Consider the following 66767-nt stretch of genomic DNA (forward strand, 5'->3'; position numbering starts at 1 on the left):
TCTCTCTCCCATCTCCCTCCCTCTCTCTTTCCTTCTTCTCTCTCTTTCCCTCTCTCTCTCTCTCTCTCTCTCTCTCTCTCTCTCTCTCTCTCTCTCTCTCTCTCTCTCTCTCTCTCTCTCTCTCTCTCAATTCAAGGCGCTTTATTGGCATGGGAAACATATGTTAACATTGCCAAAGAAAGTGAAGTAGATAATATACAAAAGTGAAATAAACAATAAAAATGAACAGTAAACATTACACTCACAGAAGTTCCAAAAGAATAAAGACATTACAAATGTCATATTATGTATATATACAGTGTTGTAACGATGTGCAAATGGTTAAAGTACAAAAGGGAAAATAAATAAACATAAATATGGGTTGTATTTACAATGGTGTTTGTTCTTCACTGGTTGCTCTTTTCTTGTGGCAACAGGTCACACATCTTGCTGCTGTGATGGCACACTGTGGTATTTCACCCAGTAGATATGGGAGTTTATCAAAATCGGGTTTGTTTTTGAATTCTTGTGGATCTGTGTAATCTGAGGGAAATATGTGTCTCTAATATGGTCATACATGGGCAGGAAGAGCAGCTCATTTTCCACCTCATTTTGTGGGCAGTGTGCACATATCCTGTCTTCTCTTGAGACCCAGGTCAGCCTACGGCGGCCTTTCTCAATAGCAAGGCTATGCTCACTGAGTCTGTACATAGTCAAAGCTTTCCTTAAGTTTGAGTCAGTCACAGTGGTCAGGTATTCTGCCACTGTGTACTCTCTGTTTAGGGCCAAATAGCATTCTAGTTTGCTCTGTTTTTTTTGTTAATTCTTTACAATCTGTCAAGTAATTATATTTTTGTTTTCTCATGATTTGGTTGGGTCTAATTGTGGTGCTGTCCTGGGGCTCTGTGGGGTCTGTTTGTGTTTGTGAACAGCTTGCTTAGGGGACTCTTCTCCAGGTTCATCTCTCTGTAGGTGATGGCTTTGTTATTGAAGGTTTGGGAATCGCTTCCTTTTAGGTGGTTGTAGAATTGAACGGCTCTTTCCTGGATTTTGATAATTAGCGGGTATCGGCCTAATTCTGCTCTGCATGCATTATATGGTGTTTTACGTTGTACACTGAGGATATTTTTGCAGAATTCTGCATGCAGAGTCTCAATTTGGTGTTTGTCCCATTTTGTGAAATCTTGGTTAGTGAGCGGACCCCAGACCTCACAACCATAAAGGGCAATGGGTTCTATAACTGATTCAAGTATTTTTAGCCAGATCCTAATTGGTATGTCAAATTTTATGTTCCTTTTGATGGCATAGAAGGCCCTTCTTGCCTTGTCTCTCAGATCGTTCACAGCTTTGTGGTCCTGGTAACTGGACATTTTTTTGGAATACCATTATTTTGGTCTTACTGAGATTTACTGTCAGGGCCCAGGTCTGGCAGAACCAGGTCTGGCAGATCTAGGTGCTGCTGTAGGCCCTCCTTGGTTGGTGACAGAAGCACCAGATCATCAGCAAACAGTAGACATTTGACTTCAGATTCTAGTAGGGTGAGGCCGGGTGCTGCAGACTGTTCTAGTGCCCTCACCAATTCGTTGATATATGTTGAAGAGGATGGGGCTTAAGCTGCATCCCTGTCTCACCCCATGGCCCTATGGGAAGAAATGTGTGTGTTTTTTGCCAAATTTAACCGCACACGTGTTGTTTGTGTACATGGATTTTATAAAGTCGTATGTTTTTCCCCCAACACCACTTTCCATCAATTTGTATAGCAGACCCTCATGCCAAATTGAGTCAAAGGCTATTTTTAAATCAACAAAGCATGAGAAGTCTTTGCCTTTGTTTTGGTTTGTTTGTTTGTCAGTTAGGGTGTGCAGGGTGAATACGTGATCTGTCGTACAATCATTTGGTAAAAAGCCAATTTGACATTTGCTCAGTACATTGTTTTCACAGAGAAAATGTACGAGTCTGCTGTTAATGATAATGCAGAGGATTTTCCCAAGGTAGTTACGGTAGTTATTGGGGTCAAATTTGTCTCCACTTTTGTGGATTGGAGTGATCAGTCCTTGATTCCAAATATTGGGGAAGATGCCAGAGCTGAGGATGATGTTAAAGAGTTTAACTTTAGCCAATTGGAATTTTTTGTCTGTATATTTGATCATTACATTTAGGATACCATCAACACCACAGGCCTTTTTGGGTTGGAGGGTTTATATTTTGTCCTGTAGTTCATTCGAGGTAATTGGATAATCCAGTTGGTTCTGGTAGTCTTTAGTAGTTGATTCTAAGATTTGTATTTGGTCATGTATATGTTTTTGCTGTTTGTTCTTTGTTACAGAGCCAAAAAGATTGGAGAAGTGGTTTACCCATACATCTCCATTTTGGATAGATAATTCTTCGTATTGTTGTTTGTTAAGTGTTTTCCAATTTTCCCAGAAGTGGTTAGAGTCAATGGATTCTTCAATTACATTGAGCTGATTTCTGACGTGCTGTTCCTTCTTTTTCCGTAGTGTATTTCTGTATTGTTTTAGTGATTCACCATAGTGAAGGCGTACGCTCTCTCTCTCTCTTTCTCGCTAGCTGTCACTCCCCTGTTAGTGTGGTCTCTGTCACTCCCCTGTCAGTGTGGTCTCTGTCACTCCCCTGTTAGTGTGGTCTCTGTCACTCCCCTGTCAGTGTGGTCTCTGTCACTCCCCTGTTAGTATGGTCTCTGTCACTCCCCTGTTAGTGTGGTCTCTGTCACTCCCCTGTCAGTGTGGTCTCTGTCACTCCCCTGTTAGTATGGTCTCTGTCACTCCCCTGTTAGTGTGGTCTCTGTCACTCCCCTGTTAGTGTGGTCTCTGTCACTCCCCTGTTAGTGTGGTCTCTGTCACTCCCCTGTCAGTGTGGTCTCTGTCACTCCCCTGTCAGTGTGGTCTCTGTCACTCCCCTGTTAGTGTGGTCTCTGTCACTCCCCTGTTAGTGTGGTCTCTGTCACTCCCCTGTTAGTGTGGTCTCTGTCACTCCCCTGTTAGTGTGGTCTCTGTCACTCCCATGTCAGTGTGGTCTCTGTCACTCCCCTGTTAGTGTGGTATCTGTCACTCCCCTGTTAGTGTGGTCTCTGTCACTCCCATGTTAGTGTGGTCTCTGTCACTCCCCTGTTAGTGTGGTCTCTGTCACTCCCCTGTTAGTGTGGTCTCTGTCACTCCCCTGTTAGTGTTGCCTCCGGTGCCAAAGATCCCATTTCCTTCTAATCAATGTGTGTTCCAGATTCATCACACATCAGATAGCCGTCAGCTTCCATTAACACTGATGAGTGTTCCAGATTCATCACACATTAGGAAGCTGTACACTTCCATTAACACTGATGTTGGACCCCCACTATCCAATAGCCTCCACTCTCCCTCTCCCTCTCCCTCTCCCTCTCCCTCTCCCTCTCCCTCTCCCTCTCCCTCTCCCTCTCCTTCTTCCTCTCCCTCTCCTTCTCTTTCTCCCTCTCCCTCCATCTCCATCTCCCTATTCATTCTATGTTGTCTCTCTAGTCTACACACACAATCTCTTTATTTCGTGCTATACTCGGTGTGTGTGTGTGTGTGTGTTGCCTGCAAGAATGTGTCCTGTCTAAGCAGATCCATGTGACTCTTCCCCATCCGTCCATCCCTCTCAGAAGTATTCGATTAGTTTAAAGTGGAGGGAGATATAATTATAGAACTCACATGACTTCACAGTACATCATCCCAGTCCAGGTCTCCGTCACGTCCCATCTGTCCATTTCTCCAGACCTCTATCCTTCTCCTCATCCCCATGCTGTCATGTCTTTCCCAGTGGGATTCATTCTATCACTCATTTAACACATGATGACTGAATCATTCAGGATTATAGTTTTTCACAGTGACAGGTAATCAGATGTGATCCTAAAGATAGTCCTGTTTATCTCCCTCATTCATGACCAACTTTCACCCTGGACTCATTCATCAATAATCACCCTGGATTCATTCATGACCAATTATCACCCTGGACTTATTCATGACCAATTATCACCCTGGACTTATTCATGACCAATTATCACCCTGGACTTATTCTTGACCAATTATCACCCTGGACTTATTCATGACCAATTACCACCCTGGACTTATTCATGACCAATTATCACCCTGGACTTATTCTTGACCAATTATCACCCTGGACTCATTCATTACCAATTACCACCCTGGATTAATTCATGACCAAGTATAAACCTGGCCTGGACTCATCAATTACAAATAATCACCCTGGATTCATTCATGACCTATAATACCATGGACTCATTCATGACCCATTACCACCCTGGACTTATTCATGACCAATTACCACCCTGGACTTATTCATGACACATTACCACCCTGGACTTATTCATGACCAATTATCATCCTGGACTCATTCATGTCCAATTATCACCCTGGACTCATTCATGACCAATTACCACCCTGGACTCATTCATGACCAATTATCACCCTGGACTCATTCATCAATTACCACCCTGGACTCATTCATGACCAATTATCACCCTGGACTCATTCATGACCAATTACCACCCTGGACTCATTCATGACCAATTATCACCCTGGACTCATTCATCAATTATCACCCTGGACTCATTCATGTCCAATCGTCACCCTGGACTCATTCATGACCAATCATCACCCTGGACTTATTCATGACCAATTACCACGCTGGACTCATTCATCAATTACCACCCTGGACTTATTTATGACTTATAATACCCTGGACTCATTCATCAATTACCACCCTGGGCTTATTCATGACCAATTACCACCCTGGACTTATTCATGACCAATTATCACCCTGGACTTATTCATGACCAATTACCACCCTGGACTTATTCATGACCAATTACCACCCTGGACTTATTCATGACCAATTATCACCCTGGACTTATTCATGACCAATTACCACCCTGGACTTATTCATGACCAATTCAGAATGGAGGAATGGCCTGTTCTATGTGTACCAGTAAGACAGTGAAACCTATACTATAATCCCACTGAGCTCCAGCAGTTCTCTGCTGTGGCATCTCCAATTTTTACCTTGATAAATCAACTTGATAAAGCAAGTTCAATAATACGGTGGTGGTAGCTGGAGAAAAAACAAAGAGTTGGTCTTTATCGACACCTTGTGGTTTTTGTCAGGAACCACTGTTGTTGGATATGTTTACAGAGCCCTCCAGCGTCCAAGCAGAAAGATCCATGTACTGTACATGTGAGGAGTCTACAGAAATACAGTCTATGCTACAGAGAAAGCCTCAATCTTTATTTAAAAATAAATAATCCAGCCATATAAAACAAAATGTCACTAAAACATAAGAACAAAGGAGAATCCATGTCATGTAACCATGGCAGTATGAATGTAGATTTTCAGCCTCTTCACTATCTTTTCACCATTACAATGTCCCACTGACCTGATGAGGTCAAAACACCCCACTACAAACACTGAACGTCAGGTGATGACCCAAACGACCTGACGACACACTTTGAAACCAGCCGAATGAGGCCAAAACAAGGAGGCTGTGTTGCCTCAGAAACTTCATGGCCTTTTTCCTTCACACGATCCTCTTGTCCATTTTTAATACCTCATCTGAATAATTCACATACTCCTGTTGTGCTTGTGTGACTCTGGCAGCTGCTTCACACAGAACAATAACACTGAACACAGGTCAAGTTGTAGATGAAATAGTTGGAATACAGATGGAATAGAGAAAAGGAGACTAATGTAGACGGAGGGAGTCACGGAGGGAGTCACTTGGGAGGATCCATCGAGGGGGAGGGGAGGGCAGCTCCAAATAAGATACAGTACTACAGACATTGGCCAGCCCCAGTTTTCTGACTGTCAGTATGGCACAGAGCTATTAGTTAGGTACTGTATGCCTAATCAGGGATGAACTCAGACCTCTCTCTCTCCCTCTCTCTTCCTGAGTCCATCTCTTCAGCTGAGCGTCTTGTGCCACAGGTCGAAGCAGGGCACCACGTGTAGCCTGACGTATTTGTGCCCACCGGAGGAGCACTCCAGACAGCCGTAGACCGTCTCCCTCGGTGTCTGGCCCCGGCCACACAGGGCACAGGGGCCCTTGGGGATGTTGTGGTTGAGGAGGTTGACACGGGAGTGGGAGTCCCCTCTCAGGTAGGCGGTGGAGACGTCCGTCATGCTGGCTGCTTTTTCGTAGTAGTCTGTCACTACGTCGTCCATATAGGTGTCTGAGTGGGTGTGCGTGAGCTCCTCAAACGTCCTGTCGTCTTGAGTAGGGAAAAGGAAGGATGAGGATAAGAGTGTCACTGGAACATCGGAAAATGTTATTTTGTTTTCACTCATTATCTTTACATTACCCTGTGCTTTAACTAGCATTTGTGTCAGTGGAGGCTGGTGGGAGGAGCTGCAGGAGGACGGCCTCATTGTAATGGCTGGAATGGAATTAATGGAACGTATCAAACACATCAAACATATGGAAACCACGTGTGACTCCGTACCATTTATTCCATTACAATGACCCGCTCCTCCTATAGCTCCTCCCACCAGCCTCCACTGGTTTGTGTTTATATATGTTTATACTCTTTATTGGTATTTTATTAGGATCCCTGTGTGTATATTCTTCTCAACAATATGGAGCTAATAATTGTTCTTTAAACAGCATTATACTGATAAGATTAGATCACTCTGGGACCTGTGCCACTTTATATAATGTTTACATACCCTACATTACTCATCTCATATGTATATACTGTATTCTATACCATCTACTGCATCTTGCCTATGTCGTTCGGCCATCGCTCATCCATATATTTATATGTACATATTCTTATTTATTCCTTTACATTTGTGTGTATAAGGTAGTTGTTGTGAAATTGTTACATTACTTGTTAGATATTACTGCATGGTCGGAACTAGAAGCAGAAGCATTTCGCTACACTCGCATTAACATCTGCTAACCATGTGTATGTGACCAATAACATTTGATTTGATTTGAACTTTGCACATACACTGCTGCCATCTAGTGGCCAAAATCGAAATATTGCCTGGGCTGAAATAATACATTATGGCCTTTCCCTTGCATTTCAAAGATGATGGTACAAAAAAGTATCTTTTACCAGATCTAATGTGTTATATTCTCCTACATTAATTTCACATTTCCACAAATTTCAAAGTGTTTCCTTTCAAATGGTATCAAGAATATGCATATCCTTGCTTCAGGTCCTGAGCTACAAACAGTTAGATTTGGGTATGTCGTTTTATGCGGGGGGGGGGGGGGTAGCCCTTTCCTGCAGTCAAAGGACCTAGTGGCCTCATTCATATTTTTCATAATTTCATAATTAATAAACATGTTTGTTTTTTAAACACAGAAAATCCTGTGTTTCGTATATGTCAAACAGTTTTGTTATATTTCAGTCTTCTATGATGTATTTAAAGTGTGATATTGGGATGCATTTCAACTCTATATCTGACTATATCTGATTCTTGGTAGTTTAAGACTACCAAGAATCACTCTGTGACCCTGATTCAGCCCACTGCAGTAAAAGGTTAAGAGATGAAAGAAGGTTCCCACCTGCTCTGAAGGGGTTTCCGTACACAATCCCAGACAGGAACCTGCGTAGCCGTCCCATAGAGAATCGACCAATGAAACCACCCAGCTGCTCTCTGATCAGCTCCTTCTCAAATCCGCCTGACGACTCAGGGCTTACGCAGATATCTGATCAGGAGAAGGGGAACTATATTAGTGTGTGTGTGTGCGTGTGCGTGTGCGTGTGCGTGTGTGTGTGTGTGTGTGTGTGTGTGTGTGTGAGATTGAGAGAGAGAGAGACAGACAGACAGACAGACAGACAGACAGACAGACAGACAGACAGACAGACAGACAGACAGACAGACAGACAGACAGACAGACAGACAGACAGACAGACAGACAGACAGACAGGCAGCAGGCAGACAGACAGACAGACAGACAGACAGACAGACAGACAGACAGACAGACAGACAGACAGACAGACAGACAGACAGACAGACAGACAGACAGACAGACAGACACAGAGAAAGACAGAGACAGAGAGAGAGAAAGAGAGAGACAGAAAGAGAGAGAGACAGAAAGAGCGAGAGAGAGAGAGAGAGAGAGAGAGAGAGAGAGAGAGAGAGAGAGAGAGAGAGAGAGAGAGAGATGGTGGTCAAGTGTAATTGTGTCTGTGTGTTTGTTGTGGTTGTCTCACCAAGTCGTCCATCCAATCGAACAAACAGTTCAAAGATGCTGAATGCGATGGTGGTGTGAGCTGGGATCACTATGGCCTTGTCTCGACCTTTGGGGTTTCGACCATCATCAATCTGAAACTGTAGAACCCCAGTCAGATAGGTGAGACAGGGCATTCATCCATTCAACCATTACCTGCTAAGAGTGTCAGATGTCAGTGTTTCTGTGTGTACTGTACAGTGTGTGTGTGTGTGTGTGTGGTGTGTGTATTGTGTCTGTGTGTATGGCGTGTCTGTGCGTAGGTGTGTGTGTGTACGGTGTGTAGGTGTGTGTACTGTGTGTGTGTACTGTGTGTGTGTACTGCATGTTTGTACGTGTGTGTACCCTTATGTGTACCGTGCGTGTACCGTGTGTGTGTACGGTGTGTGTACGATGTGTAGGTGTACGTATTGTATGTGTGTGTGTACTGTGTGTGTACTGTAGGTGTGCGTTTACCCTCATAGTCGTCCGTCTCATGCCAGCATGGACAGTGAGAGAACACTGACGAGTCGTACGGATGCTCTCCATGACAACGCAGAGAACACTCCGCCCACTTTCTTTGGACTGACGAATCAGACAGTGATCAAGATCCACTTTCCTATAGTGGACAGAAACCAGAACACAAACCTGTGTCAGAAAGACTTTTACTGTCCAGGTGTAATATACAGTATGTACAACCAACATGGTCTCATTAGAATATAAACAGCTTGGTTCTATCTGCAAAAAGATGATTCTGAGATAATTGGCTTTAAAGTTCTGAAACCTCATTGGTTTGAATGGTGTCAACTACTTTTATCTTGTATTATTTTAAACTTAACATGAATTGAGGTATTTAGACTACTGTATAGGTAGAGAACGTTGAACAGAACTATGTCAATAACTAAATGTTGAGTAAAATACAGATAGAACCAATAGTCCCAAGCTACTCTGCACCAATGTGTCGGAGGAAACACCATACACCCGGTCAGCGTGCACTGCGCCCGGCCCGCCACAGGAGTCGCAAGTGCGCGATGAGACAAGGATATCCCTGCCGGCCAAACCCTCCCTAACCCGGACGACGCTGGGCCAATTGTGCGCCGCCCCATGGGCCTCACGGTCGCGGCCAGTTGCGACAGAGCCTGGGCTCGAACCCACAATCTCTGGTGGCACAGCTAGCCACTGCACCACCCAGGAGGCCCCATCGTAGTTATATATTAACTAACCTGATATATTAGTAGTTTGTCATCACCATTGTGACCCTTGGTAATATCTTATCAGAAACAAGAATGCAATAGAATAAAATTGAAGCTATTTTCCACCACCTGCAGTGTACCTGGAGTTGAGTTCCCTGAGTAGAGTTGGGACCTCCACCTCGTGTTTGGTGACGATCCCAAAGGAGGCTTTGACGGCCACAGAGTCTGAACCACTGATGTTGAACCCCACGTCGTTCATCAGGTGGTTCCCTAATCTGCCGTTCAGGGCCACGTCAGATTTGTCCTCATAGTTCAGGAGCTGGTACGACGACACCCCTGTTTGAATGCAATAAAAGGCCTTGTTAAAGGCATCTGATATTGTATGGGACTAGCTTTACATCTGCAGAAAACACATGACGGTCATGCTTTACTTTGTCAAAGAGAGAGACCGTTATAATGCATTATAAGCCCATTATAATGCCTTATAAGCTATTCATAATGCACTATAATGAATGACATAGGCGTTAATAGCTGCTGATAAACATGTATTCCTCCTCTCACTGGACTCTACCTGCTGTGATCTCCTTCTCCCCCACCAGGATGTCTTTCAGGGAGAAGGGGGTTGAGGCATACTTGGTTTTCTTCCAGAAGTGTCTCTTCCTCTTCCTGGTGACCAGGCTGAGCGGTTGGTAGCGGTCAGCCTCACTCAGGCTCGGTACGGGGATCAACCGACCTGTGTCTCCCACCTGCTTCACAAAGTTCTTAGTCGCCGCAGCGAACATAGCGGTGACCAAGAAACAGCAGACGGGTGCAGGAGTCACTGCTGGACATGCACGGCAGCAACAGGTAAGTGTCCGCTGTCCAGGCAAATGTCAATCCTTTAGTTTACACTATTAAAGAAGTTTATTCTTCTCTTTTCCTTATCTTTGGTGAGTTCACATTTGGAAGTTCTGCACAGGTGGACAGTTGTTCTGAATAGATGTCTCTCAAACAAGTAGAGTCATTCAGCTGTGCAGCTCAGGGCTCAGGGCTAATGAATAATGGAGACACCACGTAAGGGGATATGGGGACAAGCTGTCCCATAACGTGATTGGACAGGTAGTTGCCTTCATTCTTCCTGTCATGTGACCAGTGAGCTCACCAATGGGTTATGCAGTACTTCCTGTGCTACTCTGTCTTTGAGGCCCTAGATGTCTATCAATAATGCTGCCCTAAGTGCTGAAAGAGATATCAGTGTAAGTAAGGTATCAATAGTTTCATTGTAGCTGGTTAGGGAATCTGATCACATTCAAATGGGTCAGGAAAACTCCACCCAAAAGCTATCTATTGGTGTGGTCCCAAATGTTGTTGATATAGTCCCAAATGTTTTGCATGTCAGCAATCAAGTTTTCAAGATATATAACCTTCATAATACAGAAATACAGCCGGTATGATACATTCAGCATCACATGAAAGTTATATATCTTGAAAACTTGATTGCTGACATGCATTTTTTTATTTAACATTTATTTAACTAGGAAAGTCAGTGAAGAACAAATTCTTATTTACAATGATGGCCTACACCGGCCAAACCCGGACGATGTAGGCCAATTGTGCGCCGTCCTATGGGACTCCCAATCAGGGCCAGTTGTGATACAGCCTGGATTCGGAACAGGGTGCCGGTAGTGACGCCTCAAGCGCGGAGAAGCAGTGCCTTAGACCGCTGTGCCACTCGGGGCTATATCAACAATGGACTAATGAAACAAATACCAGAGTAGCATGTGAAACATCTGGTTCCTGTGTTGTGAACTAGCATGACAAATAGCAAGAAGAGTGGTGGTCTTTGTGGTGTCTATGTTCAAATGTACTTTTCTTGTGGTTGTGTCTGGTACCAATAATAGACTAGTCTACATGTTACAGGGAGTTTAATACTTCTAGACCAAGGCTTTCCCCACCCAAAGATCATACAGGATATGTTATGTTATGACCTTGCCTTGCCTTCCTTGTAATTTAGCTGTTTGGCTCGGAAATTAAACGTAATGTTGTTTATTTATGAGACTTTTTAAAGAGTGGGAAATGGGTGTGGTTTCCACAGTGTAAACTATGTCTGTATTCACACTGGTCCATTAACACTGACCAGGAATAGAACGCTCTTTCTAAAGGTCAGAATGACTACCCAGGTAGGCTATTATAGAGATAAGCAGGACACAAAGCAGGACAAGCAGGACACAAAGACGTATTACTGTGCTAATGACCATATGGGGACATGGAATGAATAAACTTCTGTGAATGCCTTCACAGTTTCAAGTAAATCCAGAGAAACTACTGTTGTGAAGCTGGTGAGCGTTTCCAAGCCTTCTGCTGCAAAATGGCTGCCTTGACATCTCAGAATACATTACGTCCTGCTGGTGTGTTTGTGGTGTTTTGATTTGTTTGGCGTGTCAGGTTTTGTTTGTGTAATCATTTTAATATCCTACCCTCCTCATTTTAATGCAGACATTCATCAGGATTTTTGTGTCCAAAAGACATTTTTGATTCATCAAGACAGCTCTTTTACAAGCTATAGGATGACACACATGACATCCTATATATATATATATATGCTACTGTAATGTCATCTGTAATCAGTAACTGATTCTATTTTTTCAGTAATCTGCTGAACGTTGGCTGTCTGAGACTGAGAGCACAGGAAAAAAGGAAGAAAATTAGAGGTTAGACAACCCTTTAAAAGAGGGAGTGAGAGAGAGGCGCGAGAGAGAGAGAAGTAGAGAGAGAGTGAAGTAGAGAGAGAGTGAGGCGCGAGAGAGAGAGAAGTAGAGAGAGAGAGAAGTAGAGAGAGAGAGAAGTAGAGAGAGAGAGAAGTAGAGAGAGTGAGGCGCGAGAGAGAGAGAAGTAGAGAGAGAGAGAGGCGCGAGAGAGAGAGAAGTAGAGAGAGAGAAGTAGAGAGAGAGAAGTAGAGAGAGAGAGAAGTAGAGAGAGAGTGAGGCGCGAGAGAGAGAGAAGTAGAGGGAGAGAGAGGCGCGAGAGAGAGAGAAGTAGAGAGAGAGTGAAGTAGAGAGAGAGTGAGGCGCGAGAGAGAGAGAAGTAGAGAGAGAGAGAAGTAGAGAGAGAGAGAAGTAGAGAGAGAGAGAAGTAGAGAGAGAGTGAGGCGCGAGAGAGAGAGAAGTAGAGAGAGAGAGAGGCACGAGAGAGAGAGAAGTAGAGAGAGAGAAGTAGAGAGAGAGAGAGGCGCGAGAGAGAGAGAAGTAGAGAGAGAGTGAGGCGGCGGGAGAGAGAGAAGTAGAGCGAGAGAGAGAGACTGTTTCTCTGGTCTAGTTCAGGCAGTTCTTTTCTCTTCTCAAGGCTACTTGGATATTACTGGATGGTACTGTGCACTGCAACGCTAGCCTAGCTCTCTCATCCTCCTCTCCTCTCCTCTTCCTCTCTGCCCTGTACGTGTGTTGGGAAGGTGCCTGTCTCAGGTGCAGACATGGCCACCTCTGTGCTCTCCAGGATTATTCTATGTCTGGCTATATCTCTGGTTCCGGTTTTGACAGTGACCAGCCAGGATGTCAAGCTAGGTGAGTGGACGGGGCTGCACTGCATGACTTATGGGCTGACTGACGGATGATTGTGTTGATTGGCTTGTACTGAGTGATATGAGTTGCTCATGTGTTTAACTTTTTGTTCTACATTTTTTTAATTGATTGATTTAATAATTAGAAGTAGTAGGCTCCGCCAGGTGCAGACAACATTACAGACATAAACACTGTTGAAGATAACAACACAGCCAGAAAACCCAGAAATGGTTCCGATCGTTTTTTCACCCCTTTTTTCTATCTGGGATTTTAGAACTACTTCATATAAGGTCTGTGTTTCATGTAGACTTACCCTGGCATGACGTTTTGATAGCCTGGTCTGTGTTTCATGTAGACACCCTGGCATGACGTTTTGATAGCCTGGTCTGTGTTTCATGTAGACTTACCCTGGCATGACGTTTTGATAGCCTGGTCTGTGTTTCATGTAGACTTACCCTGGCATGACGTTTTGATAGCCTGGTCTGTGTTTCATGTAGACTTACCCTGGCGTGACATTTTGATAGCCTGGTCTGTGTTTCATGTAGATTTACCCTGGCGTGACGTTTTGATAATCTGGTCTGTGTTTCATGTAGACTTACCCTGGCTTGACGTTTTGATAGCCACGCAAATCTCTCTCGGACAAGGTAACTTTCATAATTAATTAGCATTAAAACAATTTTTGGAGTAAATTGAAGTGAATAATTGATAAAACTCACCTTGTCCAAGAGAGAATTATATGGCTATCAAAACGTCATGCCAAGCTAAGCCTACACCAAACACACAATTCATTTGAATTGTGGCGGACTGTTGGGGTCCTCTTCGGCAGGTAGATGGCAGGTGGTCAAGATTGACACATCACACATCACACACAATGCAATTTAAAAACAACAGTATAATCAATTACTACTATATCAACCTTATCAACAGCACAGAGGTGTCGCATCATCAAAGAATACCTCTAATCACACCGACATACTATTTCTCAGATATTTTGTAAGTTAAAGCTATTCTCTGAAGACAGAGTTTTCAGGTAGCTTGGTAACCCGTTCCACATAACTGCAGCAGAGTACAGGAATTACTTTTTTTCCATGTAGATCTTGAGTCTATAGGGAACACATTTTGTTAAAGTCCCTCTGGGAACAAAGGATTACGGTTGAAAAGCTACCCGTAATATAACAAAGTTACTGGAATCTTCAGTGATCTATGGCAATCTATGGTAACTTTGGTGATTTATACTTGAATAATAATTTTAAAAAATATTCATATATAGTATTCATTTTTTATATCTGTGTCCATATTGTCCATGAGTTTCTAGTGGATAGACCATATGGTTCAAGAGAAAAGAGCATAATTAATGAAAAAGCATCTTATCATCAATGGCATTAATTCTGCAACTCTTCCAACTATTGTATTTTTTCACAACTGCCATCAGTTTGGCCACAAAACATTTACAACATAGACATATTGACATAGTAAAATAAATAAAAGTGTGTAAAAATATATAAATAATATTTCATGCTGAAACAACCCTCATTAAACACAAATGGTATTCACTAAAATGATGGTTTATATTTCGGATAATGTTTTACAGTTTTGTTATTCCATTTTTTTATTTAAAAAATCATCTTATTAGACATATATATATATATATATATATATATATATATATATATATATATATATATATATATATATATACTGTATATATATTTTACATGTGATAAGCCACACAGAGGGACATATATAATTACAGACACCTGTGATAATCTGAAGTACCACAAAAGGCCACTAGATGTCATCTGATAAGATTCCATATATTCCTTGAAAGTTACCAACATTCTGTTAGTTTACTGGTAAAGTACTCGAAAGTTTAGAGTAATATATCCTACTGTTGTGACCCTTCTCAGGATAGATCAAGCATATCAATGAGAGGATGCAACACTTTTATAGGGCCTTATTGAACATCTATAGGTGTTGTATAAGCCTTATTGAACATCTGTAGGTGTTGTATAAGCCTTATTGAACATCTATAGGTGTTGTATAAGCCTTATTGAACATCTATAGGTGTTGTATAAGCCTTATTGAACATCTATAGGCGTTGTATAAGCCTTATTGAACATCTATAGGCGTTGTATAAGCCTTATTGAACATCTATAGGTGTTGTATAAGCCTTATTGAACATCTATAGGTGTTGTATACGCCTTATTGAACATCTATAGGTGTTTTATAAGCCTTATTGAACATCTATAGGTGTTGTATATGCCTTATTGAACATCTATAGGTGTTGTATAAGCCTTATTGAACATCTATAGGTGTTGTATAAGCAATGTTCATATTTCCTTTTCTGTCTTACTATTTCCTTTCTTTTATTTTTCATTATTTAAAAACAATTTTTTTAAGTTTGTGTTTTCGTTTACAGGCCTCAATATCACAATTATTTTCTCACAATGAAATATAAAGTACTAAAATGTGTATTTTGTTTTTACTGTAGGAAGTGGTTTGTTTTATAAGTACCATCATACCTCTCACCCACAGCAGGTTTAGTCCAGTTTACAGGCCACCCAGTCTCTGGACCACGTTGGCCTTGCACTCAACATTACACCCAAAAACGGAAAATTAAACAAACACTTTTAATGGATGCTATTTGCACATTGGTCACATTGTAGCTTTTTACAAGTGAGTAAATAAAGTATTAAAATAAAACGAATGGGACAGGTTATCTCAGAAATGATGTCTGGATACAAACATCCATACATGGATAGAATCCATATTTTTATTTAGTTTTTACAAGGCATGTCAGTTAGGAACAAATTCTTATTACTATAACGGCAACAATTTTTGCATTCAGCAAAAATACATCCCTCTCAGACAGACTACGTGGTAAAGTGGTGCTGTGTGCATGACTGGCTGGCTGGCTGACTGGCTGGCAGGGCTATTTCAGTGCAAGGCTGAGGCTGAATGAAGGGTTGTAGAGCGACATGGCCATAATGATGTGGGGACGGACCAAAACAGGCCACTGATTTTGGTCAGGGGTTTGCCAGAGAGTGACCGGACACACCCAGTGAAATGATGCATGCTGGGTATGAATATGCTTCATGCTGTCGGCATCCACAAAGCCCATATCACTTTAGGAGTATACTGTCTTTGAACAGCGAAGAATGTAAGTTACTGATGTGGTGAACAAAACATATTATTGAGTCTGGTTTCTCCCAATTATTCTTTTCCTTGTCACTTTTGTATCTGCTTGTGTAGCGACAGGTCAATCAAGTGATAAGTAGGCCTAACATTGCCTGCCACCTGGGCACAGTTTTTCAAAAGTTATCTGTTCGGGTTTTCGTCTATCGGATAAGATGAAATGCATAGAAACAGAATGAATAGAACGGGAGTCCTCATTCAAGATAATGATTCGTCCGTTCTATTCATTCTATATCTCTGTATTTAATCCTATCCGATAGGTGAACTCCAGATAGATAAGGCCCTGATGACTGGTGTTAGCTCAACCAAGCTGATGCCTAGGCTTTAGCTCAGCGGGTGAAAGCAGACTTGTTGCAGGCAGGCAACCTGAGTTCAAACCCAGTAGGTCACACTTGCTGCTTGGGGGTTTAGGCCCATGTTGCTATAGAAAACGTCTTAGTGTAAAAAGTCACAGGTATTGTGTAGTAAGGGTGGGGTGTATTGTAGTGTATTGTAATGTCTCATAATAAAGGCAGGAACGGAACAAATGGAATGGCATCAAACACCTGGAAACCATGTGTTTGATGTATTTGATACCATTCCACTGATTCCACTCCAGTCATTACAACGAGCCCGTCCTCCCCAATTAAGGAGCCACCAACCTCCTGTGGTCTATTGTTTGAGCAGATTAACGCTACAGCGAAAAAGACAAGAAAACCATACTTTCCAAAATGTTCCCCCGTGTTCTTTAGCTGTAAAACAGTATACTATTGGACAATGTGTGATAGTGCTTGATAATATAACACCAATATCACTTTCACATGACTTCACAGCTGAGCAGCACAGTGTCATGAAGGTCAGTGTGTAGTGGGAAATTATAGCAGGCGGCCATATTGGATAATTAACTGAAGAGGAACGGTGTTATGGTCCATGTGCAAACCACAAATTGATTCAATTTACAATAACCACAAGCCTCACTTTTATAGTGATCAACCCTCTGAACATAATGGATTTAATAATAACACCCTGGTTGCTGAAGTCAATATACATATTATTGATTAATTTACACTATTCACTTGGGTACAGCTGACTTAATAATGTTATAACATTTTGTAAATGGAAGTTGGTCCATATGATGAAGCGTTTAGATTCCATGGCTGTGGAGTTAGCTGGGTGTGGCCTCTCATGGCTGGGTCAGAAATACAGCCCAGCCACAGGCACATGCTAAGCATAACCTATAATATAGGCCACTGTGGTTCTCCCTGAAATAACTCCTGCTTTTGAAAAGTAGCTTCTCTCTTGGGGAGAAGCTCGCCCACATAATGAGTACTTAGAAGTGACGTTTTTCATATAAAACTGGCTAAGTTTATAAAAGTGAGATTCCGCAATGATACTACAAATAGTACTGCAGCAGGTGGTCAGTGTTTCTCCTAGTTTCACTCCCTTTGTTTCCAACAGAGGCCCCACGACCCCGCCTAGATAATGCCATGGGAAGTGCTTGGCTTGTTTCTTGCTTCCTGGCAGCATCTGTATTGGAGGGATGTTTCCCCGATTCACAGATGAATTGTGAAAAGAGCTTCTGTTCTGTGTCATTGACCGTGCTGTATAACATCTTCCTCTTATCGTCAGTGAACTTTAGTCTCAGGGATCTTATTGAAGTGGGAAGAGCAATGTAGGCACCTATTTATAAAGGTACACAAATAACATCAAGCCCAGAACCTGAATGGAAAGTCTGATTTCTTAGTCTATATTACTGGTTTTGACTTACATGACGTCACTGTCTTACTCAGTACTTATGTCGACTATATTTAGATGTAGGCCTAGAATTTACAACTTCAAATGACAAGTGGGGAGATGTAATTTTGCTAAGTAACGTAATGATTTATAATGACGAACTTCCTATTTTGTCATAGAAAATGGTGAAATTGCTCTTATGGTGAGCAATCGCCCTACGCAACTACATCCTTGGTATGAGCTTCTTCCAAGATTCATAATTACACATTGGAGGAAAAACATTTAACTTCACATTTTGACAATGAAGAGCTTCACTGAAAATGATAGTTGTGTGGAGCTGCTGCACCAAGATACATAAAGAGTAGGTCAGGACTTTCTATCCTGGGGACAATCTGAGACGGTGGTAATGTGTTACATTCTTCATAAAAACCCTAAACTGAACGCTTCACACATTGGCTAGTTTGTGGCAAGTGAGCTATATTTGATTTAACAGAATTTCGGATGTGTACCTAAACACAATGACACCAACACCACATTGTCCACATTATAGTAAACGTGAGATTGTCCCACTCTGGGACAGTGTTCTCTCTCTTCAGTCTGCCACCTAGTGGCCATAGAAGAAACACACAATTTACAAGACTAATAATTTAGTCACATGGACACTCATCAGGTCACATGGTCCTTAAAAACTCTCATCCTTAATCAGGCCTCCTGAACATCCCCTTGATTCTATTGGCCCGAAATGGTCATTCATGCTTTTTGTCATCTCTGAAAATCCCAGAAACATGGTGGTGTTGTTTCCTGGTGTTATTGTGGAGGGTTACTCTACCTCTTACTTCATATGGCTTGAGGACTTAACATGTAAAGATACGTGTGTAAATGCTGTTTACTTGCTCTGGCAGGGCACAAAGACAGCTGTGCCGAAAACGGCAAAGTCTACAGCAACAACGAGATGTGGAACCCGGAGCCATGTAAGATCTGTGTGTGTGACCTGGGGACTATTACCTGTGAGGACGTCCGATGTGAAGACCTAGCCTGTAAGGAAACCAGCACCCCTGAGGGAGAATGTTGCCCTGTGTGCTCTGAGGCCGCAGGTACCCAGGGCCAGCAGGCTACTACCTGGGATAATCTGCTACCAAAGATCAAAACAGGTGACTACATTCTCACCACATTACATTGATCCATGTTTTACAGTTTCAAGTGCCCACTAAGAGAATTATTCCTCCTGGTCATGATGGAATGGTGTTCGATTAATGGTGTTGTTACATTTCTTACAACATTGTAATTACAGTCTCCCTACATCCTCTCAGTTCTCTCAGTGTTTTCTAATAGGACCTATGTGTGATTCATGTCTGTTCTTCAAACTCCATGACTCTGTAGAGGAGAAGACGGACGAGACCTGCAGGGACAACGGGCAGGTGTACGCCCACAACGACATGTGGACCCCAGAGCCGTGCAGGGTGTGTGTGTGTGACAGTGGAACCACCATCTGTGAGGAGGTGCAGTGTGAGATGGTGGGGAACTGTGAGAAGGTGACCATCCCTGAGGGAGAGTGCTGCCCTGTGTGTGACAGCTTCTCCAGCGCTAACAGGAGGATAGGTGAGATAAATTATATATACAGTACATGCTTAAACATATATATGAATTATATGTCTAAGGAGCAGGGCTCACATGTCTACATCATTATCTCAGACGAACTGTGACTGCAAGGTGTTGCATGGAAATCCAAGTGTGAAACGTAGCGATTTAAGTTTGGATTCCCTGGAGGTGTCTCACTGATGATGAGGGGAAAACATACTATATTTCATAATGTTTCAACATATAACACAGTATCAAGTCATTGAAGATCACACATCAAATGAAGGATGAAAGATCTACATTAAAATCTGATTTCTTCCTTTCCCTTCCTCAAAGAAATGATGGCGTTCAAGGTGAGTAATGATAAAAGATATTCTCAATTTTCGGTTTTCCAATTTTTACTTGGACACACTCCTGAATATTAGCCTGAGTGCCAGTCTGTTTGTGTTGTCATGCCAACTCCTTGTCACTCATTGTCATATTTGGCTTGACAATGAGCAATGGGGTTGGTAAGAGCACAAACAGATCTGGAACCAGGCTACCTGAATAGCTGAGCTGATTGTCACATTGTTATTTGATGCATTTGATTTCCAGGGTCAGAAAGGCGAACCTGGTGATATCCCTTACGTAAGTCTGTGTTCAGACATCTCAGAGACAGTGCATCTGTTAATCAACAATTCATGTGACTTTTGACACCTATTATGACAACTGTTATCAAAAACATCATACTGTCACTTTTATAGCTGAACAACTGTTTTTGTTTGTTTTTTGTTTCCAGGTCGTGGGGCCAGTAGGTCAACCCGGACCAATGGTGAGCACTCTGTAGACATTTCTTTTGTGTAAAAATAAATAAATTCATAAATCAACATATTTGACATAATTATGTTATAAGTTTCTCGTGCTGCTCATTGTAATGGCTGGAATTGAATCAATGGAACTGTACCAAACACATCAAACACATGGATACAACGTGTTTGACTCCGTTTCATTGGTTCTATTCCAGCCATTACAATGAGCCCGTCCTCTTATAGCTCCTCCCACCAGCTTCCTCTGGTATACTGTATAGAAGTTCGGCTGGCCCCTCCCCTCCTTGAGGTTCAGTCAGATTCCCTTTACCACACTAGATGGTACTATAGAGTTTCAGTAACCAAGGAGGGTTACCTGATGCTACTACTGCAGCCTCTTTCCACAGCTACAGTGGGAAGACACTACTGCTAGTGTAACATATCATGTGATCATGTTTTCTTGTTATCTGTGTCAATGTTTCAGGGTCCTCCCGGAGCTCATGGGAACAGAGGATACACTGGTTTCAAGGGCAGAAAAGTATGTCTAACACAATGACATTTACATCTAGAGAAGCGTGTTACAATACTGGGATTCAATGTGACCTAGGACTAACACACTATCCTGAGATAACTCACTGCTCTTCAATAGCTTTATGTGTTGAATCTGGTAGACATGTTGAATCATCTCTCTAGTAGTGACGTTCAATACTGTCACTCATGAGTTTTCATATGTTTCCTAAAATCCAGGGTTTACAGGGCCCAGCTGGCATCGACGGGGAACCAGGAGTCCCAGGGAACCCTGGTGAGCCAGGATCCCCCGGCCAGCCCTCACACCCTGGGGTGAGTTTGTCTGTCTGTCTCCCCAGCCTGACACTTCACTGGTGCAGTCTGTAACCTTAATTTCTGGTCAAAAGTGCTTTCCCTCCCTACACTTGTTAGAAAACTGACTGAGAGGGTTGGTTTTGGAAAAAATACAGCTTTTTAAAAATTTTGTTTAGCTTTTTGGCCGAATGTGCTTGCTGTACCTGAAATAATTTTCACCCCAAAACGTCAAGTAAGTAACATGAAGAGACTTGGGGGCTTGTAGGGATAGCTCAGAGCTTCCAAACCTTTTCTGTCCCTCTTCTCATTGTACCTGTCCAGTTGAGGGGGAGGTCACTGCACCTATTCTCTTCATACGGAGTCTGTGGTCACCAGTGAAGAACTTCCACACCGTGGTGATGATGAATGAATGACCATCCTCCTCTCTCCCCCAGGGTCAGCTGGTCTCTCAAATGGCAGCAGGCTTCGGTGAGAAATCAGCTGGGATGATGGGAATGATATCTGGCAACAGGGTGAGTTACTATTAAATCAGCTGGGATGATGGGAATGATATCTGACAACAGGGTGAGTTACTATTAAATCACCTGGGATGATGGGAATGATATCTGACAACAGGGTGAACTACTATTAAATCAGCTGGGATGATGGGAACGATATCTGACAACAGGGTGAACTACTATTAAATCAGCTGGGATGATGGGAATGATATCTGGCAAACAGGGTGAGTTACTATTAAGTCACCTGGGATGATGGGGATGATATCTGGCAACAGGGTGAACTACTATTAAATCAGCTGGGATGATGGGAATGATATCTGACAACAGGGTGAACTACTATTAAATCAGCTGGGATGATGGGAATGATATCTGGCAACAGGGTGAGTTACTATTTAATCACCTGGGATGATGGGAATGATATCTGGCAAACAGGGTGAGTTACTATTAAGTCACCTGGGATGATGGGGATGATATCTGGCAACAGGGTGAACTACTATTAAATCAGCTGGGATGATGGGGATGATATCTGACAACAGGGTGAGTTACTATTAAATCTTCTGTCCTATACAAAAAAGTCCCTGACAACCTCATTGACTGGTAGTCCTTGCTAAGTGTGTGTGTCCATGGGCAGTAGATTGTCAACAAGGAAAGACATACTGTAGAGTATGCACAACAGGAGGCTGGTGTTACCTTCATTTGGGAGGACAGGCTCGTGTTGATGGCTGGAGCGGAATTAGTTTAATGGTTGCCATGGTTTCCATGTGTTTGATGCCATTCCATTTGATCCGTTCCAGCTGCATCCTGTCTTATACATTGTCTTAGGCGGGCTTGATTGAACGACAGCTCATTTACGTTTGTGCCTACATTACTCATTACTCTGTCTCTGTATGTTGTCTCCATGTATATTTTAGGGTGAGGCAGGACCAAGAGGGCCTCCTGGAGCGTCCGGTCAACCAGTAAGTCAAAGATGGTCGACTATATCTACCTATCAGACATCAGTTCTTACTGGAGATCATTTCTGTAAGTAAACAGACAGATATGTGATCATTTCCTTTTCCTCCCTGTCTCGTAGGGACCTACAGGGGGGCAGGGGGCCCCAGGAGACGTTGGAGACCCAGGATCCATGGTAAGAACCATGCATAATCTCTGCATCAGTCATCTCTCTGATGCTTTTTTGACTGGGTTTGAATCCTGGTCACCTACATGCTTGAAGACTGTTAGCCCATTGAGCTAAAGCCTAGGCATTAGCACAGAGAGCTAACTCAACAAAAAAAGGGCCTAGGCCATTGTTCCCCAACTGGCGGTCCACGGAAATCAGAAATCGGTTCCAAAGTATTCGCTCACACAATATAGAGTTAAACAGTTTGTGATCATATACAAATGTAAGCAAGGTTAGAAATTATACTTTTTTTGTCAAATATTATATCTGTTTGGGCTTCTTGCGGTCAATTTGTAGTCCACAAATTATTTGTAATTAAGTTCCTGACCATCCGCTCAATAAAAAATCCTACCGCGGCTGAATCAACTGACTAATCTTCCTGGTTAGGCATTATCTCAGGGAGCTAACACAAGTCTTCAGTTCTCAGGCAAAGTTATCATCATCACACCAGCTTGGATCACTGAACTACCTCCGCTACACTCTCACACACCATATTGAGGTGTTACACCAATTTCTACCAATCACACACTGTATTGATGTGTTACACCAATATCTACCAATCACACACCATATTGAGGTGTTACACCAATATCTACCAATCACACACTGTATTGAGGTGTTACACCAATATCTACCAATCACACACCATATTGAGGTGTTACACCAATATCTACCAATCACACACTGTATTGAGGTGTTACACCAATATCTACCAATCACACACTGTATTGAGGTGTTACACCAATATCTACCAATCACACACTGTATTGAGGTGTTACACCAATATCTACCAATCACACACTGTATTGATGTGTTTACACCAATATCTACCAATCACACACTGTATTGAGGTGTTACACCAATATCTACCAATCACACACCATATTGAGGTGTTACACCAATATCTACCAATCACACACTGTATTGAGGTGTTACACCAATATCTACCAATCACACACTGTATTGATGTGTTACACCAATATCTACCAATCACACACTGTATTGAGGTGTTACACCAATATCTACCAATCACACACTGTATTGAGGTGTTACACCAAAATCTACCAATCACACACTGTATTGAGGTGTTACACCAATATCTACCAATCACAGTCTGTATTGATGTATTACACCAAAATCTACCAATCACACACTGTATTGAGGTGTTACACCAATATCTACCAATCACAGTCTGTATTGATGTATTACACCAATATCTACCAATCACAGTCTGTCTTGAGGTGTTACACCAGAGCTATATGTTGTATTGACTGTGTGTGATTGGACATGTTGTTTTCATACAGGGTGGCTTTGGTTACAGAGGACCTGAGGGCCCACCAGGAAAACCAGGACCAGATGTAAGTACTCTACACTCCAACAGAGTCCATGTCCCTATTCCCTATATAGTGCAATACTTTTGACCAGGACCCATAGGGCCAGTGGTGAGGAACAACCCGCATTAGAAATGACGTCTTCTGAGTATGAATGAGCCTGGTATGTTGATATTGGTTGCTTTCTGCATATGTTCCTTCATAGTATGTAGTAAGATTAGTGCAGAGTTTTTCCTAGCCACCGTGCTTCTACATCTGCATTGCTTGCTGTTTGGGGTTTTAGGCTGGGTTTCTGTACAGCACTTTGTGACATCAGCTGATGTAAAGGGCTTTATAAATACATTTGATTGATTGATTGATTGCACCGAATATTGTTTTAGTAAGTAGTAGACAAGCCAAAGTAAGTAGGACACAGCCAAAGACCATGGATGCCACTGATCAAAACAGATACAAATGTTATGTAAGTGTAATATCTTGTTGCTAATGTAGATTGCAGGTAGCTCTGCATACTTTCTTCAATAGGCGCGGGTTGAAAAACTTGTTAGTGCAGGCTACACTAGCACCAATACCTTGGTGTGTCTAACTCTGCACTAACATGCCATGTTGTGTCATTAACTCGTTTTTTTTAACCTTTATCGGAGATGGTATAATGCCAAGTGACAATTAAACCTCTTGACTATTAGACAACCCTAAATACCTAACACACCATTGTTCAGGATTATACAACGGTGGTAATGCCTTTGAAGCTGGTGTTTGGAGGATACATTGGCTTGGTTTGAAGGCCCGAGACGAACCGTGGCAATATGTCCTCCTGTCATATGTCAGTTGTGCAGAGGAGAGGACAGAGTCAAGAGCAGGACACAGAACTGAGTAAAATAACGTACTTTACTCTGAAAAATAAATCAGCCAAAATAATCCACACAGGGATAACAAACCCTAACACACACGACTAACACAAACCAGGAATAATCACGCACAAAACATAATGGGAACCAGAGGGTTAAATAGGGAAATAATAATAACTTAATGGGAACCAGGTGTGTACACTCAAGACATAACAAATAGAAAACAGAAACATGGATCGGTGGCAGCTAGAAAGCCGGTGAAGACGACCACAGAACGCCGCCCGAACAAGGAGAGGCACCAACTTCGGCGGAAGTGGCGACACCTCCAAACACCAGCTTCTTGGGCATGTCACTTAAGCGAACTCAACATGGAGATTTAGATGTTATTTATAATCTTTGTTCTACATCAACCTTTAATGCATTGAACATCTAGGCTTTACACACCCATCCAGAATCACTTTCACATTATGTTGGAGTGCTATTTGTTTACCTTTCTGAAGTGCTGTTCATCTGTTGAACCCTTATGAAAAAATATTGCAGTCAGAGTGCAGTATAACTGCAGTACACTGCAATATACCGGTAGTAGGCTGCAAATACTGCGTCCAAAATAAATCCGTTTTTTTACTGCAGTAATTTTGTAGTGTAATTGCAGTGACAGTGCAGTATAACATTTAAGTTAACTGCAGTATAACTACAATCACTGCATCCAAAATACCACAGTTGACTGCAATTAAGTCACTTTTACTGCAGTTTCAAAACCGCAATCTTTTTTTGTAAGGGAAATGCTGTTTGACTATATCTGAGAGAGTGAAAATGACCACTATTTGTTACCTACCTGTACTGTAATGTCTTCTAGCAGCTGAGAATGTGATGTGAATGTGATGTTTTCCCTTCACAGGGAGAATCTGGCCCAACCGGAATAGATGGAGATACAGGAGCCGCTGGATCTGCCGTAAGTAACAAACTGTCTTTCAACTGAAACCAACTATCTGTCAGCCTTCAAACAACCAATTATCTGCATTAAATGTCTTTCTCTGTCACTGCAAATCAAATGAATGTTGAATGCAAAGGCATTCGCAAAAACACAATTAATTACACACTTCTTTTATGATAGACATTTTAAGATTTTGATTATACCACTTACAACAATTTCCATATGATTAGAGTGAGTTGTAAGACTGTGGATGGATGTGCTTTATTTTCCCATCCACTCCCATCCAACTGTACTTAGTTAAGAAAGCAGGTACCATTGCCTTCAACCTAAACTTGAATAGTCTTCATTTTGTGAGTAAAACCAATGAACAATAGTCCACAACTAGAATAGACTGTTGTTTTAATGGGGCCACTGTATGTACTTATAAATGTGAAAGTCAAACAGTGATTAAATGTGGTGATTTCCAGGGTGCCAGAGGTTTCCCAGGACTGCCAGGTCTCCCTGGACTGAAAGGCCTTAAGGTCAGCAGCAGCACATGGATGATCACAATGCTCATATCTCTGTACTGTAGTTTGAAGCATGGCTGCATGTACAGTTCTTTAAATAGTTAACTTGGCACTGTGCTGTTATGAACTTCTGTGAGATTCATTAGAGCCTAGAACAGACCTGATCAGAACTGATGAGCTAATGTCTCATCAACAGGGTCATGCAGGTCTTCTAGGAGCGAGAGGTCAATCTGGTGCTGCTGGGTCAAAGGTTAGCTCATCATCATGCATATCTGTATATTTGTGCTGCTTCGCAAGGTTAGTATCTAAAAATGATCTGTTTCTGTTTGAAATTGCTGCACATATCGTGACTCTCTCTCTCTCTGTGTGTGTGTGTGTGTGTGTGTGTGTGTGTGTGTGTGTGTGTGTGTGTGTGTGTGTGTGTGTGTGTGTGTGTGTGTGTGTGTGTGTGTGTGTGTGTGTGTGTGTGTGTGTATGTGTGTGTGTGTGTGTGTGTGTGTGTGTGTGTGTGTGTGTGTGTGTGTGTGTCTGTGTGTGTGTGTTATTTTACAGGGCCCATCAGGTACTCCTGGTGGAATGGGGCCCCCTGGTCCTGCGGTAGGTCATAATCAATTAGTTAATTGATAATAAATGATTATATTTTTGTAATACCTGTTACTCACACACACCAATAACTGTAAATACCCTGTTATGTGTCCAATCTGTCAGTGAGGGGTGTAATATTATGTGAAACATGATACTGTATATTGTAGGGTCCAGCAGGAATGCAAGGGGAGAGAGGAAGGAATGGCCCTACTGGACCTGTGGTAAGAGAGATATGACTACTACTACTATAACTCTACATTACACAGCTCCGTCTCTTCAATCCATTGATTGCCCACCTGAATTAAATTGATCTGAGGTCAGTTCTTATTCAACATGTGGCATAAGGCATCATTGGTTTATATGTAGGTTCAAAATGTTTTGTTTTGGCTTATCAGTGACACATGTTGTAACCTTTGTTTTTATTTTGTATTTATCCAGGCGAGTCAATTAAGAACAAATTCTTATTTACAATGACATCCTGGCTTACAATGACAGCCTATGCTGCCACTGTCCTCGTATGGTGATGTGCATTGATGATGAGATGATAGAGGTGAATTTGTCAAATCTTCTTTCAGTTGTGCATCTCTCTCCATACAGGGGAAACGTGGTGAATCTGGACACATTGGGAAAGCAGGACCACAGGTACGACCTCTAACATCCAACAAAACATCACCCTTCAGATCAAATCATTATAGTACACAAATCAGTATTACAAATTCAATATAACAAATGAAAAGCAACACTGTATCTACTCAAAATACACTATTTTCCTGAAAGCCAGTATAAAAGTGTTATACATTTACAAATCAGCAGTGATGTTAACTGGGAAAAGGTGATGTTTCCAGTACTAACCAACACCAGATGTGTGTCCAAAATGGCTCCCTATTTCCTATATAGTGTCTATAGTGTGAAGGGAATAAGGGGCCATTTTGGATACAGCCCCAGGTGTGGATGACATGCAGCCTACTGTACCAACCAACCATCTTGGATGTGATGTGATTCTAGGGTCCTATGGGGATCACTGGAGCTCTAGGATTCCCAGGTAGTCCAGGTATAAAGGTGAGTACTGTTCATTCTTTAATATACTTTGATGGAGCACAGTCCTCTTCTTCACACCAGCCATGTACTAAATATTGGTGACTCAAACGTATAACCCAGTCCTTCCCCCTCAGAATTACATTTCATTCTAAACAGGCCCATTCGGATTACTCTATTCCGATAAAGATGTTTTTATGAGGGTGTTTGTTCATTATGAGCTATGCATCTGTTCAACAACGGTTGATTAGAGTGCATGTAAACACACTCTGACTGTGACACTGTTGTCTCCAGGGGCAACCAGGGCCCCAAGGAGCACGAGGAACAGGGGGCCAGCAAGGACCAAGAGGGGAGGCCGGACGCGTGGGATTGGCTGGAGCTACGGGAATTCAGGTGTTTGGCTAATTCATGATGCTAATAATCTCTACACCTACGGTAACTGTACTATCAACAACTCACCACTTCAGGGTGTAGACTGATTCACTGAAAATGTTCCTGAATCTGGTTTCTGATTGAAACGTCCATTGAAAGTACATTTTATGCTTAACTGACTTGTCGGGTTAAATTAAGTTTTAAAAAATGACATAAAAAACATGTTGATTTCTGTAGGGTCCAACAGGAACAGAGGGTGCTGCCGGAGCCAAAGGACCATCCGTATGTATAACTCCACCCACTTTCATCTCTCCTTGTTCATCTCCTTGTTCAGCTACTCCCTTCAATCTAATATATCTCTCACCTTCCAATCATCCAAATATTAATATCTGATGTATTATTCATTATTATGTATTATGTAAAATCCTTGAATGTATGTAACAGGGTGTTGGCCCCGACATGCCATGCTGTCTGGACAGTAGACTACAGCCTGTCCTGTTAGAATGGGCCCTGGTACAGAGTCACAGAGACAGTAGACTACAGCCTGTCCTGTTAGAATGGGCCCTGGTACAGAGTCACAGAGACAGTAGACTACAGCCTGTCCTGTTAGAATGGGCCCTGGTACAGAGTCACAGAGACAGTAGACTACAGCCTGTCCTGTTAGAATGGGCCCTGGTACAGAGTCACAGAGACAGTAGACTACAGCTTGTCCTGTTAGAATGGGCCCTGGTACAGAGTCACAGAGACAGTAGACTACAGCCTGTCCTGTTAGAATGGGCCCTGGTACAGAGTCACAGAGACAGTAGACTACAGCTTGTATTGTTAGAATGGGCCCTGGTACAGAGTCACAGAGACAGTAGACTACAGCCTGTCCTGTTAGAATGGGCCCTGGTACAGAGTCACAGAGACAGTAGACTACAGCTTGTCCTGTTAGAATGGGCCCTGGTACAGAGTCACAGAGACAGTAGACTACAGCTTGTCCTGTTAGAATGGGCCCTGGTACAGAGTCACGGAGACAGTAGACTACAGCTTGTCCTGTTAGAATGGGCCCTGGTACAGAGTCACAGAGACAGTAGACTACAGCTTGTCCTGTTAGAATGGGCCCTGGTACAGAGTCACAGAGACAGTAGACTACAGCTTGTCCTGTCAGAATGGGCCCTGGTACAGAGTCACGGAGACAGTAGACTACAGCTTGTATTGTTAGAATGGGCCCTGGTACAGAGTCACAGAGACAGTAGACTACAGCCTGTCCTGTCAGAATGGGCCCTGGTACAGAGTCACAGAGACAGTAGACTACAGTTTGTCCTGTCAGAATGGGCCCTGGTACAGAGTCACAGAGACAGTAGACTACAGCTTGTATTGTTAGAATGGGCCCTGGTACAGAGTCACGGAGACAGTAGACTACAGCTTGTCCTGTTAGAATGGGCCCTGGTACAGAGTCACAGAGACAGTAGACTACAGCCTGTCCTGTTAGAATGGGCCCTGGTACAGAGTCACAGAGACAGTAGACTACAGCCTGTCCTGTTAGAATGGGCCCTGGTACAGAGTCACAGAGACAGTAGACTACAGCTTGTATTGTTAGAATGGGCCCTGGTACAGAGTCACGGAGACAGTAGACTACAGCCTGTCCTGTTAGAATGGGCCCTGGTACAGAGTCACAGAGACAGTAGACTACAGCCTGTCCTGTTAGAATGGGCCCTGGTACAGAGTCACAGAGACAGTAGACTACAGCTTGTATTGTTAGAATGGGCCCTGGTACAGAGTCACAGAGACAGTAGACTACAGCCTGTCCTGTTAGAATGGGCCCTGGTACAGAGTCACAGAGACAGTAGACTACAGCCTGTCCTGTTAGAATGGGCCCTGGTACAGAGTCACAGAGACAGTAGACTACAGCCTGTCCTGTTAGAATGGGCCCTGGTACAGAGTCACGGAGACAGTAGACTACAGCCTGTCCTGTTAGAATGGGCCCTGGTACAGAGTCACAGAGACAGTAGACTACAGCCTGTCCTGTTAGAATGGGCCCTGGTACAGAGTCACAGAGACAGTAGACTACAGCTTGTATTGTTAGAATGGGCCCTGGTACAGAGTCACAGAGACAGTAGACTACAGCCTGTCCTGTTAGAATGGGCCCTGGTACAGAGTCACAGAGACAGTAGACTACAGCTTGTATTGTTAGAATGGGCCCTGGTACAGAGTCACGGAGACAGTAGACTACAGCCTGTCCTGTTAGAATGGGCCCTGGTACAGAGTCACAGAGACAGTAGACTACAGCCTGTCCTGTTAGAATGGGCCCTGGTACAGAGTCACGGAGACAGTAGACTACAGCCTGTCCTGTTAGAATGGGCCCTGGTACAGAGTCACGGAGACAGTAGACTACAGCCTGTCCTGTTAGAATGGGCCCTGGTACAGAGTCACAGAGACAGTAGACTACAGCCTGTCCTGTTAGAATGGGCCCTGGTACAGAGTCACGGAGACAGTAGACTACAGCTTGTCCTGTTAGAATGGGCCCTGGTACAGAGTCACGGAGACAGTAGACTACAGCTTGTCCTGTTAGAATGGGCCCTGGTACAGAGTCACGGAGACAGTAGACTACAGCCTGTCCTGTTAGAATGGGCCCTGGTACAGAGTCACAGAGACAGTAGACTACAGCCTGTCCTGTTAGAATGGGCCCTGGTACAGAGTCACGGAGACAGTAGACTACAGCCTGTCCTGTTAGAATGGGCCCTGGTACAGAGTCACAGAGACAGTAGACTACAGCCTGTCCTGTTAGAATGGGCCCTGGTACAGAGTCACAGAGACAGTAGACTACAGCCTGTCCTGTTAGAATGGGCCCTGGTACAGAGTCACAGAGACAGTAGACTACAGCTTGTCCTGTTAGAATGGGCCCTGGTACAGAGTCACAGAGACAGTAGACTACAGCTTGTATTGTTAGAATGGGCCCTGGTACAGAGTCACAGAGACAGTAGACTACAGCCTGTCCTGTTAGAATGGGCCCTGGTACAGAGTCACAGAGACAGTAGACTACAGCCTGTCCTGTTAGAATGGGCCCTGGTACAGAGTCACGGAGACAGTAGACTACAGCCTGTCCTGTTAGAATGGGCCCTGGTACAGAGTCACAGAGACAGTAGACTACAGCCTGTCCTGTTAGAATGGGCCCTGGTACAGAGTCACAGAGACAGTAGACTACAGCTTGTATTGTTAGAATGGGCCCTGGTACAGAGTCACAGAGACAGTAGACTACAGCCTGTCCTGTTAGAATGGGCCCTGGTACAGAGTCACGGAGACAGTAGACTACAGCCTGTCCTGTTAGAATGGGCCCTGGTACAGAGTCACGGAGACAGTAGACTACAGCCTGTCCTGTTAGAATGGGCCCTGGTACAGAGTCACAGAGACAGTAGACTACAGCCTGTCCTGTTAGAATGGGCCCTGGTACAGAGTCACAGAGACAGTAGACTACAGCCTGTCCTGTTAGAATGGGCCCTGGTACAGAGTCACAGAGACAGTAGACTACAGCCTGTCCTGTTAGAATGGGCCCTGGTACAGAGTCACAGAGACAGTAGACTACAGCCTGTCCTGTTAGAATGGGCCCTGGTACAGAGTCACGGAGACAGTAGACTACAGCCTGTCCTGTTAGAATGGGCCCTGGTACAGAGTCACGGAGACAGTAGACTACAGCCTGTCCTGTTAGAATGGGCCCTGGTACAGAGTCACAGAGACAGTAGACTACAGCCTGTCCTGTTAGAATGGGCCCTGGTACAGAGTCACGGAGACAGTAGACTACAGCCTGTCCTGTTAGAATGGGCCCTGGTACAGAGTCACAGAGACAGTAGACTACAGCCTGTCCTGTTAGAATGGGCCCTGGTACAGAGTCACAGAGACAGTAGACTACAGCTTGTATTGTTAGAATGGGCCCTGGTACAGAGTCACAGAGACAGTAGACTACAGCCTGTCCTGTTAGAATGGGCCCTGGTACAGAGTCACGGAGACAGTAGACTACAGCCTGTCCTGTTAGAATGGGCCCTGGTACAGAGTCACGGAGACAGTAGACTACAGCCTGTCCTGTTAGAATGGGCCCTGGTACAGAGTCACAGAGACAGTAGACTACAGCCTGTCCTGTTAGAATGGGCCCTGGTACAGAGTCACAGAGACAGTAGACTACAGCCTGTCCTGTTAGAATGGGCCCTGGTACAGAGTCACAGAGACAGTAGACTACAGCCTGTCCTGTTAGAATGGGCCCTGGTACAGAGTCACAGAGACAGTAGACTACAGCCTGTCCTGTTAGAATGGGCCCTGGTACAGAGTCACAGAGACAGTAGACTACAGCCTGTCCTGTTAGAATGGGCCCTGGTACAGAGTCACGGAGACAGTAGACTACAGCCTGTCCTGTTAGAATGGGCCCTGGTACAGAGTCACAGAGACAGTAGACTACAGCCTGTCCTGTTAGAATGGGCCCTGGTACAGAGTCACAGAGACAGTAGACTACAGCCTGTCCTGTTAGAATGGGCCCTGGTACAGAGTCACAGAGACAGTAGACTACAGCTTGTCCTGTTAGAATGGGCCCTGGTACAGAGTCACAGAGACAGTAGACTACAGCCTGTCCTGTTAGAATGGGCCCTGGTACAGAGTCACAGAGACAGTAGACTACAGCCTGTCCTGTTAGAATGGGCCCTGGCACAGAGTCACAGAGACAGTAGACTACAGCTTGTCCTGTTAGAATGGGCCCTGGTACAGAGTCACAGAGACAGTAGACTACAGCTTGTCCTGTTAGAATGGGCCCTGGTACAGAGTCACGGAGACAGTAGACTACAGCCTGTCCTGTTAGAATGGGCCCTGGTACAGAGTCACAGAGACAGTAGACTACAGCCTGTCCTGTTAGAATGGGCCCTGGTACAGAGTCACGGAGACAGTAGACTACAGCTTGTATTGTTAGAATGGGCCCTGGTACAGAGTCACGGAGACAGTAGACTACAGCCTGTCCTGTTAGAATGGGCCCTGGTACAGAGTCACGGAGACAGTAGACTACAGCCTGTCCTGTTAGAATGGGCCCTGGTACAGAGTCACGGAGACAGTAGACTACAGCCTGTCCTGTTAGAATGGGCCCTGGTACAGAGTCACAGAGACAGTAGACTACAGCCTGTCCTGTTAGAATGGGCCCTGGTACAGAGTCACAGAGACAGTAGACTACAGCCTGTCCTGTTAGAATGGGCCCTGGTACAGAGTCACAGAGACAGTAGACTACAGCCTGTCCTGTTAGAATGGGCCCTGGTACAGAGTCACAGAGACAGTAGACTACAGCCTGTCCTGTTAGAATGGGCCCTGGTACAGAGTCACAGAGACAGTAGACTACAGCCTGTCCTGTTAGAATGGGCCCTGGTACAGAGTCACGGAGACAGTAGACTACAGCCTGTCCTGTTAGAATGGGCCCTGGTACAGAGTCACAGAGACAGTAGACTACAGCCTGTCCTGTTAGAATGGGCCCTGGTACAGAGTCACAGAGACAGTAGACTACAGCCTGTCCTGTTAGAATGGGCCCTGGTACAGAGTCACAGAGACAGTAGACTACAGCTTGTCCTGTTAGAATGGGCCCTGGTACAGAGTCACAGAGACAGTAGACTACAGCCTGTCCTGTTAGAATGGGCCCTGGCACAGAGTCACAGAGACAGTAGACTACAGCTTGTCCTGTTAGAATGGGCCCTGGTACAGAGTCACAGAGACAGTAGACTACAGTTTGTCCTGTCAGAATGGGCCCTGGTACAGAGTCACAGAGACAGTAGACTACAGCTTGTCCTGTTAGAATGGGCCCTGGCACAGAGTCACAGAGACAGTAGACTACAGCTTGTCCTGTTAGAATGGGCCCTGGCACAGAGTCAAAGAGACAAAAGGCAGCCTGTCCTGTAAGACAAGTCATTCATTGATGTCAATGGGTGAACACAGGTTAGATACCTATTTTAGGCATAATTATGTGATTTCTACGCCAGGGAGCTCCAGGTATCCAGGGTCTGACTGGACTGCTTGGACCTGCGGGCCCCCCCGGACCACAGGGAACCACTGGACTGCCCGGGCCTAAGGGCCAACTGGTAAGAGATTTGTTGTTTAATTTTGACCACTCATTTCATTGTTTGGCTCAAGAATGGTTGTCAGGTCCCTAGCTGTTACAAAGGTCATAGGAACTACTGCTGGTTTCCATGCTCCAGTTAAAATGCTATCATATGGCTACATGTTCATAACGCCGTCAGGAAAAGCTAGCTCTCAAACCTTGAGATCGTACATTGTCAGTAGACTTGAAAAACAATGTCATGTGAAACATCTATCCATCATATTCTTCTCTTCTCACAAGGGTGATTTAGGCGTTCCCGGATTCAAAGGAGAGGCTGGATTCAAAGGAGAATCTGTAAGATATACAACCCGTCATAATGAATGTATCTCTAATTACATGGTTTAATAATGTACAATAGCAACAACCTGCCTTTCAACACATGCATGTGACGTAGAAAGGCAGGTGACGTAGAAAGGCAGGTGACGTAGAAAGGCAGGTGACGTTGAAAGGCAGGTGATGTTGAAATGCAGGTGATGTTGAAAGGCAGGTGATGTTGAAAGGCAGGTGACGTTGAAAGGCAGGTGATGTTGAAATGCAGGTGAAGTTGAAAGGCAGGTGATGTTGAAAGGCAGGTGATGTTGAAAGGCAGGTGATGTAGAAAGGCAGGTGATGTTGAAAGGCAGGTGATGTTGAAAGGCAGGTGATGTTGAAAGGCAGGTGACGTTGAAAGGCAGGTGACGTTGAAAGGCAGGTGATGTTGAAAGGCAGGTGATGTTGAAAGGCAGGTGACGTTGAAAGGCAGGTGATGTTGAAAGGCAGGTGATGTTGAAAGGCAGGTGATGTTGAAAGGCAGGTGATGTTGAAAGGCAGGTGATGTTGAAAGGCAGGTGATGTTGAAAGGCAGGTGACGTTGAAAGGCAGGTGACGTTGAAAGGCAGGTGATGTTGAAAGGCAGGTGATGTTGAAAGGCAGGTGATGTTGAAAGGCAGGTGATGTTGAAAGGCAGGTGATATTGAAAGGCAGGTGATGTTGAAAGGCAGGTGACGTTGAAAGGCAGGTGACGTTGAAAGGCAGGTGATGTTGAAAGGCAGGTGATGTTGAAAGGCAGGTGATGTTGAAAGGCAGGTGATGTTGAAAGGCAGGTGATATTGAAAGGCAGGTGATGTTGAAAGGCAGGTGATGTTGAAAGGCAGGTGATGTTGAAAGGCAGGTGATGTTGAAAGGCAGGTGATATTGAAAGGCAGGTGATGTTGAAAGGCAGGTGATGTTGAAAGGCAGGTGATATTGAAAGGCAGGTGATGTTGAAAGGCAGGTGACGTTGAAAGGCAGGTGATGTTGAAAGGCAGGTTATGTTGAAAGGCAGGTCATGCTGGTTTCTTTCTGAATGGGGTACATATCTATCTGAGCCTTCCTCCAAAGTTCAGCTTGTTCAGTACATTTATTGGGCCTTTGACAGAAATGTCTCTTGTATTATCGAGCAATGAGTTAAAGACAACATCAAGGGTAGCAACATTTTCCACTTGGCTCTTCCTTCAGTCTAGACCAGCTTTAAAGTGCTTAGTGCATGTTGAGCAGTTTGATGCTCCTAGGGACAAGTAAGTTTATCCACACCCAAAGTTGAGTGCAACAACAATATATTCAATTCATTTTATGGTGCTCTTAAAAGGCCATACAGTAAAATATAACAAACACTAATGTATGATGTGGCAGCCATCTTGTTTGATTATGACGTCATTGCAGGGTGCACCTGGTGATCATGGAGCGCTGGGTCCCATGGGAGAGGAGGGGAAGAGGGGAGAACGGGGTGACGCCGGGACTTCAGGCGCCGCTGGACCCAATGGAGAGAGAGTAAATCAGCTCTTTCACTCACTACAAGAACTTTGTCTGTCTCTGTCTCTTGTCTTTCTTTCTCTCTTTCTTTCTTTCTTTCTTTCTTTCTTTCTTTCTTTCTTTCTTTCTTTCTTTCTTTCTTTCTTTCTCTCTCTCTCTCTCTCTCTCTCTCTCTCTCTCTCTCTCTCTCTCTCTCTCTCTCTCTCTTTCTCTCTTTCTCTCTCTGTCTTTCCTCAGTACATTCAATAACAGCAAACAGTAAAATTATTTGATTAAAATCAAAACCATTTAGCAAATTCTGTTAAAACCAATTTGTAATTTCCAGGGTGCTCCTGGCAGTAGAGGTTTTCCTGGTCAGGATGGGTTACCTGGTCAAAAGGTAGGTTGATTTCTCTTTGAATCTATAGAATAAGTCAGCCGGGTTAAGTCATTGAATAATAATATTATGCCATTCAAACTCCACACTCCATTCTGTGATCAGGGTGCCCAAGGTGAGCGAGGACTGGGTGGGTCATCTGGTGCCAAAGGTGCTGATGGTGACCCAGGACGCACTGGAGAGCCAGGTCTTCCAGGGGCACGGGTGAGATAACACACCTCTACCTATCACAGAAGAAAATTCCTTTGTGGTGATCATCACTCTTATGTTGATCCTAGATGAAACAGACATGAGAAGTAGATGAACAGAACCACCTAAAAAAGAGTCAACATTTTATTAAAAGCCTCCCTTTTCTTTCCTCAGGGTCTGTCTGGTCTTCTCGGCTCCCAGGGTCCTGAGGGACACCAAGGACCAATGGTGTGTGGATATGAGTCAGGAAATATATATATATACTCCCCTACCCATTTATATATACATGTATATATAAACTCAGCAAAAAAAGAAACGTCCCCTCACTTGTAAATTGCATTTATTTTCAGCAAACTTAACATGTGTAAATATTTGTATGAACATAACAAGATTCAACAACTGAGACATAAACTGAACAAGTTCCACAGACATGTGACTAACAGAAATTGAATAATGTGTCCCTGAACAGAGGGGGGGGGGTCAAAATCCAAAATAACAGTCAGTATCTGGTGTGGCCACCAGCTGCATTAAGTACTGCAATGCAACTCCTCCTCATGGACTGCACCAGATTTGCCAGTTCTTGCTGTGAGATGTTACCCCACTCTTCCACCAAGGCACCTGCAAGTTCCCGTACATTTCTGGGGGGAATGGCCCTAGCCATCACCCTCCGATCCAACAGGTCCCAGACGTGCTCAATGGGATTGAAATCCGGGCTCTTCGCTGGCCATGGCAGAACACTGACATTCCTGTCTTGCAGGAAATCACGCACAGAATGAGCAGTATGGCTGGTGGCATTGTTATGCTGGAGAGTCATGTCAGGATGAGCCTGCAGGAAGGGTACCACATGAGGGAGGAGGATGTCTTCCCTGTAACGCACAGCGTTGAGATTGCCTGCAATGACAACAAGCTCAGTCCGATGATGCTGTGACACATCGCCCCAGACCATGACAGACCCTTCACCTCCAAATCGATCCCGCTCCAGAGTACAGGCCTCGGCGTAATGCTCATTCCTTCGACAATAAACGCGAATCCGATCATCACCCCTGGTGAGACAAAACCGCGACTCATCAGTGAAGAGCACTTTTTGCCAGTCCTGTCAGGTCCAGCGACGGTGGGCTTGTGCCCATAGGCGACGTTGTTGCCGGTGATGTCTGGTGAGGACCTGCCTTACAACAGGCCTACAAGCCCTCAGTCCAGCCTCTCTCAGCCTATTGCGGACAGTCTGAGCACTGATGGAGGGATTGTGCGTTCCTGGTGTAACTCGGGCAGTTGTTGTTGCCATCCTGTACCTGTCCCGCAGGTGTGATGTTCGGATGTACCGATCCTAATTGTTGTTACACGTGGTTTGCCACTGCGAGGACGATCAGCTGTCCGTCCTGTCTCCCTGTAGCGCTGTCTTAGGCGTCTCACAGTACGAACATTGCAATTTATTGCATTGGCCACATCAGTCCTCATTCCTCCTTGCAGTATGCCTAAGGCACGTTCACGCAGATGAGCAGGGACCCTAGGCATCTTTCTTTTGGTGTTTTTCAGAGACAGTAGAAAGGCCTCTTTATTGTCCTAAGTTTTCATAACTGTGACCTTAATTGCCTACCGTCTGTAAGCTGTTAGTGTCTTAACGACCGTTCCACAGGTGCATGTTCATTAATTGTTTATGGTTCATTGAACAAGCATGGGAAACAGTGTTTAAACCCTTTACAATGAAGATCTGTGAAGTTATTTGGATTTTTACGTATTATCTTTGAAAAGTCCTGAAAAAGGGATGTTTCTTTTTTTGCTGAGTTTATATATACTCCCCTGCCTATTCATCTGGACAGTGATGTTAAAACATTTAATTTGGCTCTATACTACAGCATTTTGGATTTGTTTATATTTATTGAACTAGGCAAGTCAGTTAAGAACAAATTCTTATTTACAATGACAGCCTACACCGGCCAAACCCTCCCCTAACCCGAACAATTGTGCACCGCCCTGTGGTACTCCCGATCACGGCCAGTTGTGATACAGCCCAGGATCGAACCAGGGTCTGTAGTGACGCCTCTAGCACTGAGATGTAATGCCTTAGACCGCTGCACCACTCGCGAGTAAATTTGAGTTTAAATGTTTTATATGAGGTGATTTCATACATACCAGTATCTGTTTTACCGTTTTGAAATGAATGCACTTTATGTATCTAGTACCCCATTTGAAGGGGTCATAAGTATTTGGACAAATTCACTTATAGTGTATTAAAATTAGGTCAAAAGTTTAGTATTTGGTCACATATTTCTAGCACGCAATGACTCTACAGTCTTGTTGGACGCATTTGCAGTTTGTTTTGGTTAAGTTTCAGATTACGTTATGCCCAATAGAAATTAATGGTAAATAATGTATTGTGTAATTTTGGAGTCAATTTTACTGTAAATAAGAATAGAATGTTTCTGAACACTTCTACATTAATGTGGATGCTGCCATGATTACGGATAATCCTGAATGAATGATGAGTAAGAAGGTTTCAGATGCACACAGATCAGGCCCCAAAACATCCTGACCTCTCATCATTCCACAGGTTAGCATTTTGGGGGGGTAGGATATTTGTGTGTCTGTAGATTTCTCACTCATCATTATTCATGATTCATTCATGATTATCCGTAATCATGGTAGCATCCACATTAATGTAGAAGTGTTCAGAAACATATTAAATACGCAGGGGAGTGTATAATACATGTTTTTATCTATAAACAGGCCAAACATCAACCTACCTCTGTTTCTGTCTCTCTCTCTCTCTTTCTCTCTCCCCCCTTCCCCTCTCTCTCAGGGAGGAGGAGGAGAGGATGGGGGTCCAGGGCCAGCAGGGTCAGATGGTACCAGAGGTCCAGCTGGAACCATGGGTGTAGTAGGACCAAAAGGCTTTACTGTGAGTAACCCGCACTTTATGGAGATCATGTGTGTGTGTTCCTTTCCACAATATACAGTAGAAGCAGCTCTATTAAACCCATCACATTTAGAATGAGGAATGAAATACTGTAGTTGTTTGAATGTGTCTACCATGGACCATACGATGTCAGGAGAGACACTGGAATGCTACTTATATGATATAGGAAGAGGGAAACATTGACATGTTATTGATTGTGGATCATTGTTCAATTGTCCTCTCAGGGAGACCCTGGTAAGGCAGGAGAAGTGGGGACCCCAGGTGTTGCAGGACAGAGGGTAAGTACACTACACTCATCAGGGGTTCAAATATGATTTTGTAGGTGGTGGAACTGCCCCTCTGTCACGTTCCTGACCTGTTTTCTGTTGTTTTGTATGTGTTTGATGGTCAGGGCGTGAGTTTTGGGTGGGCAGTCTATGTTTTCTGTTTCTATGTTGGTTTTGGGTTGCCTGGTATGGCTCTCAATTAGAGGCAGGTGTTTGACGTTTCCTCTGATTGAGAGTCATATTAAGGTAGGTTGTTCTCACTGTTTGTTTGTGGGTGATTGTCGTCCGTGTCAGTGTTTGTCGCGCCACACGGGACTGTCTCGGTTTATGTAGTCTGTTCCTGGTCGTGAGTTCTGCGTGTATTTTATGTAAGTTCCATGTCCAGGTCTGTCTACTCCGTTTTGTTATTTTGTAAAATTCATTTCAAGTGTTTTTCATGTTTCGTCTTCGTCTGTAATTAAATAATTATGTATTCACAACCCGCTGCACTTTGGTCAAATCACTACTCCTCCTCTTCGTATGAAGAGGAGGAGGAACACCGTTACACCCTCAAACTGGTTCATTTCCAAATATAAACTGGGTGGTTCGAGCCCTGAATGCTGATTGGCTGACAGCCAAGGTATATCAAACCGTATCCCACGGGTATGACAAAACATTTATTTCTACTGCTCTAATTAAGTTGGTAACCAGTTTATAATAGCAGTAAGGCACCTCGGGGGTTTGTGATATATGGCCAATATACCACGGCTAAGGGCTGTATCCAGGCACTCCGCCTTGAGCCGCGCATAAGAACAGCTCTTAGCCGTGGTATATTGGCCATGTACCACACCCTCTCGGGCCTTATTGCTTAAATAAAACATTTTCAGTTTCCATTCTAAGCTTTCTCCCATTGTAAGCTGGTAGAACTCTGCTGTAGTACCTCATAGTACACACTGACCACTGAGGACTGTTTCTCATACAGGGGGTTAATGGGAAAGCTGGAGAGATGGGTGCTGGTGGCACTGCTGGTCCAGCAGTAAGTATCTGGTTAATATGTTTCAATTAAACGATATATACCAACACAGTTTAAACATGAAATACTGTATGGGGTTATGGTAAGCTTAAACCGCTGCTGGTTGTCCTGTCCATACTTGACTTCTTTTAGGGAGTTGCAGGGAAGAGAGGAGAACAAGGACCTCCTGGTATGAATGGCTTCCAGGTATGCTGTTTCACATGGGATTTATTCACCTCGTATTTACTAGAATAGAGACTAGTGATAGTTCTAGTCAATAAAGGGGAAATGAGAGCTATAATGGTGTGATGTATTTCAGGGTCTACCTGGATCTGCTGGTCCACCTGGAGAGTCTGGGAAACCAGGTGCTGAGGTACGGTATGACATCACGCCCGACTGTGACATACAATAAGCTCTATTTACAGTTGATTTGTTTACAGCTTATTTATGTTACATTTCAACAATAGATAATTTCTTTAGATAATGAACTAAATGTTGTTCTGTTGATAGACTCATGACTGGGTATGTGTGCCTTTGCCTGCAATGGACCAAACAAAGGCACATGTTAACCAGTCATGAGTCTGCCAACATAACGAAACACAGTCCATTCATTATCTACAGTAAGAATCTAGAAATGTAACAGGTTTTTGAGTTGAGTTATAGATCAACACTACTATTAGGTTCATCAACGTTTCAGGGTTATTTAATGCTGCATTTACACAGGAAGCACAATTCTGATCTTTTACCCTATTATTTATAGCAGGTTGGCATTTATTGGGATGACTCATGTTCTGGAGGCAGCTCTGCAGGGTAGTTACATGCTGGCACAGCCACAAAGTCAGAAAATCTTATTTTAAACCTAACCTTAACCACAATGCTAACCTTTTGCCTATCCCTAACCTTAAATTAAGACCATTTTTGTCTTATAAATGTTTATGATATATCACCAATTTTGACTTTCAATCTGGCCCATAAACGTCAACCTGCTTCTTGGCAAAATTGCTGTTCTGGTTGGTCAAAAGACCAATTAGTGGAAAAATATCAAAATGAGGCTGCCTGTGTAAACAAGTTCGAGTTGATTTGTCGTATGCCCGTATGCGATACACATGGTATACACAGTCCAATGAAATGCTTACTTGCAGGTTCCCTCTCGACAATGTGACAACAATAAGAAATAGCAAAAGATAAGAATACAAAAATAATAAGGAAATGAACTCAGTAGAATATAATAAAAATGTAGCATAAGTATAAATGCAGGAAGTGTGTCAGGGAAGGGGATTGGACAGTAAGGAAGGGGAAGAGGGGATTGAAACAGCCTGTCTGTTGTGTTGGTTAAATGTTTTTGGTATTGTCATTCCCAGGGTATCGCTGGAGAGGGAGGGGCTGCTGGTCTCACAGGGCCAAGGGTAAGCCATCTTAATAGCTGATTTATCTATTCATTTGATGCCCATTTGAATACAACCCGCAATAGGGGAAAAGTAACCCTGCCCCTCTGCAGAGAAAATGCATCTTCCAACTGAAATCATAATCATATTGATATTTTTTCAATACAGAAGTACATTTACCTAATACATAATGGAAACCTATCGTGTGGCAAAATGCAGTTTTTTCCCCAATGCGGTTTTGTTTGAGTTCAGTCCTTATCTTCACTACTAAAATAAGGTTTGTAACTAGGCCACTGTGTTTTTGTTAATCATGTCACATGACCTGGATTTTAATGTTCATGTAAAGCTTTTTCATCAAACTGTTCCATTTTTTTAAATGTCAGATGGTCCAGCACCATCTTCAGACAATTGCTTTCATTTTTTGGTCTAATTCTCATTTCTGAAAAAAGCTTAAAATCCAGGTCATGTGACATGATAACTAAAACACAAGGCCCTGTTTATAACATACAGTGCTGTAAAGACGTTGTTTGTAGCTGACCAGTGGGTGATTGTATCGCAGGGTGAGCGTGGCATCCCAGGAGAGAGAGGTGATGTGGGAACTAACGGACTACCGGGGCCCAAAGGTATTTCAGGGGGGCCAGGACCAGAGGGACCAAAGGTAAGTCTATAACACATCACTTTAAAAGATGTATTTATTTATTTGTGTCTTTATTCATTCAGTCATTTAACCAGGTTGTCAAATGATATCTCTTCCACGATGGAGGCCTAATGCAGATTAACAATGTAATGATAACCTCATATATCCATGTTATTTCCCACAAACATGATATGAGAGTTGTTTCTGTGTGTGTTCTTCCCCCAGGGTGGGTCTGGAACTAAAGGAACCGTTGGGGACATAGGAGCTGCAGGCCTGCAGGGGATGCCAGGGGAGAGGGGTATCCCTGGTTCTCCTGGTCCTAAAGGAGATGTGGTAAGTATCTGTGTTGGAGGGGAAAATATCAACCAACACTTGGTTAAGTCCACAAAGTACCTCCAGAGTCCAAGACACTAGAAGGAACTACAAGTTGTAACCCTTCAAAGTGGTGTATTCCATGCTATAACTGGGTGGGTTCATTCTGCAGTCCTGTTCTGCTGACCCCTCTTCTCTCCTTAGGGTTCAGTTGGTGAGAAAGGAACCGAGGGTACTGCTGGAAACGACGGGCCCGGGGTGAGAGTTACCTTACACATACATGTCTACACATACCTTTCTGTGTCACCTAAATGTATTACATCAAGGATTTAAGCAAAAATAACATCTTAAAATGTCACCCACAACAAAATTCTGTTAGGTTCAAGTTGAATGATATGTCAAAATGTAGTGACGTCATCATAACCAGTTGTAGGCCCTGGGTGGAGTGGAGTGACCTTTTGATGCACCTTCTAGTTTCATTGGTTTCATAACCATAGTAAGTTGTTCACAGCAAGTTGTCGAATATTTGAAATCTTGTTTGTTTTTCATTTGAAGGGACTTCCTGGTCCAGTTGGACCAACAGGAGGCATTGGGCTCAATGGTGATAAGGTAAAGCATTCACTCACTCACTCACTCACTCACTCACTCACTCACTCACTCACTCACTCACTCACTCACTCACTCACTCACTCACTCACTCACTCACTCACTCACTCACTCACTCACTCACTCACTCACTCACTCACTCACTCACTCACTCAAATGTATTCATGAAGGCCTCTTTACATCATCAGTTGTCACATAGTGCTTTAACAGTAACCCTGCCTAGACCCTAAAGGAGCATCCAGCATACAGTCACCAACAGCACTTAGACAGACAGACTAGATGAACATACACTGTAGCAGAGAACACCTATCCATATTAAGGCCTCAGTGCCTACCACAGATACCCAGACAATATATTATATTTGTTTGTTTTAGGGAGAGGCAGGCCCTAAAGGGCCCCCTGGACGTCGAGGAGCGAGAGCAGTGGCCGTAAGTACTGCGATTCATTTTGTAAAATTATTGACACACGTGAAATACTGTAAGTTGTCTTGTGTACAATTGTCCCATAGTAAAAAAAGACAATTGCAACATACTGTTAATAGTTCTCATATACCTATGTACTGACCTTTGACCCAACATCTGTTATAGGGAGCTTCTGGGGAGCCTGGTCCAACCGGTGCAGTAGGATTCCCTGGGTCTCCTGTGAGTGGCTTTCAAGCAATGTGGCGGTCTGTCACGCCCAATAGTGTCAGCTATGACAGGCGCCTTCCCTGTTGTATTGTATCCCTTGATGCTCTGTTAATTTGTCAACCTTGGCTTGGTGTTGTTACAGGTGTTGTCTGAACAGATTACGCTGCAAACATCCTCCTGTATAATGTTGAATACAAATTTCAGTAATGGTCAAAGTTAATAACCATTTCCATATAACCACATAGTAACTATACCCATGGTGAGACTTGGAAGTCGTTTCGCATGGCGATGAATCTGCCCAGTAATCATCATTGTGTCCGACTCTTCGCAGGGTCCCGATGGGCAACCCGGGGTCAAAGGTGAACCAGGAGAGAGGGGTCAGAAGGGTGAGACTGGAGCACAGGGACTCCAAGGAACAGCTGGTAAACTTGGTTCCCAGGGTCCTGCTGGTGTGACTGGACTAAAGGGGGCCAGAGGAACACAAGGGGCCGCGGTGAGTGAGTCGTACTGAGGGTGACATATAACGGCTGGAGCTATCATAGAAACACTTCACCATGGTATTTACTGTAGAAATAGACCTGATCATGGCTACTCAGTACAGAGTAGGAATGCTTTTCCAGGGAATTCACTGAATATGTAGTACAGTATGTTGATATTTTCTGATAAGAATTTCATTTTCAGGGTGGGTCTGGTTTCCCAGGATTCCCTGGGGGAGTTGGTCCAGCAGGCTCCGTTGTGAGTTAATCCTACTATCGACCAATCAAATCACTTTCTACCTATGAGATCACCAATAAATGATTTCATAAACAATAGCAATATAGTGAAATATGTTATTCCATTACTCACGTTGTCTTTCCACTCTTCCAGGGTGAGGTAGGGGTGCCTGGAGACATTGGTACCCCAGGGAAGGCAGGTACTCCTGGATTTAGAGGCGAGAATGGAGGCCCTGGGCGTGTAGGAGAGAGAGGGGCCCCGGGCCCGGCAGGTGCCCCAGGAGACAAGGGAGAGACTGGAGAGGATGGACCAGGGGTAAATATGAGAGAGTTACAGAAGTAAAACTTTTAGCTGTATCGTTCAAAGTGGTTTACAGAGCGAGACTTCTCTGCCATCCTCCATTACTCTATACTTCTTTTGATAGACTAGGAAATATCTGAAGTTACCATTGGCCAATGGGATGGTCTTTGTTTCTGACAGGGCCCTGATGGGCCGGCGGGACCACCAGGCATCTCAGGACAACGAGGTGTTGTGGGCATACCTGGAGTCAGAGGAGAGAGCGGGATGGTTGGGCCCCCCGGTACTGCTGTATGTATGGAACTCAAGTTCACATTCACCATTCATTTCTATAGTCTTGAGAGTAGTATCATTATACACTGAACAGAGTCCCAATCCAAGACTCAGTCAGATATACAGTACACTCATACACTTTCCATTTGTGTCCTGACCAGTGATGTCACACTTTTTTCCCAGGGTGCACCCGGAAAATCAGGTGCCCCCGGAACTCGGGGAGGCAAGGGTGCTGTCGGTGCAGTCGGGTTACCAGGGACAACCGGACCAAGAGGGGACCTTGGTCTTACGGTATGTGTTTTCACTTAATTGACCCATGACTGTTCTGTCTGTGGGTTCAGTGAACACATTTCCATTAAACCAATTGTGGATTAAAACATACTGACACCTTTCATTCATGTGGGAATTATAATAGTTCCCCTGAAAAGCAGGTCTGTACTGTAACAGAAGGATACTGTACTATACAGCACAGGTAAACTTAATGCAGCAATCTGTCTTTACAGGGTAATGCTGGGTCTGATGGGGTACCTGGCAAGGATGGACTTATAGGAGCCAGGGTAAGACACAGCTACAGATGGACAAGAAACTTTATGAAAATGTATGATCAAACCATTTCACCAGAAAATGTGTCTGTCTGTCTGTCTGTCTGTCTGTCTGTCTGTCTGTCTGTCTGTCTGTCTGTCTGTCTGTCTGTCTGTCTGTCTGTCTGTCTGTAGGGAGATAGAGGGAATCCTGGTGCTGAGGGTCTTGCTGGAACTCCGGGGCTTCATGGCTCTGTTGGTCCAGTCGGCACCTCTGGTGTCCCTGGGAAGAGAGGAGACAATGTGAGTAATCTGGACATTGCCACAATGCCATCGCAGAGTTTTGACACATGAACGTTCAGAGCCTTCTAACCTTGAGACATGACTGTAGACCCTTATGGCGTTAGAGGTCATAGGAGTCTACAGTGTTTGAGGTCAAAACCCAGTATGAAAATGTATGCACTCACTACTGTAACTCACTACTGTCTTCTCTGGATAAGAGAGTCTGCTAAATTACAAAATGTAAAAATGTAATGTTTCAGGGTTAAGAGCTGTCATGCTCTGAGTAGATGTGACAAGGTTGGTAGTAGTAAACTCATTTCAGGTTGTATGATTTGATTTGATTTCCCTTGACATTGTTTTTTTGTTTTTCAACACTAGGGTGCTAGAGGGCCTCCAGGACCCCAGGGACAATCAGGGATCCGGGGGAAGCTGGTAAGAACACTTCTCTTACATTTCCTATGAAGTAGAGTACACTACTAGTGGTAGTAGTATGCCTGTTGATGAAGTAGAGTACACTACTAGTGGTAGTAGTATTTCTGTTGATGAAGTAGAGTACACTACTAGTGGTAGTAGTATGCCTGTTGATGAAGTAGAGTACACTACTAGTGGTAGTAGTATGCCTGTTGATGAAGTAGAGTACACACTACTAGTGGTAGTAGTATGCCTGTTGATGAAGTAGAGTACACACTACTAGTGGTAGTAGTATGCCTGTTGATGAAGTAAGTACACTACTAGTGGTAGTAGTATGCCTGTTGATGAAGTAGAGTACACTACTAGTGGTAGTAGTATGCCTGTTGATGAAGTAGAGTACACACTACTAGTGGTAGTAGTATGCCTGTTGATGAAGTAGAGTACACACTACTAGTGGTAGTAGTATGCCTGTTGATGAAGTAGAGTACACACTACTAGTGGTAGTAGTATGCCTGTTGATGAAGTAAGTACACTACTAGTGGTAGTAGTATGCCTGTTGATGAAGTAGAGTACACTACTAGTGGTAGTAGTATGCCTGTTGATGAAGTAGAGTACACACTACTAGTGGTAGTAGTATGCCTGTTGATGAAGTAAGTACACTACTAGTGGTAGTAGTATGCCTGTTGATGAAGTAGAGTACACTACTAGTGATAGTAGTATGCCTGTTGATTAGTACATACTGTATAAACTAGTGATATGCAAAATCTGTTTACTTTTTTCCCAAACCAATATTGGTATCATATCGGTTTAAATGAATAGCATCAAAACAGTTGAATAACATTGCACTTCCAAGACTTTGTAGCTCAGACAGCTGCTTGCTGATTGCCCATTGGGTCAGGTGTGAATGCCCGTGGTCCTAACCTACCCCACCAGTTCGAATACAATGGGAAGCCCGTTCCAAGTTTTAATGTCGCATGCAGTGAAAAGTCTGTCTTGCAAACTTAACAGCGCAATAATCAATAACAATGTATTACTAGGGGAAAAAACACACAAGAAATAAGAATAAGAAATATGATATACACAATAAAGTAAGTAAGCATACTATACTGTATACAGGAAATATTTTAAAAGTCAGTTCCAATACCATATTTACATGTGCAGGGATACTGGAGTGATGGAGGTAGATATGTATAGGGGTAAGATGACTAGGCAACAGGATATAAGTTGAACAGAGTAGCGGCAGCTTGCATGTGAGTAGGTGTGTAGAGTCAGTATAAATGTATGTGCATATTATGTGTGAGTGTGCAAATCATGGAGTGAGTGTTTGTGTGTGTGTGTGTGTTGGAGTGACAGTGAGTGTGAGTGTGTAGGTCCCTGTGAGTGTGCAGAGACAGTGCAAAGATTTAAATAAAAGGTCAATAAAGATACAGAGTTAACTCAGATTGTCTGTGTAGCTATTTTGTTAGCTATTTATCAGTCGTATTGCTTGGGGATAGAAGCTGTTCAAGAGCCTGTTGGTTTCAGACTTGATGCACCGGTGTCTCTTGCCGTGCGGCAGCAGAGAAAATAGTCTATGGCTTGGGGGGTTGGAGTCTTTGACCACTTGATCGCCCATCAACAGGCAGTGAAGTATACTAAAGAGCCTGTGAGAGGGTTCTGTGCCTACAGAACCGCTATCACGATATGCCTTGCTCGTATTGATATCAATATCAAATGATATCGAAATCATATTGTATTCTCAATATTGATGCCCAGCACTAACATGAACCTATGCTACTGACACAGGAACCTGTATCTATTGACAGACCAGTAAACCCATGTTGTATAAGTCTCAATGAGTGTTGATCTGGATAAATGTCTTTTTTTTATCCTAGGGGCCTCAAGGGCCACAGGGAGACAGGGGAGCCAAAGGAGACCAAGGAGAGAGAGGGCAGAAAGGCCACAGAGGCTTCACTGGATTGCAAGGCTTACCTGGGACAACTGTGAGTAAAAACTGCCCAAGCACTATTAAAAGGCATAATCTGTCATTTAATTTATGGAAAATTGTATTAACTTCGCAAAATCAATGAAATGCTTTTATTATTAATTATGTCAGCCAATAACAGGCTAATCAATGGCCTTCTGTTTGTAGGGACAATCTGGGGATGTTGGAGCTCGAGGAATTGTAGGACCTACTGGACAGAGAGTAAGTACACTGAATAAGCTGTCAATGCCTCAGTATAATGGTCAATTTGTGTGTGCTGTTTGTTTCCCTTTATAAATCTGATTGTGTTTTTCATCAGGGGCCCCCTGGTGTGGTTGGCCCCGCGGGAGGTGATGGCCAAATCGGGCTGACCGGGCCCATGGGCTCCCCTGGATCAAGAGGAACCAGTGGAGACATCGGACCTCAGGTGAGACGTTAGAGACTAGTGGTTCTGTTGTCATTATGCTGGTTGGATCCGCTATGACTTTCAAATGGATGTCAGAACAAACCAGGCTTTGGATGTTGATAAATTGCTTGTCCAATAGAATTGCTTGTTAGATTAAGCATGCAAATAAGTCATACCTGTGTCGTGTCTTTGGCTATGCCGGATTAAGTGATATGACATGCTATTCTATAAAATCCTTTCTCTGTAATTAATATTACCTGATTGAGCTAATCATGTAAATGTAATTAACTAGAAAGTCGGGGCACCACAAAATAATATTTATAGAGCAGTTATCTTCCGAATAAACTCTTAAAGACCTAGTAATATTTTACATCAATAGCAGTCAATATTAATCATCACCTTATTTCAGTCTCATCTGAAAGTTGTAAATTCTTGGTTATCTTCATGAACCCTGGCTAACAAGTTGAATCAGCAATACAAAATTGGGTTTAATTATTTATTTACTAAATACCTAACTAATCACACAGAATTACATATACACAGAATGAATCATACCTTGATTACAAATTACGTCATAAAGGAAAACGCCCCTAGCGGACGGAACAGATATGACAGCTGGTTACCCAAAGGAAAGGGGTCTGGGTTTGAGTGAAAGAGCGGGAAGACTGAAGAACAAAGGGAGACGCAATGTCTCTATCGGGCCGTAGGCAACTACTCTATCGTAAATACAGAATCTTATGCATTCTAAATTACCGCCCATTTGGAAAAGGAAAATGCAATGAATATTTACTCTGAGCTGCGCTTCAATAGGTTGGTGGTAGATGGAAGGCCGAGTTGCCCAAGAGTTCTTCCATCCTTTGAAGAGCGTCTCTGGTGGTAAATTGGATACGTTGTAGTAACGTCATTGTGTGGTAGACGGGATACTCTGTCTGTCCTCTCCTAGCCCAGTTTAAAGCGGCCGCTGATAACTCAACGGCTAGGAGGTATCACTTCTGTAGTGAATAAGAGTTCAAAGTTCATACCATTCGCAACCAAAGCTCACGCTGAGGTTGGCTTCGTTCTGTAGTTATTATCTGAACCCTTCTGACATCGGATCGTCATCCTAATGTACCCGGAACAGAAGGTTACATTTTCGTCAAGGGCTTATATAATGGAGGGAGAAGGGTGTGTTTTCATAGTTTTATAACCCATGTCTCTTCACAGGGGCGGGCCACTGATTGAGCAGAGCCCTAACCTTATGAAAACCCAAATCTCTCATTTGGAAGCTAAAATTACATTTAATCTTTTCACCAATAATTTTATATTTAAACATTTGAATTGCACAACAATTCCATGTGAATCTGATAACTATAATGTGTAGACTTTCCACTGTACCGTTAATGTCATCCTATCATTGATGAGAATGTCTCAGATGACAACTGAACTGACATCATATTCATTAAGTACCAACGCATATGTTCAACTGGTTGGATTCCCAAAATATGGTTCATTTCCCCCCACCTTCTGATATTCCCAGAATCTCTGTTTCACAAAGGCTATTCAAGAGTCCCTCTGTAGAGTCAAGAGAGAGGGAAGGGAGAAATGTATTTATGGGGTATCATAAACCTTACCCACAGGCCAACGTCATGACACCTGTGACACATTCAGTGTTTCTAAAAAAAAAAAAAAAAAAGCCAACAAGGAGACATGGCATATCAAAGGACAGTAACATACCTGTTTCTTGACTTCTCTCCTCTTTTCCAGGGGCCTCCTGGGGATGCTGGTCCCCCTGGTCCCCCAGGGACCCCTGGCCCTCCCACTGCTGGGGCTGATATGTTCGGCTTCAGCAGCTCCTTCGACTACGACTACGGCGAGGACCAGGATGGACCACCTCCACCCCCAGAGTTTAACAGGGATGAATCAGCCCCCCCTCAACCCCCTCCAGAGTCCAACTGGAACGACTCCGGCCCCCATCCCCCTCCAGAGTTCAACGAGGATGAGGCGCGTCCCAATAATGCCTCGACCGTCCTCGGGGCAGACCAGAGCGTCCAGACCACGCTGAAGAGCCTCAGTGGAAACCTGCAGAACATGAAGTACCCCGATGGCAGCCAGGCCAACCCCGCCAAAACCTGCCAGGACATCAAGCAGTGCCATTCCCTTAAAAAGACTGGTAGGTCCAGTTTTCACCACAGACTGTGTCTTCTCTTGTTTTTAACTGCTTTTTGTCTTGCCTATTCTTTACTCAAGCTTTTGATTTGCTGCGACGTAGTTAAGGTGTTATAGATGAATTAATGGATGCATATACTCGTTAGGTGATATTGACTTTATTGACAAGTGGAGTCCGTGTGTCTAATAGATGATGAGGTGGCTGATATGTATCTACTGTATGATCTGATACTTGGTCTTTCCATGTCCAGGAGACTACTGGCTGGACCCCAACCAGGGCAGTACCAAGGATGTTATCAAGGTGTTCTGCAACATGGAGACTGGTGAGACCTGCATCTCAGCCCACCCCATCTCAGCCAGCATCCCTCGCAAAACATGGTGGACCAAATCCACTCCCACTGCCAGCAAACCTGTCTGGTTTGGAGCAAATATGAATGGAGGAACTAAAGTGAGTATATAAAATATACACGATGTCTATTCAATGAACGGAAGTAGTATATAGATGATAGCATTACACTGTGGATACCTCTAAAGCGGCCAACTGTTTCTATGAATAAACGAGCTACCATACTGTAGAATAAATTCACCAAGCACAATACTGCTTTAAAAACATACATCCTCTGCTGCCTTGATTATATAGCAATGGAAGACTTCTTTCTGTCAGAAAAATAGCTGGAGATGTTTGTGAAAAACTGTTACACCTCCAGGTGTATTTTTCTAACATTGATGTAAAAACTGAAATGCTGATTAATGTACAATAGTGTCCCTGTGAAATACTTTTTTTCAATAAACTTCTGATTCCAGTTTAGCTACGGCAACAAGGAGGAGCTGCCCAACGCCGTAACCATTCAGATTAGGCTGATCCGCCTGCTTTCTAAGGAGGGTGTCCAGAATGTCACCTACCACTGCAAGAACAGCGTGGCCGTGAATGACGGAGCCACAGGCAACCTGAAGAAGGCTCTGATCCTCAAGGGCTCCAACGGACAGGAGGTCAAGGTTCAGGGCAACTCCCGCCTCAGATACACTGTCCTGGAGGATGGCTGCTCCGTAAGTCACCTAACTACCTACCTACCTACAGTACCTACCTACCTATACCTACTTCTACCTACAGTACAGTATACCCACCTACCTACCTATGCCTACCTACCTATACCTGCCTGCCTACCTACCTACCTATACCTACTTCTACCTACAGTATACCTACCTACCTAACTACCTACCTACCTATACCTACACTACCGGTCAAAAGTTTTAGAACACCTACTCATTCAAGGGTTTTTCTTTATTTTTTACTAGTATCTACATTGTAGAATAATAGTGAAGACATCAAAACTATGAAATAACACACATGGAATCATGTTGTAACCAAAAAAGTGTTAGCCACACTTTGCCTTGATGACAGCGTTGCACACTCTTGGCATTCTCTCAACCAGCTTCATGAGGTCGTCACCTGGAATGCATTTCAATTAATAGGTGTGCCATGTTAAAAGTTAATTTGTTAATTTGTAATTTCCTTCTGAGCCAATCAGTTGTGTTGTGACAAGGTAGGGTTGACTCTCATGAGGACCGCCACAGGAAAGGAAGACCCAGAGTTAGGGGGGTAGACAGAAGATAGCCCTATTTGGTAAAAGACCAAGTCCATATTATGGCAAGAACAGCTCAAATAAGCAAAGAGAAATGACAGTCCATCATTACTTTAAGACATGAATTTCAGACAATATGTAACATTTTAAGAACTTTGAATGTTTTTTTAAGTGCAGTCGCAAAAACTATCAAGCACTATGATGAAACTGTCTCTCATGAGGATCGCCACAGGAATGGAAGACCCAGAGTTACCTCTGCTGCAGAGGATAAGTTCATTAGAGTTACCAACCACAGAAATTGAAGCCCAAATAAATGCTTCACAGAGTTCAAGTAACAGACACATCTCAACATCAACTGTTCAGAGGAGACTGTGTGAATCAGGCCTTCATGGTCAAATTGCTGCAAAGAAACCACTACTAAAGGACACCAATAATAAGAAGAGAATTGCTTGGTCCAAGAAACACGAGCAATGGACATTAGACCGGTGGAAACTTGTCCTTTGGTTTGGAGTGCAAATTGGAGATTTTTGGTTCCAACCGCTGTGTCTTTGTGAGATGCGGTGTGGGTGAACAGATCTCCGCATGTGTATTTCCCACCGTAAAGCATGGAGGAGGAGGTGTTATGGTGTGGGGGTGCTTTTCTGGTGACACTGTCTGTGATTTATTTAGAATATAAGTCACACCTAACCAGCATGGCTACCACAGCATTCTGCAGCAATACGCCATCCCATCTGGTTTGGGCTTAGTGGGACTATCATTTGTTTTTCAACAGGGCAATGACCCAGCACACCTCCAGGCTGTGTAAGGGCTATTTGACCAAGAAGGAGGGTGATGGAGTACTGCATCAGATGATCTGGCTCCACAATCACCCGACGTCAATCAAATTGAGATGGTTTGGGATGAGTCGGACCGCAGAGTGAAGGAAAAGCAGTCTACAAGTGCTCAGCATATGTGGGAACGCATTGAAGACTGTTGGAAAAGCATTCTAGGTGAAGCTGGTTGAGAGAATGCCAAGAGTGTGCAAAGCTGTCATAACGGCAAAGATTGGCTATTTGAAGAATCTCAAATATAAAAAATATTTTGATTTGTGTAACACTTTTTTGGTTACTACATGTTTCTATATTTGTTATTTCATAGTTTTGACGTCTTCATTATTATTCTACAACGTAGAAAATAGTAAAAATAAAGAAAAACCCCTGAATGAGTAGGTGTTCTAAAACTTTTGACCACACCTACTTCTACCTACAGGATACCTACCTACCTACCTACCTACCTACCTACCTACCTACCTACCTACCTACCTACCTACCTACCTACCTACCTACCTACCTACCTACCTACCTACCTACCTACAGGATACCTACTGTACCTACCTATACCTACATCTACCTACAGTATACCTACCTACCTACCTACCTACCTTTGCCTACTTCTACCTACAGTATACCTACTTCTACCTACAGTATACATACCTACCTGCCTGCCTACCTACCTATCTATACCTACTTCTACCTGCAGTATACCTACCTATACCTACTTCTACCTACCTACCTATACTTACTTCTACCTACAGTATACATGCCTACCTACCTATACCTACCTACCTACAGTATACCTACCTACCTATACCTACAGTATACCTACCTACCTATACCTACTTCTACCTACAGTATACCTACCTACCTATACCTACATCTACGAAAAGTATGTGGACACCTGCTCATCGAACATCTCATTCCAAAATCATGGGCATTAATATGGAGTTGGTCCCCCTTTGCTGCTATAACAGCCTCCACTCTTTTGGGAAGGCTTTCCACTATATTGGAACATTGCTGTGGGGACTTGCTTCCATTCAGCCACGAGAGCATTAGTGAGGTTGGGCGCTGGTGTTGGGCGATTAGGCCTGGCTCGCAGTCGACGTTCCAATTCATCCCAAAGGTGTTTGATGAGGTTGAGATCAGGGTTCTGTGCAGGCCAGTCAGGTTCTTCCACACCGATCTCGACAAACCATTTCTGTATGGACCTTGCTTTGTGCACAGGGACATTGTCATGCTGAAACAGGAAAGGGCCTTCCCCAAACTGTTGCCAAAAAGTTGTAAGCACAGAATTGTCTAGAATGTCTGTGTATGCTATAGCGTTAAGATTTCCCCTCACTGGAACTAGGGGGCCTAGCCTAAACCATGAAAAACAGCCCTAGACCATTATTTTTCCTCCACCAAACTTTACAATTGGCACTATGCATTGGGGCAGGTAGTGCTCTCCTGGCATCTGCCACACCCAGATTCGTCCGTCGGACTGGAAGATGGTGATGCGTGATTCATTACTCCAGAGAACGCGTTTCCACTGCTCCAGAGTCCAATGGCGGTGAGCTTTACACCACTCCTGCCGACGCTTGGCATTGCGCATGGTGATCTTAGGCTTATGTGCGGCTGCTAGGCCATGGAAACCCATTTCATGAAGCTGCCGACGAACAGTTCTTGTGCTGACATTGCTTTCAGAGGCAGTTTGAGTGTTGCAACCGAGGACAGACTATTTTTACGCGCTGCACGCTTCAGCACTCGGCGGTCCCGTTCTGTAAGTTTGTTTGGCCTACCACTTCATGGCTGAGCCGTTGTTGCTCCTAAACATTTTCACTTCACAATAACAGCACTTAAAGTTGACCGGGGCAGCTCTATCAAGGCAGAAATTGGACGACCTGACTTGTCGGAAAGGTGGTGCCATGTTGAAAGTCACTGAGCTCTTCAGTAAGTCCATTCTGCTGCCAATGTTTGTCTATGGAGATTTCATGGCTGTGTCCTCGATTTTATACACCTGTCAGCAATGGGTTTGGCTGAAATAGCCGAATACACAAATTTGAAGGGGTGTCCACATACTTCTGTATATAGTGTACCTACTTACCAACCTACTTACTATGGCTGTTGCAGTGGCCCTATTACCGCCACACCGGCAGTCATGACAGCAGTAAAATTCAGCTTGACTGTTGAGTCATGGTAATATCCTCTTATGCACTCTGGACATGCATTAGGAGTACCCAACTCGCTAACTATCATCAGGTCCTAATCGCTAATGGCCTGTTACTCAGGGCTCTAGCCTCCCTCCATCAGTTCCTAATGGCCTGGTACTCAGTGCTCTATTGTCCCTCCATCAGGTCCTAATGGTCTGGTACTCAGGGCTCTATTGTCCCTCCATCAGGTCCTAATGGTCTGGTACTCAGGGCTCTATTGTCCCTCCATCAGGTCCTAATGGCCTGGTACTCAGGGCTCTACTGTCCCTCCATCAGGTCCTAATGGCCTGGTATTCAGGGCTCTATTGTCCCTCCATCAGGTCCTAATGGTCTGGTACTCAGGGCTCTATTGTCCCTCCATCAGGTCCTAATGGTCTGGTACTCAGGGCTCTATGGTCCCTCCATCAGGTCCTATGGCCTGGTACTCAGGGCTCTATTGTCCCTCCAACCACTCTGACATCAATGCAAATGCAATCGAAAATATAAAAACAGTATGTGGTTTTTAAACTCACCTCACGGTGATTGAAAACATGTCATGACCACCACAGCCCCACTACCTATCTATACCTACCTGCCTGCCTGCCTACCTACCTGCCTACCTACCTACCCCCCCCCGCCCAACCAACCAACCATCTACCTACATGCGTTGTTGAATGTCTGAATCAGGTGTGCCAAAGTGGTCTGGGAAGTGGGAACAAAAGCCTACCCACCCTGTCTTTTAGTATTTAGTATTGTATAATTAACTAGTGCTAAAGCAGCAGTTACTCTTCCTGGGGTGCAAACAACACATAAAACATGATATAATACAGAACATTAAGAGACAAGTACATCACAAGGACAGAACTACATACATTTAAAATAAGTATACAAGCTTTCATACATGTATGCCTTAATCATCTGATTATGTGGTTCTGTCCTATTGTTTACTTGTTTACGTTGTATAGGACAATGAGTTGAATTCAGAAGTATAGCTACGGTATGTCTTCTTCTCCTGTGTCTGCAGAAATCGAATGGAGACTGGGGCAAGACTGTGATTGAGTACAGAACTCAGACGCCAGCCAGACTACCTATCGTAGACTTGGCCCCCATGGACATAGGCAAGGAGGATCAGGAGTTTGGCCTGGACATCGGACCTGTGTGTTTCTCCTAAACCCAACACACATGGATGGATGGATTGATTTATTTAACCCTATGAGGAGTGATTTTTAGAACGCCATCCTCAATTCTGTTTAAAGAGGCAATCTGGATTTCAAACAACAAAAAAGCACTCACTTTTTAGTTACATTCTTCAAGAATCAATGGCTATATATCACTCATTTAAAAGATTGCCCCTTGAAGAATTAGGTTTCAGTTCAATAACTAATAATGAACAACAACCCCTTGTGATGTCATCAATTAGAATCGGTTGGAATGTTGTCGTCCATTCTCCTCCAAAGGGTTAAACATTCCCAAGACTCTTGGACTACCTGCTGAAGCGATCAGCTTTGTACATAAAGGCAGGGCGGAGAAACGACAGTACAGTATATGTCCTGCCTGCTACTAAAATATTTATTGCTTCTTTCCAAGAAACAACTAAAGTTGTTAGTGCAATGGTACTGGTAGTAATTACTATTGAGGAATGCAGGTGTATTGTATTAAGAAGATTGTGTCATGATGGAGTTTCAGGGCCTGAAGGTTTCAGCTTGTTGAAAACATGACAATTTATGGAACTTAAGTGTCAGTGTCGTATGACGTTCCATCATACATTTCTTAACCAGTTTCTCAGTGAATGCCACTAAATAGATATACTGTCACTTGATGTAGAGACAAAACAACAACAACTGTATTCCTTTTTCTAATGTAAATGCAACATAAGAATGTCAATTGCTCTTCACATGTTCATTATTCCTGTTTATTATTAATATGATGATATTTTATTCTGTCGACTGATGGTGTTACACCCAATAAAATGAATCTCATGCCCTGTTCAGTCAATCTGGTTTAAGGTTCAGGTCAGAATGAATAAAACAAATACCTTCCCATTTAATAATAGTGTTTGAATTACGCAGGGGCGCAACTTTAATTTCAGAAGGTGGGGACATGTCCCCAGTGAAAGTTTCACCCCTGGAATTACAAATTGGGGAGATTTCACCAATTAGAAAAGAGAGACAATCCCAGAAGGAAACATTAACAAGAGCACACAGACTATTTATGTTCGATTTCTTTATTAAAATACTGTCTAATGTGTAATTAAAGAAGGATATAATGACAGTTTACATAGAAATCCTAGTCGGTCAACTTTCACACAGCCAATATTGTTTGGAGGGAAATAGATGCTCTTCCTTGATTATCATCTATACAGTTGTGCTCTGATATATTGGCACACTTGCAAGATTCACTATTTCTTCAAAAAAATATGTTGAAAGTGAAAAAACATTTGATGTTCACACGTGTATTTGTTTGATTTATAACTGCACAGGACCAAGAAAAAAAATTATAAACTGAAATTTCGATTTTTCACACAAATGGCCTGGACTAAAGGTGATAAGTTGCAGGTGCCTACAGGGTCAATAGCCATTCAACCAGTTTTGAAAATAGAAACCACAATATTCTGCTCTATTGCACTCCATTGTAAAGTGCAAGGGTGCCGATGTGTTAGAGCACAATGGTAGATGAACATGGCATCTTGATTAAAAAAAGGTGGTGTTTATTTGTCATGCGTAATAAATCTTACAAGAGCTTTTACATTAAAGTCAGCATTAAAAACTGTAAGAAAGTTTAGAATAAGCAGTAACAATTATATGCATAATTAATTAAGTCCAATTCCCCCTGGAAAAATGACCCCACATCCAAACAAAAAGAAAAATTTGGGGTTGAGTGGAACAACATAGACTGAAGATCAGAGGCAGGTAACAGTTCACTGTTTCTCTCATCTCTATCAAATGCAAAACGTTGTAAAACTTCTAACCAATTACAGTACTACACGCTCCCACTGAGATGTCTGAATTCCTAATTTCTGTAAAACTTCATCGACAGAGGGCACAAGATAATCTCCAAATTCCCAGAGTCTTCTGTCGAGGACCAGCTGCTCATTGGTCCAGCTTTCTCTCCGAGCCTCTTTCACCTGCATGATCTTACACACGTCGGACGGAACCCTGACAGAGTCCCCATAGCTCTGTGTCACCTCAAACATGGCCGTCTGCAGCACCAGACGGGGGTTGACCACCATCTTGTAGGAGCGGAAGGCGTCTTCAAGAATAAGCTCTCTGTAGACGTAGTCCAGCAGATCCACCCCCGGCGCCCTCCTCCGTGCGGAATGGTCTTGCGTAGCAGTACCGGCTGTGGCAGGGAAGAGGTGCGTCTCCATCAGGAACACGGCTGCGTCGGGGTGCTGCCCCTGCAGGTCCTCCATGAGGGGCAGAAGAGAGCTGTGTGAGGCCGGGACCAGGAGCTGATCAACGTCAGCCAGGAGGACGTACCGTGACCTGTACATGTTCCTGTAGATGCACTCGTTCATGATGGTCAGCTGGCCGTTGAGGTGGATATCCCCTTCCAGCTCCTGGGCCTTCCACCCAGTAGAGGGCTTGAGGAAGTGGTTGATGGGCCAGCCAATCACCTCCAGAGTGCCCTCCTCTGCGTAGTACTGGAGGACCTTCTCCAGGTCAGGTCCACAGCTGGTGAGGTAGAGGACAACCCTCCGCACCCCCAGGAGCTTGTAAAACTCCATGGTCTGGACAAACTGTTGGACGTTGTTGTAGTCTCCAAACATGCTGGACATGCACACGGTGAGGTAAAAGGGGAAGTCCTCCTCCCGTCTCTCCCGGTTCTGGATGCTCAGAAATGTCCGGTTGAGGGTGTCCTGGATGTCGAGGGATGTGCCGAGAGTGACGTGCGTGGCGTGGCATTCTGGTTCTTCGAGGCAAAGCATGTCTGCGGCCACATACGGGTAACCATAGTGGGTGCTGTGTATTACGACAGCAGCTGGAGCGGCCTGGGGGGCGTGTCCTGAGCAGCACAACACACAGTACAGAGACATGGGTCGGCCTCTGTTGACCATGGCAATGATGCGCGTGGCTCCCCCTTCCCTGTGGTCCTGGTATGCAGACACCATTAGATGAGTTGAACCCTTGACTGGTGTTATAGTGTCATTGGCTGTGTAAAGAGGGCAGGTAGAGAGAACAGGGGGAGGAAGGGAGTGAGCTTGAGTAGAGTTGGTCCTGAAAGTCACCAGTGGGGAAGACAGTGTGACAGATACTGTGGCAGATAGACACAGGATGATCAAAACCACTTTCCATTTCTGACTCCTGGATTGGTGCACGTCAGCCATTTGATCTGTTGGAGACCTATAGGAGGATCATGTCACAATCAACAATCAACGATGATAACAACATCATCATCATCATCATCATCACAACATCCACACTATCCCTGTCATAATCAAAACATTGACATGGATATTATCAGTGATGCACTGAACAATCAGACAGGGAAAATCAACTGGCTTTCAATCAGCCTAATCCATCTGGTCCACCCCAAACATATATCCTGATATCTCCATACTTACATGTTGGCTGTGTGATCCTCCACCTCCTGGTCTGTTCTGTCATTCAGTGGGGCTGTAGGGGAGTCTCTCATCTCTCTGTTGTCAGGAGTTTCAGGGGGGCAGTCAAGAGATCCAGGCTCTGGTCCAGATGATCGTGCTGCTCTTCTTCTCAACATCTCCAGGAAAATGAAGGGGGGCTCTGACGGCCAATCAACACAGGTTACATTAACACTATAACTGCTGGGCCTCAAGGTCCCCCCTTTAAACTAATGAGCAGTCATTCTGACAGCAACATTCTAACAGTGTAATTAATACATTTTTATATTCAGCATGCTAAAGCAAAAATAATCATTTGGTTGTGTTTATGAAGGCCTTGGGTAACAACATTAGAATACCATCTTTATTTTATTTTAAATAACACAATAGCATTTTCATTAGTTTATGTCACTGTAGGCTGTATGTACAAACTAAAAAACACAAAAAACACAAACATTCAAGCGTTACATCAATTTTATTTGTGGAGTGACATTGTTAAAACTATGAAACAGAAAGCATACGTGTTGGAACATGGTAACAGATTATTTTTATAAAAACAACATAAAAAGTAAAATACCTCAACCACCCAGACCAGTCAAGACGTGCGGTCAAATGATTACAACATCAGTAGCCTAAGCATCATTATAAGGGCCAAGTGGCCTTGATAAATAGTGAAACTCAATAATGGCATTGTAATGAGTATAAGTATCACATGACAGCAGTCAATAATAGTAAATTATTGTCAGCTTGTGCTTGTGTGTATTCACCAATGGCATCAGTTGTATTTCATTAAGCTGTTATCCCTTGTTCTAACAGATGACAAAATCGTCGTAACTTTCACTTGCTTGTCACACTTTGACATACTTTGTTTAGTGTGTAAAAGTTTCCTGTTTTCTCTTTATTGTGTCCCTGTCGTCTTGTCATTCTGTGGAGTACAACGGCTGGTAAGGTGCCTTATTTTGCGCAAAGGGAGGGAGCTCCCATCTCACTTTCTTCATGGTGCCGGCCAGACTTGTTTTCTTTGTAAGCAACTTGTTCGCCAATAAAGGAAGAAATTGTCCCCGGTGACAATCCTCCCCTTACCAAGGTAAGGTTCCACAAGCCTCATCACCACATTCTCTGACACTCGCTTACCTGCTGCCCGATGTTGATATTGTACAATTACACAAGCTCTCACTGTGTAGCCTACTCCGAGTACTATAGCGGTGGACAGATATAGGGTACATACCATTTTAAGATTAGAATTAGAATGAATCAATATAATACAATGTTCTGCCCTGTGCAAGAGCAAAATTGCAAGATTGTTTTAATACTGTAATTGCATCAAATGGTTGTTTTATGCAACAGAATAGAGGGTTCTAATAACTATATTGTGTGTGTGTGATCTGAAAGTGGGCCTCTGGGAGATTTAACACTGACAGGAGATTTACGATGTATTTTGGGTGATAAAACCTAAAGAGACCGCATTCTAGATCATGAGTTAATGTTTCTGTTCTATAAGGTACCAGGGAGAGATGACCCCAGGGCCAGACCTTGGTCTCTATACAAAGATAACTGTTTTTACAGCAGATACTGTCTGCTGTGAATTATAAGTATATTTCATACAAATCTTAACCTTGTGACCCATTCCATACATCTGTTGTTTGTCATGTAGACTGAAAGGGGTATATCTTGACTATAAAAGGCCTTTGTACCTTTGTCTCAGGGCTCTCAACAAATCATCTGAGGGTGATTCGTTGACCAGCCATCATTATCGTAGAGCACTCATTCAATTAACTTTATATGTGTATGTTGTATTGACCTGCTCCCTTATTAATAAGCAAATAAAGACTTAGTTTAGGTATAACTCAAACTTGTGTGATAAGTTTGTCTCTCCTCATTTGATAGTAAAGAAATTAACTACCACACCTGTTCTTCATTCACAATTGGTGATTACACAATTATGCATCGTTCTCTTACCCTCGCTCATCAACTCACCCATTCTCTCCATCATACTTTACTTCATTTATTTCATCTGTTGTTATAAGTCAGTGGTCACCAACCTTTTCTGAGCCAAGATCACTTTCGCAGTAAAAACCAAGCCGAGATATACAGCTCAGAATTTTTTTTCAACATAACTTAGAACATGTAACATTAATAGAATAAAACCAGTTCTGTAGGAAGGAGGTTTGTGCAGTAGGCCTAATACAGTATCATAGCATATTGACTATATGCCTGGCCTGCCAATATTGTTCTTCTCAGACCATATTATATTTCAAAATTCAAGCTTTGATGACAAAATAGATTAGTTGGTGTAGCATTTGTGAGGCACAGCTGAGCATATATTGAAATAATTGGCTAATAATTAGCTTTTTTATTTTACTGGATCGATGGTACCTGCATGTGATGGTCATGGTGCTTTCAAGACAACTGGGTCCTCTGAAAAAAAAACAAGGTCAAATCATGACGTCTGTAAACTTCGGGTCGGAAAGTCGGGGCTCTACAAAGATGCCCGAGTCTCTGAGTTGGATGACTGTTCAAAACGAGTTTCCCCAGTCAGATCTCGTTTTCTTCCGAGTTCACAGTTGTCTTGAGCGCACTAGAGTTGTAAGTCGGAGATTTCCAAGTTCCCAGTTGTTTTGAACACGGCATTAGTCTCAGAGGAGGGAGGGAGAGATCAGCAGAAGGTCCGCCTCTCACAGTCCCTGATCTCTCCTTCCTTTCCTCCGCTGAGCCTGACCAGATAGAGGGGGCACAGTCTTCCACTTCCACTTGAAAATCGAGTCGACTCAGGCAGAACTTCGTGATATTCCCATGACCAGAGAAAGTGAAATACTCCTCGATATGAACATAAACACACGAGATGTTAATTACAATAAAAAAAACGCAGGGCTATGGATACACTTGGCTACTCGTTCATGCAGCGCCAGTGGAAGTAGAGGGAAGCACGTTGTATGTTTTGTAATAGTGTTGAATAACACGTATATATGAAATCACTCATAAAAACAGCTTCTCTTTGTTGTTTTCTTTGACAGTCTCTCTCTGGTTTTAAAAGTGATGAAATCTCACGTAGGCTAGTATCAAACTTGTGTCTTGGAAGCTGTAGGTAGGCAAGGTGGTTTGAGCTATCCGATTGGCCAGCACAGTAGTAGCACTCCATTTAGCCACAGATCTCCCGGTCCACCGTGTAGGCGGAGTTTAATATTCTAACACCGATAGTGTTTTTATAGAGACTTATAAAAATGTGCTTCTTCTATGGAAATAGGTCCTGCCTCTCACTAAGTAGTAGAAAGCAGATTATTCAGTCGATGTTCCTATCGGTCCTAGACTATGGCCCTAGACCAGGCCTGGGCAATTCCAGTCCTCAGGGGCCTGATTGGTGTCACACCTTTCCCCCATCCCTAGCAAACATAGCTGATTTAAACTAATTCCATTCTAAACTGAAGATCATGATTAGTTGATTAATGGAGTCAGGTGTGTTAGCTGGGACTGGGAGTTGCCCAGGCCTGGTCTAGACTATGGCGACATAAACTATATGAATGGAACTGCCACTTCATTAAAGCAGTTAGATGCAGTTTATCATAGCATACTGTGATTTGTTACAGGTGACAAACCGACTTCTTGCTTCCAGACAAACTAAACACCTTTTTGCCCGCTTTGAGGATAATAGTGCCACCGACGCGGCCCGCTACCAAGGACTGTGGGCTCTACTTCTCCGTGGCCGACATGAGTAAGACATTTAAACATGTTAACCCTCGCAGGCTGCCGGCCCAGACGGCATCCCTAGCCGCGTCCTCGGAGAATGCGCAGACCAGCTGGCTGGTGTGTTTATATTCAATCTCTCCCTATCCCAGTCTGCTATCCTCACATGCTTCAAGATGGCCACCATTGTTCCTATACCCAAGAAGGCAAAGGTAACTGAACTAAATGACTATCGCCCCGTAGCACTCACTTCTGTCATCATGAAGTGCTTTGAGAGGGTTGTCAAGCATCATATCACCTCCACCTTACCTGTCACCCTAGACCCACTTCAATTTGCTTACCGCCCCAAAAGGTCCACAGATGATGCAAACGCCATCACACTGCACACTGCCCTATCCCATCTGGACAAGAGGAATACCTATGTAAGAATGCTGTTCATTGACTATAGCTCAGCATTCAACACCGTAGTACCCTCCAAGAAGATGATCGTTGACTTCAGGAAACAGCAGAGGGAGCACTCCCTTATCCACATCGACTGGACAGCAGTGGAGAATGTGAAAAGTTTTAAGTTTGTCGGCGTACACATCACGATCAAACTGATGTGGTCCACTCACGCAACAGAGCCTCTTCAACCTCAAGTGGCTAAAGAAATTTGGCTTGTCACCTAAAATCCTCACAAAATTTTACAGGTGCACAACTGAGAGCTTGCTGTCAGGCTGTATCACCGCCTAGTACAGGAACTGCAAGGCTCTCCATGGGTGGTGAGGTCTGCACAACGCATCACCGGGGGCAAACTACCTGCCCTCCAGGACACCTACAGCACCCGATGTCACAGGAAAGCCAAAAAGATTATCAAGGACAACAGCCACCCAAGCCACTGCCTGTTCACCCCGCTATCATCCAGAAGGTGAGGTCAGTACAGGTGCATCAAAGCTGGGGCCGAGAGACTGAAAAACAGCTTCTATCTCAAGGCCACCAGACTGTTAAACAGCCATCACTAACACAGAGAGGCTGCTGCCTACATACAGACTTGAAATCATTGGCCACTTTAATAAATAGATCACTAGTCACTTTAAAAATGCCACTTTAATAATGTTTTACATATCTTGCATTACTCATCTCATATGTATATACTGAATTTTATACCATATATTGCATCTTGCCTATGCCGCTTTGTCATTGCTCATCCATATATTTATATGTATATATTCTTATTCCATTCCTTTACTTATATTTGTGTGCATTAGGTAGTTGTGGAATTGTTCGATTACATGTTAGTTATTGCTGCACTGTCGGAACTAGAAGCACAAGCTTTTCGGAAACACTCGCAATAACATCTGCTAACCATGTGTATGTGACCAATAAAATTTGATTTGCTTTGATTACATCTAAGAGGACATGTTGTGGCGAAATCGTGCACGAAGCCTTCACCGTGCTCTGTCACTTTAAGAGCGCAGCAGCAGTCAGGAAGGGGGAAATAAAGATGGCTCTTCCGGATCTTTCGGTTGGCGCGGCAGTTTTGACAACTTATGCAACTCTGCAGAAGTCTTGTGTCGTTTCAGCGTGCTTAAAATAGCCTTTGTTACCGCGCTACTCCTGACGAGTTGGAACCCTGCTATCCTCTGATCTCATGGATTACTAGCAACATTGTTGCAAGCTTTTGTCAAACAAACAACCAAGGATTGTGTAGGACGGACGAATTAACATATACTCAGATGTACTCATATGAAACAAGTTTTACAAGGACTCGCTCACCAGTGTCATGATCAAATGTATGATCAAGAGCCTCCCATACAGTAGATCGTTTGGTCATTATGCTGCCACAGAATGAATTGTGAGCATGACCTCAAAGCTTTATATACTGCAGAAAAGTTCCATATACTATTGAAACACTGTTTGTGAGACAACAGGTGTGGTTCCAGTGTGGAAAGGTTATATTGGGGAAAGGTTCCCGTGGGGGTTGCCATGGAAGCCAAGAAGGGGAGTGAGGTGTGTGTGCTCAAACACACATGCATGTGGGGGTCTGGGAGAAGTGTGTCCAGCTTATTAATGGACATGTGCCTGAACTCAATTTGACAAACTAATTGCAGTCTCACCCATTCATTTCTAATGACCGGGAATACCACAGGTATACAAAGTTAAATACCCAACATGTAATGAAAATCATAAATGTATTTTGTGTGTTCAGATGCAGTGTGGACAAAGTCATGGAGCCTTATGACAATCAGATTAAATGAAAGTTTTTCAGAGAGAGAACTTGTAAATGGGTCCAATTCAACCGGAAACACAGCAGGAGGGTTAAAGGGAGGTTGCATGAGTTTGTTTTAACAGTTTTGACATTAAGGTGTTATTTGTTTTGTCTTTGAACACACACACCTCATTCCCCCACTGGGAGGTAATACCGAATATTGCAAATTCTAAGGGTTATGACTGGGTTCCTTCTTGTCAATTGTTTCTATGAAGTTGCCTTTTAAATTGCTCTG

General features: G+C 43.6%; 2 protein-coding genes across 2 annotated transcripts; one reads left to right on the forward strand and one right to left on the reverse strand.

Annotated features, from left to right (window-relative positions):
* Nucleotides 1–5928: 5928 nt before the first annotated feature.
* On the reverse strand, nucleotides 5929–10163 carry pjvk (pejvakin). The gene is made up of 5 exons (XM_038979551.1): nucleotides 9953–10163; nucleotides 9522–9717; nucleotides 8666–8807; nucleotides 8193–8310; nucleotides 5929–6236 (listed from the first exon to the last, which is right to left on the reverse strand). The coding sequence occupies exons 1-5, from the start codon at nucleotides 10161–10163 to the stop codon at nucleotides 5929–5931; spliced, it is 975 nt and encodes a 324-aa protein (XP_038835479.1).
* Nucleotides 10164–12829: 2666 nt separating this feature from the next.
* Nucleotides 12830–57195, forward strand: col5a2b (collagen, type V, alpha 2b). The gene is made up of 49 exons (XM_038979553.1): nucleotides 12830–12920; nucleotides 18728–18919; nucleotides 19158–19424; nucleotides 19740–19756; nucleotides 19998–20030; nucleotides 20182–20214; nucleotides 20673–20726; nucleotides 20936–21028; nucleotides 21445–21522; nucleotides 22429–22463; nucleotides 22580–22633; nucleotides 23971–24024; nucleotides 27465–27509; nucleotides 28197–28302; nucleotides 28512–28556; nucleotides 34253–34351; nucleotides 34612–34665; nucleotides 36052–36159; nucleotides 36467–36520; nucleotides 36623–36721; nucleotides 36881–36934; nucleotides 39504–39602; nucleotides 39845–39898; nucleotides 40848–40901; nucleotides 41031–41084; nucleotides 41197–41250; nucleotides 42239–42283; nucleotides 42822–42920; nucleotides 43125–43232; nucleotides 43416–43469; nucleotides 43767–43820; nucleotides 44192–44245; nucleotides 44405–44458; nucleotides 44778–44939; nucleotides 45128–45181; nucleotides 45314–45475; nucleotides 45641–45748; nucleotides 45914–46021; nucleotides 46234–46287; nucleotides 46447–46554; nucleotides 46912–46965; nucleotides 48819–48926; nucleotides 49076–49129; nucleotides 49227–49334; nucleotides 51057–51148; nucleotides 51251–51462; nucleotides 51710–51906; nucleotides 52263–52505; nucleotides 57049–57195. Exons 1-49 carry the CDS (start codon nucleotides 12830–12832, stop codon nucleotides 57193–57195), a joined length of 4419 nt encoding a protein of 1472 aa, XP_038835481.1.
* The last annotated feature ends 9572 nt before the right edge of the window (nucleotides 57196–66767 follow it).

Source organism: Salvelinus namaycush, chromosome 40 (assembly GCF_016432855.1).
Source record: "Salvelinus namaycush isolate Seneca chromosome 40, SaNama_1.0, whole genome shotgun sequence".
NCBI classification, from domain to species: Eukaryota; Metazoa; Chordata; class Actinopteri; order Salmoniformes; family Salmonidae; genus Salvelinus; species Salvelinus namaycush.

Bases quoted from the DNA above. Each gene is read 5' to 3' on its own strand.
- pjvk (XM_038979551.1), bottom strand. From the start codon at position 10,163: ATGTTCGCTGCGGCGACTAAGAACTTTGTGAAGCAGGTGGGAGACACA. The intron at 8,311-8,665 runs GTAAACGCACAC...GGGGTTCTACAG, and splicing joins TGAGACGGACGACTATGAGG to TTTCAGATTGATGATGGTCG. The intron at 6,237-8,192 runs GTGAGACAACCA...TCCCTACTCAAG, and splicing joins TCGATTGGATGGACGACTTG to ACGACAGGACGTTTGAGGAG.
- col5a2b (XM_038979553.1), top strand. From the start codon at position 12,830: ATGGCCACCTCTGTGCTCTCCAGGATTATTCTATGTCTGGCTATATCT. The intron at 45,182-45,313 runs GTGAGTTAATCC...CCACTCTTCCAG, and splicing joins TTGGTCCAGCAGGCTCCGTT to GGTGAGGTAGGGGTGCCTGG. The intron at 48,927-49,075 runs GTGAGTAAAAAC...TTCTGTTTGTAG, and splicing joins AAGGCTTACCTGGGACAACT to GGACAATCTGGGGATGTTGG.